Source organism: Mchenga conophoros, linkage group LG18 (assembly GCF_057382185.1).
Source record: "Mchenga conophoros isolate Kocher_MC1m ecotype Shallow Benthic linkage group LG18, M_conophoros_male_GT1.1, whole genome shotgun sequence".
Taxonomy (NCBI): domain Eukaryota; kingdom Metazoa; phylum Chordata; class Actinopteri; order Cichliformes; family Cichlidae; genus Mchenga; species Mchenga conophoros.
Window position 1 is genome coordinate 5,832,570 of NC_140543.1, and position 72,089 is coordinate 5,904,658.

General features: G+C 40.8%; 2 protein-coding genes and 1 long non-coding RNA gene across 4 annotated transcripts; all 3 read left to right on the top strand.

Annotated features, from left to right (window-relative positions):
* Nucleotides 1–24,828: 24,828 nt before the first annotated feature.
* On the top strand, nucleotides 24,829–27,624 carry LOC146553066 (uncharacterized). Its single transcript, XR_014889593.1, has 4 exons — nucleotides 24,829–25,056; nucleotides 25,926–26,074; nucleotides 26,776–26,933; nucleotides 27,011–27,624. It is a non-coding gene; the product is annotated as an uncharacterized LOC146553066 (long non-coding RNA).
* A 216-nt stretch (nucleotides 27,625–27,840) lies between these two features.
* LOC146553067 (uncharacterized) lies at nucleotides 27,841–30,259 on the top strand. Its single transcript, XM_085255562.1, has 2 exons — nucleotides 27,841–28,241; nucleotides 29,076–30,259. The coding sequence occupies exons 1-2, from the start codon at nucleotides 28,221–28,223 to the stop codon at nucleotides 29,571–29,573; spliced, it is 519 nt and encodes a 172-aa protein (XP_085111688.1). The 5' UTR covers nucleotides 27,841–28,220; the 3' UTR covers nucleotides 29,574–30,259.
* Nucleotides 30,260–30,512: 253 nt separating this feature from the next.
* Nucleotides 30,513–54,403, top strand: LOC146553068 (uncharacterized). Of its 2 annotated transcripts, none has more exons than XM_085255492.1 (4): nucleotides 30,513–30,817; nucleotides 48,949–49,164; nucleotides 50,567–50,797; nucleotides 52,343–54,403. In XM_085255492.1, the coding sequence occupies exons 1-4, from the start codon at nucleotides 30,634–30,636 to the stop codon at nucleotides 53,182–53,184; spliced, it is 1,473 nt and encodes a 490-aa protein (XP_085111618.1). In that variant the 5' UTR covers nucleotides 30,513–30,633; the 3' UTR covers nucleotides 53,185–54,403. The 2 variants fall into 2 exon arrangements, with proteins under 2 accessions (XP_085111618.1, XP_085111619.1); XM_085255493.1 differs by lacking the exon at nucleotides 30,513–30,817 and adding an exon at nucleotides 47,518–47,687.
* Nucleotides 54,404–72,089: the final 17,686 nt, after the last annotated feature.

A 72,089-nucleotide genomic window follows, 5' to 3' on the forward strand; every position in this document is an offset into this window, starting at 1 on the left:
TTGCCAGCTGGCCCATATGGGTGTAGACACAACTGAGTAGGTAGATGATGGTGTCCTCAGGTCTGAGGTGGGACTGGTAGTTAAACTGAAGGAGATCCTGATCTGGCCTGACTATATGGTACTGCATAAGACAACTCGTGAAAATAACATGTGTACCAAACTCTTTAACATGAAGTGTTGTCGTAAGAAAAATGAAGAAAAGGCTAGTTTCTTTCAGATTGTATGCTGAATTGAGCAAATATGACTAAGAATTTTAGACATTGTTAAACATGTGGGTATCTTTCATTTTTAAGACCTGGGTAAATCTCAAAACATCACATTTTTACTGCTCACCTTCGGTTTGCATAAAAGATTAACCAGTCCAATGTTGAACATCATATTGATGTCATGGTTGGACGTCAAAATTGTGGACCAAGTTTGGATATGTACAGAATTGGTCATGGACTTAAAGACTCAATATAAACATTGAACGATGTCCAGTGTTTAGTAGAGGGAGTCTGACTGTATGTTGTTACTGGGAGGTGGAGTGGGGGAGTATGTGTAGCAATCACATACAAGAATATTATCTGTCTCAGGTCCTCGTTCCTCCAGAGTAGGAGTGTACCTGGATCACAGAGCAGGTATTTTGTCCTTCTACAGCGTCTCTGAAACCATGACTCTCCTCCACAGAGTCCAGACCACATTCACTCAGCTGCTTTATGCTGGACTTTCTCGTTACAACGCTGGAGACACTGCTGAGTTCATTAAAATGAAATCGACCCTTTTCTGTTTATTAAATGTACTATTGTCTGTGTTTCAAAGAAACAGAAAACACTCTAATTCACGAAGCTTTCATAATGTTTTGAGCTTTGATCTAAATTTTAATGTTAAATGATAAATTCTTTATCCAGGTTTCTCCAAAGTACCAGACTTTATGTCAGGACTTGATTTTTGTTAGACTGACCTGATGAGGGCAGTATTACGCCTTTGATACTTCCAGCTTAAGATCGAAGAAGAATAGCGGAAATGACGTCACTGAGCGCTTGCATCGCGAGTTATATTTGAAGACTTTGATTTGGCGGTATCAGTTGTTGTCGCAATAATGTCTTCAGTCCAGTATCTGCGAGAGGTTATCAAGGAGACATTAACTGCTGCCGCAGAACAAATCTTCTCAGAGTTTGAAAAAACGATCGTCCGGTATGAGGAGGAGATCCGTCAGCTAAGGCCGCTGGATATCAGACCCGGGATAAAGTCGCACAATACAGGTGTGTAAATTTGTGGAGGAATGGGGGTTGCGGGATCCTTGCGGGAACTCAACTCTGCTTAGATTTTACCATGTGCGCTTCACACTACCGTAACTTATCGACTATGTAAGCTAGAAAAAGAAATTACAGGGTTACTGAAAGAAGAGAGGCTGAGTTTTACGGGGATGTTTGGTGTCCCTACACACTGCTCCCCGGGCGCCCAATGGCTGCCCACTGCTTCACTGAGTGAATGGGTTAAATGCAGAGAGCAATTTCCCCACGGGGCTCAATAAAGTACAATAAAGTAAAGACACGAAGAAGAGCTTTACGAAACTTTACGGTGCATCATTAGAAAACACGAGCAGTGACGGTCCAATCACATGTATGGAAAAGTGGCAACGCTCCAAAAAGGCCTCGAAATTTAAAAAACTGAGTGGCCATTGCTCAAAAACTTTATTGTACATATTTGGTATAGTTGATGTTGTGTTACGTTTGTTCCTGTTGAATTAATATTAGGTTTGTAGCTTGAACCTATTCGCTGGAACGTTTAAGACAATATAATTACACAGCAAAGCAAGACAAAGTTCTTCATGTTTCTCGTGCGCGGGAGAGAACCGGACAAACCAGTTGCTCTCGTCCGCTCCCCCGTAACACTGCTCTTTTATTGAGGTTACATGAATATACATAGGTTCATTAACATACGACGTCTACATACAAACAAAGAGTACCGTGTGTGTGTGTGTGTGTGTGTGTGTGTGTGTGTGTGTGTGCGTGCAATGGCGTGTCCAGCGGGGTGGCCTGGGGGGGCACAGGCCACCCCCCCAACCAGACTGGCCACCCCAGGTGCCACCCCAAAGGCAAAACAATACAATTCAATCAAATATCAAATGTCCGATTATGTTTTCACGGTGAAGCTCAGATATCCGAGTGTAAGTGAATGCAGCATCGGCTTCTGAGCTATGCGCATCACGTTAGCAAAGGTAGGAGAGCCAAGCACGAAAGACGGCACCGCTGGAAACAATTTTTCGGTGAAAGAAAATGAGGACAGAATAAATGTCCCGGTAAGTAATATCAAGTTTGTTGAGTTTAGTAAACTTCGGTGAAATTAGAATACCAAGGAAAAAATAACACTTAAAGAATTATTGCAGCCCTCGAATATTTCAGACAGTATGCTACTGAGGGGAGCTAACATAAGAGTTATGAGTTATAAGATATCATCTAAGTCGTAACATTGCTGTATGGAGCTGCAGATTTGGTTGCATAGCTGGACTGGCCTTCGGGCATACCGGGCATATGCCCGGTGACTTTTTTTTTTTTTTTTTTTTTTTTTTTTTGTAAGGGCATGAACAATGAGAGGTGGTGGATTGGCCAGATGCAGGTCGATGTGTAAAAATAACTCAGTTGTTTGGTGGTGGCTATGGCGGGGCTTCCACAGAGGCCAGCAGGTGGATGAGGGAAGGGGAGGCAGGAGGAGGAAAGACCCAAGGCAGCCGCCAGTCCGAGTGTCAGGTGAACTGAACTTCAGGTAAGAAGTTATGACCTGCAGTCTATCTGGGTCAGATATAAACTAAGTTTAGGTGCAGTTTATTTTTGTTGTGCTGACTTTTTACTGTCAGTTGCAATAACTCATACTGCCCGAGCTAGCATGAAGGAGTTTCTGTACAGCTGTTCAGTTGCTATGATGTTACTGATAGTGAACTTTATTTTATTCATAAGGTTAGTTAGTAGAGTTGCCAACGGCTCCTTAAAAATGGAATGGTCCCTCATTCAGAGAAAATATTATGCGTTTGGTATTGAGCTGAGAAGAGATGCAGTTTGTCCCAAACTTTAGCTAGAATGGAAAAAGACAAAGCTGGATTTATTCTGTCTTTACGCTGCACAGCTGCCTCTTCTTCTCTCATTCTCTCCCCCTGCCTCTCCTGTTTCTACTTCAATCATGAAACTGATCAATGATCAGCTGATCGGCTTTTCTCTCTTGTTTATTTATCGCCCACTTTGTGCCAGAAAGAGGAAACCAGCAGATGTCGCGCTAAACAACAGCAGCACGTTTAAGCTTGATCAGCTGTTGTTAGAATTTATTTAATATTAATTTCTAGTATCAGCTGATGTTTGCTGGAGCCACAGCTGTAAAGCTGCTGGTCATGATGTCGGTTTGGATATGTGGTGAGAGGGAAACATGAAGATGAAACCAGGAGATGTCATTACTGAATCATCAGAGCTGAACAGGTGATGGAGAAACAGGTTTACCTTTTAGGTGACAGGAATGAGTTGAAGGGAAGTTATGAACTGTTTCTGAGAGACAAATAACACCAGGATCCTTTTTTATGTAGCTGACAGCTGGTAACTGTGCAGGGGTGGGTCTAGCAAAGTTTTGCCAGGGGGCCAGGTAGGGAATTAACAGGGAAAGGTGGAGCACAAAGAAATTACTTTTCTTTCTTATTCTCATTTAAAATATCTCGCTTTTATTAAATAATTATCTAAATCTTACAACCAAAGTTTTTATCTGATGTAAAATGTATAGAAATCATATATATACCAACAAGACTGTGTACATCACTGTCACAACAGCATTTGTTTTCATTCAAAGGCTTTATGGTTTTAATACCTGGTGGGTCGGTCTGTAGTCAAAATGCCCGATTTTCTGTCCCGGTCCAGCCCTGCAGGTTAATACTGGCAGTGTCACCATGCCAGCTGACTGTATTTCATCATCAGCCAGTGTTGTTCTTGATCAATATTACCAAAGTTTACCATAAGGCAGCAGAGAAAGTATTTACTTGCTTTCAGGTTTTATTCAAATGTTAGTCTTTTCAGTTGTTTCCCCACTTTTTTCCTGTTTCAAAATCAAACACCAGTTTGTGAGAAGATTATCTTCTTTTTTTAACAGGCAGATAAAGTTTTGCATTGGCATTGGCTAATTTGTCAATTGTTTGTTACAAATGTTCGTATTTTAATATTCAAAAATGTTTTTGCCCAAAACATATGTGCACTACATGTCAGTAAAAATGCTATGCAAATATTGCTGTCCTTGAATGCTGAGTAAGCACTGACAAAGCACTGATTGTATCTCTTGTACTTTATCAACGCAGTATCTAAAAACTTTGCACCGTAGTGGTTAAAATCTCATTCTAATAAGAGTTAAAAGCGCATTCGGTTATTAGGTTTATAGGATTATTGAATTATGGTTAACGGTTGGTAGAATTTTTTTTTTCTGCCACCCTTCTCCAAATCTGTGCCCCTACCTGGCCCCCCCAACAAAAATTTTCTAGACACGCCACTGTGTGTGTGTGACCCCATAAATGACTTCCCTAAACAAAAGGCACTTAGCCTAAAACAGATATAGCCACGTTTATCCTACCATAAAACAATAAGAGAAGGTACGACCTCTCCCATGCTCCCAGAGTGTTCTGGAATGCAGACTATTAAGGATCAAACCTCTACCAATCTAAAACTAATTATAAAACTCTAAGCATATATAAGTAGATATTTCTAAGCATAAATGACAATCAACAATACAAAACCTAACAATATCAGTTTCCACTTAACTATAAATCTGAAAAAAAAAACAGTCCTTTTTTTTTTCACTTTAAACTGTTGTTTCATTGCCATAACAATACAATAATGTAAAATGAGTGCCAGGGGGCAAAAGTATTCACTTTTAGTTTGATTTCTGGCCCGTTTACAGCCAAAATGACCAAAAATTACCAGGTGGCCTAAATGATGCTTGGTCAATAGCTTTCATGATCATATTCAGATCATGCTGCTGTTCATTTGTGTATTTTGTTTGTTTGCACATTTTGTGACGATCACTGGCGGTCACTTTTAAAAATTAGACCCCAGACGGCTTTAAGGTTATCAGTGTCGCCCAGTGAAAAAATGGCCAGGAGCGAATGTTTCTGTGGCAACATCTGCAAGAACGCAAGAGGCCGTGAAACCATAAGCTTAGTTCTCAACTCCCTTTTAATTGTTCTTGATCTTTCTTGTGATCACATTAGTTACTGATTTCTTCTGTCCCTTTGCTGAACACGAAGGTGATCAGCAGGTCTTTGACCAGGAGAGGAGCTCCAGTCTCCACCAGCAGGGCCCAGAGCCTCCACAGACTAAAGAGGTACAGGAGGAGGAAATGTGCAGCAGTGAGGAAGGAGAGCCGCTTGAACAGAAGCAGGAGGCTGAAGAAATTGATGTGTGGACCGGAGAACAGCTGGATTTGTTGTGTAAACCTGGAGTAGAGCTGACCACAACAGGTATGTAAAACTGTAATATACAGATTTCATAATACAGAAATGAATAAGACTCATATTAAAACATCAGGCAATGATATCAGAGTTGACTCCTCAGGAAGAGAGCTCACAATGACACATGCGTTACCACCTGGCATACCACCTCACCTAAGACGTGTTTTCTGTTAGCACAGTAAAATAAAAACTGGGTTTAAAATCTTCTGTTGTTTAATAAAAAACAAAAATTTCCTCCATATAGATTTAAGTCAAGTTGACCCAGAACTGTATGCAGAATGTAGAAAAATACCCACAAGGACCAAGTTGGAGTAGCGAGCTGTACGCCTCATAAATTATGACTTTCTGTATGTAAACAGAATTCTTTGCTGTTCACTGCATGAGAGAGAATATTTAAATATCGCTCACATATCTGAGAGACCTGCTCACAGTGTTAATTTTTTCTTGTGTGTTGTGTCCGTCAAGACCTCCCACAGCAACATGATTGTAAGGAAAACTGTAGCCAGGAGAGGAACTCCAGTCTCAACCAGGAGGACCCAGATCTTCCAGAAACTAAAGAGGAACAGGAGGAAATCTCCCTCAATCAGGAAGAAGAGCAGCTTTCACTGAAGCCAAAAACCAAAGACGTCCTCGTCTGGACTGGGCAGGAGCTGGACATCATGTGGAACCCTGAAGTAAAGTTGGAAAGAATAGGTATGCAAAACTTTAATAGACAGACTCAGTTTTGTGTTAAGAAATCTAACTCCTGTTGGATCCTTATCAGACCTCAGAGGTATGTTATAGAGACACATGGAGAATCTAAGGTCCAACTGCAATAAGGAAACATGATGTAATATTCTAAGAGCCAAAATGTGTAGCCCTCACAGTGTCGCCCTTGTCAGGACTGTCCTATGTTGGAAATAATTAAGTTGAGTACAAGAGAGAGGAAGACTCCCTACAATGAGTTGACACATCAACTTTTTAATTATTCCTGCATATACATTTTTGCCATTCATATTGTCACTTTCTTTGTCCCTCACGAATTGCAGTCGTCACTCCTTTGCCTGTCCTGCGCCCCTGCACCTGCAGGCGCACTTACAGTGAATATCAAATTTAATAACAGGAAATTAACTAGGCATGTAATACTTTTCTTTCTTTTTTTGGCCACATTTTTCAAGTGACCTATATTTGACAACAGCATGTTTAAAAAAGAAAAAAGAAAGAAAGAAACTTTAAATTATGTTTTTGGTGTGCCACCAATTAAAACTTTTAACTCGCTCAACCCATCTGGAGTACAAAATGAACAAACTTTGGACAAACTGCCCGAAATGCGTTGACAGAGACATTTCAGGGACTTTGACAGAACTAGAAAAATATAAAGGCTTTAAACAAGATGAGAACTAAGGATGTAACCAAAGCCGTGTGCCGCTTGTGGAGACGTGTCGTGCGAGCAAAGTACTTAAACACGACTAACTTGCATGAGAACGTACGTGTCCACCATCCTGCTCAGTATGCTCGGCTATCACCAGCTTCTACAGCTCTATCAACAAGCACTTGGGCGCACTCTGAGGAGGGTGCATTTATTTGAAGATGAAAGGGGGTGCTGTTAAAACAGCACTATTTATTTATTTATTATTTTTTGACTCCTTCTATTAGCTCCATCATTAATAGCAAACGTACTCATGGGCAAATAAATAAATAAATTGCCCGTGTAAAAACAATCTCCTATGGGCTCAGCCTATCGTCGATAGTCTATATATGCGTTCAGTCACACAACCCTAATAGTTAGGAAGGATTTTATGTGGCGGTAAGTTCTGCATTTGCTTGTGTGCAGTCGTATGGCATTATTACAGAAAAGTGTCCCATATCCTTTTTAATCAACTCCCACTATGATTTGTGGATAAATAATTCTTTAGCTTGTGTAACACGACCTTTTTCACTCATTCCCAATATGTTTTATTCATATAGGGAAATAATCCCAACAACGGTGTCCTGAAGGCTTTATACTGTAAGGTAAAGACTCTACAATATTAGAAAGAAACCACAACAATCGCACAACACCCTGTGTTACGTTTTCCTAAAAGGTCCGGGAGATGAGGGAAAGTAACAAAAAGTGTCCGGGTTGAAAAAAGGAGGTGGGGAGGCAAACTGGTTAAATTGAAGAGTTTTATTAATGTTTCTCTTAATAAATGGTAAATGGCCTGCATTTATATAGCGCTTTACTAGTCCCTAAGGACCCCAAAGCGCTTTACATATCCAGTCATCCACCCATTCACACACACTGGTGATGGCAAGCTACATTGTAGCCACAGCCACCCTGGGGCGCACTGACAGAGGCGAGGCTGCCGGACACTGGCGCCACCGGGCCCTCTGACCACCACCAGTAGGCAACGGGTAAAGTGTCTTGCCCAAGGACACAACGACCGAGACTGTCCAAGCCAGGGCTCGAACCGGCAACCTTCCGATTGCAAGGCAAACTCCCAGCTCTTGAGCCACGATCGCCCCTAATAATTAAACTAAAAGAGCTGGAAAAGCCACTATCACATTTAGAAGACAACAAAACCCTGGAATTATTAGTCAGAGTAATATTTATGAGAATCTCACAGTTTTTGTTATAGCTGAATTTTTGTGTTGTTTTGAAACTGCCCCTAATGTTTGATTATCTTTTTATTTTCATAAATTAGATTTCCTCCATTAAATGATACAAAAACTGAGCAGAAAGCAAGAAGTGAAGTGTTTGAGTTTAAAGTTTCCACCTCATTGATTTTCATTTTATTTTTTTCAGTCAGTTTAAAGAATTCCAGGTTTCCCTTGCAGCATGGAATGGAAAAAAAAATACTTTACGACATTACGGTTTGGGATAAATATTGTTAAATATTTATGTTCGTTTTTTTTTTTTTTTAAATGTACGATTCCAAACTTAAATTGATCACAGAAGAAGAGTGTTTATCATAGTTTGTAAATGAGCAGCCAAAATGGTCTCACTGAGTCAGCAAAACAGCTTCTCCCCCAACATGCCTTTTATTGGCTTATCTGAGCGACATGCTTACCATGTGGAGACCTGCTAATGGCTAAGGTTACCTTGTAATTTCTAAAATATATGTTTTGTTTTTTTGTCCCTTCAGATTTTCCACAACATGACTTTAAAGAACAGGAGGATCTTTTGCAGATTAAAGGGGAACAGGAGGAACTCAGTACCACTGAAGAGGGAAAACCGTTTGTACGAAAGCAAGAGACTCAAACTTTTCCTGCTCGTAAAGAAAGTGACCAGGGTGAACCAGACCTAAGTAGTGACCAGCTCCTTTCTCACAACTCTCCTGACACAGATCAGGATGAAAGCAAGGATGATAACTTACACAGAAATAGGTTGGAGGAAATCGTATCAGAGCTGCCAGTTCAAAATTCCAAGACAGTACATTTATGTGGCACCTGTGGGAAAATATTTAAAAGGATGGAAAACTTGAATCGACATATGAAAATTCACACAGGTGAGAAGCCACATTGTTGTAGCACCTGTGGGAAAAGATTTACTCTAAAGGCATATTTAACTGAACACATGAAAATTCACACAGGTGAGAAGCCGCATTGTTGTACCACTTGTGGGAAAAGCTTTAGTCAGAAGGGGCAGTTGAATAGTCACATGCGAATTCACACAAGTGAGAAGCCATATTTTTGTAGCATATGTGGGGAAAGATTTAATGTAGTAACAAATCTGAAAATACACATGAAAATTCACACAAGTGAGAAGCCGCATTCTTGTAGCACCTGTGGGAAAAGATTTAGTCGGAAGTCACACCTGACTAGACACATACAAATTCATACAGGTGAGAAGCCGCATTCTTGTAGCACCTGTGGGAAAAGATATAATCGGAAGGAACATTTGAAAATGCACATGGAATATCATACAGGTGAGAAGCCGCATTCGTGTAGCACCTGTGGGAAAAGATTTAATCGGAAGGACCATTTGAAAACGCACATGGAATGTCATACAGGTGAGAAACCACATTGTTGTAACACCTGTGGGAAAAAATTTAGTTCTTCAGTACAGTTGAAAATGCATATAGGAAACCATACTGCGTGCCAAGTTTAATTTTTAGAAAATGTTGATGGTAAAACAAAGTGTTTGGATCTTTGGAAACTCGGCATCTGACAAAACTTTATTTTCAAAAGGTTTTCAGAAGCTCAATTTCTATGTTTACCTGTGGACAAAAAAAACTAACTTTTTTCTGCCTTTTTTTTTTATTTGTGGGCTTTGACTTGGCTAAAGGTTCTCTTTGAACAGTGCTTGAGATACTTTTTGTCTTGATGCAAAAAGAATTTCTCAAAAATACACTAGAGAATATCTGTTTAAAAAATGGCTGTGTACATATCGAGGAATGGAGGGATAGAAGTGACAAAAATGAATTGATTAAATACACCATTAAATAATTCAATTCAATGTGTCAATAAATAGAGGTTTGGGGTAAACGCTGTTCGAGTCAAAACCATTGCTTTGGCCGGGTTGCCATTCTTTTTTCTGGGCGTTTCTCCACACCAACAACTGGCATGTGGAAACTAACTGAACTGTACTTTGAAATACCCTGTTTGTGTGTCACCAAATACACTATCAATATATTTTTTTAGCCAAGAATGTAGTGGTTTAATCTTCAGATATACAGTGGGGCAAAAAAGTATTTAGTCAGCCACCGATTGTGCAAGTTCCCCCCCCTAAAATGATGACAGAGGTCAGTAATTTGCACCAGAGGTACACTTCAACTGTGAGAGACAGAATGTGAAAAAAAAATCCATGAATCCACATGGTAGGATTTGTAAAGAATTTATTCGTAAATCAGGGTGGCAAATAAGTATTTGGTCAATAACAAAAATACAACTCAATACTTTGTAACATAACCTTTGTTGGCAATAACAGAGGTCAAACGTTTACTATAGGTCTTTACCAGGTTTGCACACACAGTAGCTGGTATTTTGGCCCATTCCTCCATGCAGATCTTCTCGAGAGCAGTGATGTTTTGGGGCTGTCGCCAAGCAACATGGACTTTCAACTCCCGCCACAGATTTTCTATGGGGTTGAGGTCTGGAGACTGGCTAGGCCACTCCAGGACTTTCAAATGCTTCTTACGGAGCCACTCCTTTGTTGCCCGGGCGGTGTGTTTTGGATCATTGTCATGTTGGAAGACCCAGCCTCGTTTCATCTTCAAAGTTCTCACTGATGGAAGGAGGTTTTGGCTCAAAATCTCACGATACATGGCCCCATTCATTCTGTCCTTAACACGGATCAGTCGTCCTGTCCCCTTGGCAGAAAAACAGCCCCATAGCATGATGTTTCCACCCCCATGCTTCACAGTAGGTATGGTGTTCTTGGGATGCAACTCAGTATTCTTCTTCCTCCAAACACGACGAGTTGAGTTTATACCAAAAAGTTCTACTTTGGTTTCATCTGACCACATGACATTCTCCCAATCCTCTGCTGTATCATCCATGTGCTCTCTGGCAAACTTCAGACGGGCCTGGACATGCACTGGCTTCAGCAGCGGAACACGTCTGGCACTGCGGGATTTGATTCCCTGCCGTTGTAGTGTGTTACTGATGGTGACCTTTGTTACTTTGGTCCCAGCTCTCTGCAGGTCATTCACCAGGTCCCCCCGTGTGGTTCTGGGATCTTTGCTCACCGTTCTCATGATCATTTTGACCCCACGGGATGAGATCTTGCGTGGAGCCCCAGATCGAGGGAGATTATCAGTGGTCTTGTATGTCTTCCATTTTCTGATGATTGCTCCCACAGTTGATTTTTTCACACCAAGCTGCTTGCCTATTGTAGATTCACTCTTCCCAGTCTGGTGCAGGTCTACAATACTTTTCCTGGTGTCCTTCGAAAGCTCTTTGGTCTTGGCCACGGCGGAGTTTGGAGTCTGACTGTTTGAGGCTGTGGACAGGTGTCTTTTATACAGATGATGGATTCAAACAGGTGCCATTCATACAGGTAACGAGTGGGGGACAGAAAAGCTTCTTACAGAAGACGTTACAGGTCTGTGAAAGCCAGAGATTTTCCTTGTTTGAGGTGACCAAATACTTATTTTCCACCCTGATTTACGAATAAATTCTTTACAAATCCTACCATGTGAATTCATGGATTTTTTTTCACATTCTGTCTCTCACAGTTGGAGTGTACCTCTGGTGCAAATTACTGACCTCTGTCATCATTTTAAGTGGGGAAACTTGCACAATCGGTGGCTGACTAAATACTTTTTTGCCCCACTGTATGGCTGGTTTGTCAAGATAGAGCCTGCAGAAGTTCTTCGATGATTTCGGAGATTGCCCAGCCCAGCCCAGTCTCATGGCAAAGCCTGTGGGTGTGATAGGAATGATGTGGAATCTGGTAATTAAAGGAAGGGGAAGGGGAATTTACAGGGAATGACACTGTTAAGCAATTGATCCATTTACTCGAATTGTTTGTGACCCATATATTTATGTCAGTATCTATGTTTATATCGTACTTTTATGTGAACACCTGTTGATACCCAGCTGCTGTTTTGAGCTTTAATAATTTGGATCTAAAAAAAAAAAAAAGTAACTTTGACAGTGCTGTTTTCCATTTTGACAGGTTTGTGACATGTGTGGTGGAAACTAGACAAAGATGCATCTGGTAATTATTTTTATCTATATGAGTCATTTGGAAGGTCCAAGCTGTCCAAAGTTGTAGAATAGCCATCCATCTTCATCCGCTTTATTCGAGGCCGGGTCGCGGGGGCAGCAGCCTAAGCAAAGAGGCCCAGACCTCCCTCTCCCCAGCCACCTCCTCCAGCTTATCCGGGGGAATACCAAGGCGTTCCCAGGCCAGCCGAGAGATATAATCTCTCCAGCGTGTCCTGGGTCTGCCCCGGGGCCTCCTCCTGGTGGGACATGCCTGGAACACCTCACCCAGGGGGCATCCTTGTCAGATGCCCGAACCACCTCAGCTGGCTCCTTTCGATGTGCAGCAGCAGCTGCTCTACTCTGAGCCCCTCCCGGATGGCCGAACTTCTCACCCTATCTCTAAGGGAGAGGCCAGCCACCCTTCGGAGGAAGCTCATTTCTGCCGCTTGTATCCGCGATCTTGTTCTTTCGGTCACTAGCCACAGCTCGTGGCCATAGGTGAGGGTAGGGACGTAGATCGACCGGTAAATTGAGAGCTTCGCTTTTACACTCGGCTCCCTCTTCACCACGACGGACCGGTGCAGCGTCCGCATTACTGCAGCTGCAGCCCCAATCCGTCTGTCGATCTCCGGCTCCCTTCTCCCATCACTCGCGAACAAGACCCCGAGATACTTGAACTCCTCCACTTGGGGCAGGAACTCATCCCCGACCCGGAGTGGGCACTCCACCCTTTTCCAGCTGAGAACCATGGCCTCAGATTTGGAGGTGCTGATCCTCATTCCCGCTGCTTCACACTCTGCTGCGAACCGTTCCAGTGCGAGCTGGAGGCCCTCACCCGATGAAGCCAACAGAACCACATCATCTGCAAAAATCAGAGATGAGATTCTGAGGCCACCAAAGCGAAAGCCCTCCGCCACTTGGCTGCGCCTAGAAATCCTGTCCATAAAAGTTATGAACAGAACCGGAGACAAAGGGCAACCCTGGTGGAGCCCATCACCCACCGGGAACGAGTCCGACTTATTGCCGGCAATGCAAACCAAGCTCTTGCAACGGTTGTATAGGGATCGAATGGCCCGTAGCAATGGGCCAGACACCCCATACTCCCGCAACACCTCCCACAGGACACCCCGAGGGACACGGTCGAATGCCTTCTCCAAGTCCACAAAACACATGTAGACTGGTTGGGCAAACTCCCATGCACCCTCAAGTATCCTCGAGAGGATAGAGAGCTGGTCCAGTGTTCCGCGACCAGGACGAAAACCGCATTGTTCCTCCTGTATCCGAGGATAGCCTAATTACGAAAACTTGTACCTTACATTTGGTAGTGCAAATTGTTTTAAAGGAATAAAAATCTGAAGTAGTATTAATTGCTTCTCACTGTAAAGCTGACATAACAGCCATTATTCCTGACCCTATGAACTCACCTCAGTCAAGACCTGTCAAAATAAACTATAAAGATAATGGCTGAAGAGGTCATTGGAAGAAATCCCAGAAAGTTATGCAAGACAAGTGTTGATTATCATAGAGGAAGCAAAGTTTTTAAGAAAAATTTGATTTGGACATAATTAAGGAAATAAATCTTTGAAAAATTATATAATAAAGGAGGAGGAGCTGGTGATTCTTCAGAAGTGCCCCGGGAGTCTTCGTCTTTATTTATCTTTGTTGGCTTTTGGCCTGCATATGTTCAATATAACTGTCGGCAACAAACCTTACTCATCTACTGAATATTTTGTGTTTGGGTTTAAATTGTGTTCCAAAAGCCTGAATCAACATCTTTCCGCCCTAATGAAATTCTGCACAGCCTTTAAAGTTTGCGACCCCACAATCCTGCTGCTCTTTGAAAAACGAAGAGTACTTTCAAACGAGCTGTTGTGTGATCTGCCTTTTGGTGAAGCAACTGGCCAGAAAGATTCAACACATTCAAGGGGCTTAATCATACTGACTCCCTTGATTCTCGTCCTCACTTTCCAGGTCCTCCACTGCTTAGTCACCTGTAACCGCTCAGTTATCCACAGTGTCCAGCAGCTGTCTGCAGCTGCAACCGTTGAGCCAATATTCTGTGACACAGTTTCTTCAGCACCCTTCTTCAGAGCCCTTCTACAGGGAGTTGATTCGCTGCGGGGGATTCCTGAAGTAATGCTTGTTGATTTTCAGCTGCTCACCACAGTCATTGCCCAATAAGACAGGATAATTTTTCTGTCTTGTAGGGCAACTGAGGTGAAGGGTATTAGCATAGGCCGAAGCGTATTTTTCTTTTCACCCACCGGCCTATTTTTTTTTTTTTTTTTTTTTTTTTTGTGAACTGAAAAAGGCTTTTGCTCAGCCCGTGTCTGAGGGAAGTTCTGCCCTTGCAGAAGTGTGCTTGCCTGAAAACCAGCGTGCCTCTAGACACCCTCCACAGATCATGGTCCTACATCACTGTAGATTTTGTCATGGGTTACCCACCTCAGGAAAAGCAGTCAGATTTTCAAAATCTGTACATTTCGTTGCTTTGGAAAAATTGTCTGTACTGTCACTGAAACAGCTGACTTCATCCATCATGTTTTTATGCTCCATGGAGTTCCACATAAAATAGTCTCCGACCACAGACCACAATTCCCTTCTGTTAAGGTTCAAAATATTGGGGATGGACACCAGAGGAAAAAACCCACAATAACAACACTGGTCCGGTCGGGTTGAGTCAAACGATGATTTAATGATCACACACGTGGGAGATGGACACTGTATGCAGACAGTCTCAGATCTCATCTCAAAAAACACATCACCATAGTTTTATGAAATCAGGGTATTAGAACGCCCCTTCATGCGTAGTGACAGGTGCAATACAATCAATGTTGACAATTTTATTTAACACAAAGAATAACATTGTCTCCTTCCCGAGGGCAGACGCTGACTGCCCCCGTCTCCTGGAACCGTCTGTACCCTGCTAAGACACAACATGGCAGCTACAAGGACTCTTTCATTTACTCAGACCATCAGTGTGTATTGCTCTAAATCAAGTATATAATATTAAATGAATATTGCTGGATCAGCTACTTCTACTTAAAACATATTAAAACATGACTAAGCACAAAATCACCAAGAATAACATCTTATAAGTGCTGTGTAAGCGCGTGCGGCCTTCCAAGTTCAACGCCTTTGCCCTCCATAGATCAGCCAGACTCGCGCTGGCTGTAGCTTTTAACCTTTAATTAACTTGAGCACAACTCTAGAATAAGCGACAAACTGCAATGTGTATGGAATGATCATGGTTACATCTGCAATGGAAAATCATGTTATTATTCTGGTACCTGCAAGGAAAAAGATCAAACTGAAATTATAGCCATCACTGTAAATGCAAAAGATAATGTAAGGTCAAAAACTTCAATTTATGTTTAATGCAAAGCTGGTTATATACTTCTAATGAACTAATAATGCCATATTAAAATAATGAATGAAAATGAGAAAAACATCCCCTCCTTATTTTACACTTCCCAGACCTGTAAGGCCTTCAAGGTTCTTTATCTGTGTGTGTGTGTGTATATATATATATGTGTATGTGTATATATATATATATATATATATATATATATATATATATATATAATAATGGATACTTTATTGATCCCCATGGGGAAATTACTTGTTTTTCTCTGCATTTGGTTGAGAAATGAACATTCAATGCACGGGCGACAGATCTGGTTGACATTCCTGCTGTCAGCATGCCAATTGCACGCTCCCTCATTGCTTGTGGCATCTGTGGCATTTTGCTGTGAGATAAAACTGCACATTCCAGGGTGGCCTTTTGTTGTGGGCAGTCTGAGGTACACCTGTGCACTACTCATGATGTCAGATCAGCATCCTGATGTGGCACACCTGTGAGGTGGGATGGATTATCTCAATATGGCAGATGTGCCCACTACCACACATTTGGACTGATTTGTGACCACTGTTTGGGAGGGATGGTTATATTGTGTATCTGGAATGAATTTTAGGTCTCTACGTCCATCCCATGGGGAATGGGAGCAGTAACAAAGGTGTTGCGTTTATATTTTTGTTGAGTATATGTGTGTATGTATATATATATGTGTGTGTGTGTGTGTGTGTGTGTGTGTGTGTGTGTGTATATATGTGTATATGTAGTATATACATTGGGTGAATGTGCAGTAGTAGCAGCACCTCATTTGGACCTCATTTGGTACCAAGGTTAGTTTAAATTCTGCCCTAGACCAACGGTAAAACCAATAGGTTAAATCAAGAGCTTGAGACCATTCTCTGAAGTCCATGGTTTCATAGTCCTTAAAAGTCCACAATCAAGCCAGGTCACTTTCAGCTGCAGATGATTCTGTTTGCACTACGTGACAAAGGAATGAACCACAGCCTGGTACTCATCATTCTCACTGACGCATCCAACCACCGAGGAGTCATCAGAAAGTCACAATCACAGTGCTCGCCGGCTGGCTCAGATGGGCATAGACACGACTGAGCATGTAGATGATTGCAAGGCGAAATTAACACACATGACAGATGGAATGACGCACAAAGGGTAACCTGTAAACAAGAAGAGGAGACAAAACACAAACTGAGTAAGAGAGACACGAAGAGAGACAAAGCCATCACTGAGACACATAAAGGATGAGGGAGACTTAAACACAGGGGATATGACAGACTCAAACACTGAAGACACGACACTATAATCACCATAGTGGGGAAGACACAGACATGGAAGGAACCTAAACAGATAAGAACTAAGTAAGAAAACCTGGGGAACATAATACAAAAAGGCATAAAACTTAAAATGCTGGATCAAAAGACTCAGAACCAGGACAGAACCATATATAATGCAAATGCTCTTTCAAACATATAAAACACATTGTACTCCTTTTTAGAAGGAATATCAGAATTTTTCTAAAGACTTGAACCATTATTATTTTATATTTTAACATGGATTTCAGTGCTTTATTATATCAGCACATTTTTAACCTGGTTACAAAGAATTATTATTAAATCGATTAAAGAAAATCAGGAAAATGTAAACTAACAAACAAAACAAAAAACATTTATTGAATAAATCAATAGGCTAACACATAATAAATCCTGTTTATTTACAAATAACCTATATTCATATGTATCATGTTGATAACAACAATGTTTATATTTATAAATTTAAAAAAGTCACATTTATTAATCATGTAAATAAAACGCATTTATCATAAACATCCACATGATATCCGAAAGAAATTATCCAGTTCAAATGACGTTCACATTTTGAACATCGACGTCCAGGTTGGGTCATGGTTGGACGTTAAAATTGTGGACCAAGTTCAAATGTCTACAGATGTCCAGAGAATTGGTCATGGACCGACAGACCCAATATAAACATGATCTGCACATCTATCTGACGTCCAATATTTAGTAGAGAGAGTCTGACTGTCATGATCTGGATGTCTGAGCTTCCGTGGTATCCGGCCATGGGCAGGGCCTACAGCCTCCCTCACCTGGAGCTGATTGAGTCAATTAGGCTGGAGATTTAAGCTCCTTCCTGACGCCGTTTCCTCGCTAGTTCACCAACAACCCTATGTTGGTAACCAGGCCTCACGCGGCATACCAGTAATTTTCAAGTACTTTACTTACCTTGTGTTCTAGTTGCTCCTGGTTATTCCACAGTGCTGAACAACTCATCCTGGAAATGTGGTTCACCTGCCTGCTTTTTGGAATTGTGTCCTTGCCTCACCTGCCTGCCCTCAAACTACCATGAAACCTTTAACACTGAGGACAGCCGATACACACCACTAATCCCACCTGGACCACAACACCTCTCCTTCAACGCTTCATCTCCCACCTGCACAGTAAGACAAAGAAATTCATAGCCTCCACTCTCTCCAGAACTCCTCACTGGCTACCATTTTAACACTGCTCTCCTCTCTTCCAGCGGGTACCTAATCACCAGTCCAGCTCCCGTTGCTTTCTTGGACCCGTCACTCTGCTTTTACTCCTCTCTCCGAGCCAAGACCTCACGCCCTGTTTATCAAGCCTTTAGTCGAGTGCCATTGTAAACATTATCCTTGTGCTGGTTAATAGAACACTGTTGAAACATTTCCTCAGCCTCCGCTTTGGTTCTGCACGTGGGTTCAGTTTTGGTACTTGGCCTCCGGCCGTTTTGTGACACTGACAGGGAGGTGGAGAGAGGGAGCAATCGCATACAAGAATATCAGCAGAGCAGGGAATCGACATGGATATGGACTAAGGCTATGTGCACCCTGCAGGCAAAAGCGCATCAAATCTGACTTTTTGACCCTATGCTCCCCATATCCCATCATGGTATGACAGTTTGAACAGCATAAATTAGATATTTTCAAATCCGACCTGGGTCACTTTCATATGTGGTACTGAATCCGATACATATCTGATGTTTTAGAAAGCGACTGCTGTTTGAATGGTCATGTCACATTAAATCCGTCTTTTACGTCACTGACACAAGACAGAAGCCAGTTATCAGTGCTGAAGACGACAAACCAACCCCACCACTCCTGGTTCCGACTATTTTTGGTGTCTTGATGTAAAAAGAACTATTTCTGAAAAACACAATCGGAATTGTCTGTACAAAAAAAAATACATGTGTTCATGAGGTAGCCTTAATTAAAGCCAGTTGTTTATCTGAAGTTCACAGTTTGAAGGTGTTTAAAGCAGCAAACAGTTGCAATCACTTTTCGCTGACTTGCACACTGCTAGAAGTCCTGTTGTTGTTTTTGTTGTTTTTTTTTTTTTTTACATTTTCTTTACATTGGCTTGACATATTTGGGAAGTGCTTTGTATACAGAAAAGGAATATTTTCGGGAATGACAATGTTAAGCAGTTACTCATATTGTTTGTGACCCACATACTTAGGTTGTTTATTCTCTATGTTTATATCATAACTTGTACTGCTTTTATGTGGGCACCTGTTGATACCCAGCTGTTGTTTTGAGATATAATAATTTGGACTAATGTGTAACTTTAACAGTGTTCCATTTTGAATGGTTTGTGATATGTTGGTTGGTAGAAACTGAAACTGGATTTGAAGATGCACTTGGTAATTATTTTATATATATGTGAGTCACTTTGATGGTCCAAACTGTCCAAAGTTGCTCTGAGGTCTTGCCTCCATGCACTTATGCAATTAATCGCTAGACGGGTGTATTTATAAATAATATTATATTAGGGAAATTTTCCCAGACATATTTTTGACCTGGGGGTAGAATTGATTGTGAAATGGAAAAGGAAAAATGCTTATGAACTTGCAAATTAAAAACATGATGCATTTAAGGTAACCCTTTTCCATTTTTATTTAAAAAGAGAATTTGTTCTAGTGTCGATGGCCGAACCTGTTCCTTTTCGTGGAGATAATTTCTCCTGCCTTAAGGAAAATCCCTTCACATGGCACAGAGGAGGCTGGAGTGCAGAGAAACTGATAGAGATGCAGTTATACAGTCTACCTGGGTCCCACAAACTATCAGCTAAAGAGAATAAATAAATTAAATTGCTGCACATTTGGCAGACTAACATTTTCAGAGTAATTAAACAATAAAATATATAATTTTACAACATTACATGTAAAGAGTCAAGTGGAAGTTTTTCTAAAGTTATTTAATGATATTTATATTATGGAAGCAGATTTTTTGACATTTTACCTTTTTCTCATTTTCAGATATAATAAACACGCACAAAACAAAAGCAAACGGCCAGAACACAAAGCTGGAAAACCCACCCGATTTACAAAAATCAACTCAAAATTCTCCCACACAACAGAACCTCCGCTATTCCTCGCTGGCTCCAAATCTCTCAGTAGAATGATCAGTGGTTCGCTGTCACCATCAAAACACTCCACAAATTCCGCGAATGATTCGCTTCCTTATAAACCATTGAATCAGATACCGAAGCAGTTAGGCTCTAAATGAAGCTTCGAACGTCACTGATCACGTGACTCTGGCCAAACGAATCAAGCTTCGACACAGTGCATCTGAAGCAGTGTGTTGATTTTTTTTGACACACGCACCGGAGCTTCAGCTTCAAGCGGGCCATCACTAGTCTCCACCAGTTCTCAGCTACCTTCTGGTTGTCACCAGGTCATGTAAAAGTTCTGTTCTATGTTATGATTGAAATTGACTTGACTTGACTCTCTTCTCCCTCCAAGTGGTCACGCCACGAGCCCATGTCACTTACCTCAATACCTTAGAGTTACCTACCTCTTCCATTGGCTGCTGATCTCACTCTCTGGAATACTGACCTGTCTGGCATCACGCTCCTCTGGATTTCGACCATCTCATCTGCTTCTTCTCCTGCCCGCCAGTTTCTAATACTCCTGGAAAACAGATTAGAAGTTGTTTTCTCCTGGTCACTCACTCCGATTTTCCCTCCGATCATTAACTTTTCTCTCCTCTGTTGCAGTGCCTTTTACCCTGATATCCATTATCACTCACACGGCAGAACCAGAGCTCCTAGACTGATACCACGTAGCCATAATTGTAAATACACAACAAAGTAGTGAAAAGCAATTCTTGCCTCTGCAATGTGTCTTGCATTTGGATCCACGCTCTCTTTCTCATAGGCCACTTGGCCCTAACACTTGAGCTGTCTCATATTGCTAGGCAGCGCTGGGTTGTCTTCTTTGAATGTTGCAGGGATATTAGTAGCCATTGTAATCTCTCTCTCACTCTTCTGGTTCAAATCCTTGGGTTTTCCCCTTTTCTATTTCTTTTATCTGGATGTTAAATTTAATTAACTTACAATTTGTTTAGGCATTTCCTTTTAGGTTGTTCTCATTTTAGTGTTAGTTTTTTTGTTTTTATTAGTATTATCAATTCTTTGTCTACTTTTTTGAAAATCGTGAATATTAGTTTATTCTTTATCATTGCTCTGATCTTTATTTTAATCAATTGATCCCTTTTTTATTTCTTAATTGTTTATAAATGTATAATTTTTATTTTTATTTATTACTTCTAATATAAGTTCCATCTGTTCCGACCAGGGCTGTGGGGTGACCTGCAGTATCAGCCTCCTTCCACCAGATAGAGGCAGATACAATAGCACTTTAGCTCAGTCCTACCACTAGTTGACACTAATTCACTCACATGTTTTCGTAAGTGAATTCAGTAATTCACCTAGCAGCGGCCCCTGTCCGTGAGATCTTAAACACTCACCTCTGGCAGAGCTTCGACAGCATTCAGAGGGAAACTGAGTTTGAATGGACCATCTTCAGGACCTTTATTGCTGAGGCTGCTGCACTGAGCTGTGGACCGTGTCATGGTGGTAAACCCCGAACCAGCTGGTGGACATCAGGCTGAGGAATGATTATGAGATTATGTCATGCTGTCATAAATAGGGATAGGTATCGAAAACCGGTTCTTGTTGAGAACCGATTCCCACTGTTTCAATTCCTTGGCATTGGTTGCCATTTTTGCAAACGATTCCCTTATCGATTCCAGTCGCCCCGAATGACGTCACCACATTGCGGAGCGTCATTTACCTGGCAGGAAACACGGTGCCTAAGCTCAAACGCTCAAAAGTTTGATTATAGTTTACAAGAACGGATGACAACAGGGCAACTTGCAATACTTGCAAAGTAGATACTTCATTTAAGGGAGGAAACACTACGAATATGCAAAAGCATTTGCTCACAAAACACACGATGACCTTAAATGAATGTCGTGTTTTTAATTCCGCTCCGGATTCGTGAATCTCAACCCAGCAGCAGCGGTAACATTTGCACGTCCTCTCCCGTTAATGCGGCAGGTAAATAATCAACTAACAGTGCATATTATGTTACCGCGATCTGCCTTATTACAAAACCATTACTGTGCATTTAGGTGACCATGATGAGAGAGACAGACAGAGTCTGGCTCAGACGCTGGCAATTCTCACTGCAGTCTACCGTTAGCGTCTCCTTTCAGGCCGGGATAGACGAATGTCACCGAGCAGAGACTAAGTTTGTGGTAAAAGGCTTGAACCCATTTGCCACAGCAGATTCCCCGATTTTCGGTAAGTGAATGTGTTTAATTGTAGGCAGGGACATTACTTGATATTCTTGTGTAATTGCTACAGAATAATTGATGTTATACTTTGTTATTGCTACAGAAGAATATTTATTTTATTATTTTACATTTACAATTTTTTTTCCTGGGGACCCTGTGACACCCCATTGAAGAGCCGTAGGCTGGATCTCTTAAGATCTCACTGTTGGGTTTGTAAGGCCATGTTACTCCTAAATTTCTATCTTGTTCAAAGAGAAGATATAAAACAAAGTTCTAAGCTAATCGACCTTAGTGTTCTCCTTTTTTAAAAAGAATCGATAAAGAATTGAATCGTTAAACAGAATCGAAAATGGAATCGGAATCATGAAAATCTTATCAATACCCATCCCTAGTCATAAAATAGATGTTATCTGATATACTGAGACATTTGGAGTGGGTGTAGTAGACACTTAAACAAACTTCTCGTAATTTCCGTCCCAACTACAGCTGGACTGCATGCCATCGGGCTTACCGGGCATTTGCTTGGTGTGAGCCAATGGTGATTTTTTGTTTTCATGGGCTGATATTTTGGAGTTTTGTTTGTTTTTTTAAAATAAATAACCGGTATAAACAATTAAAGGTGGTGGACTGGGCAAAGGGTCATGATCGACTCTGGGCTGGACCAATTACAGCCGAGGAGCTCCTCCTTGCTTGGGCAAAGGCCCTGAAAGCAATGTTATCACAGACAAACAGAAGAAAATTGTATTGAAGGGAAACGGAACAAGATTTTTCCCGTACTTCAGCTGAAAAAAGACACAAAGCTGGAGTTATTCTGTCTTTACCATGCGCAGCTGCCTCTTCTTCTCTTTTCTCCCCCCCCCCCCCCCCCCTCCTGTTGCTACTTCAATCCTGAAAATGGTCAATGATCAGCTGATCGGCTTTTCTGTCGCAAGTCCCATCTCTCTTGTTTGTTTATCGTCCACTTTGCGCCAGAAAGAGGAAGCCAGCGGATAAACAGCAGCACGTTTAAGCTTGATAAGCTGTTGTTAGAATGTGTTTAATAGTGATGGTGAGATGAAGCCTCGTGATGAACGGAAGCTTTCCATCCAACTGGTCGACTCATGGTTCGAAGCATTGTGATGATTCATTTGCTCTACTGCGCCATCAAGTGGACGATTCAAGTGAAACAGGCTCTGTGATTATAATGATGTGACGTTATAAGAATCAGCGCAAAAAGGGCGTAAACACAAAGCCCGCCGACGGATCAGAATCAGCGAGCTGTCGGCTTTCGGCCCTGACCGTGTCCGTGCCGTCGGGTGAGAAAGGCCACATCTCACTGATTCTGATGTGTCGGCGGGTCCGTGCTTTGTGTTTACGTCTTTGTGCATAATAGCCTACGTGCATCTGCTGTCATTTACTGTTTTAGCTGTTTGGTGGTTGTTGGAATTTAGTGAGATTTAACCTGAGATTCTGGCATTTGGGGCAAAATAAATTTATATTAAAAATCGATTCAGGATTTTAATGAATCAATATCACGTTATCCAAGCTAGAATAGATTTTAATCGATAATCAAAACCCGCCCCTAGTAACTGTGTAATCATGCTTATGTACATCTGGATAATGACACAAACTGTGTGGCGCTTCACTTTTTAATAAATTTAAAGACATAAGTCAGGCTATAGGATCTGTAGTGTTGTTTATTTATATTATGGTACTTATCAGTTGTGATATTTATTACTGTGTGCATAATTTATTAGAAGAGAAAAAAAATCTCTTCCTTGCTGGTTCCATCGAAGAAAAAATGCTCAAGTAACTATGTAGCACGTATGTAATCCAATTCCACAACACAGTGTGATGAGGGAATCAGCTGTGTTTTGCTGCCCATTTTATTTTGAATCTGGCGCGAACCGGCGAGCCAATTCCTGAATCAGTCACGTGGTACTGACTGCCCACGAGGCCTCGAACGTAATCAAAGCAAGCCTCTGTACGCGCTTCACAAAAACTCCCCCGAGATTACTCGACGCACGCTTCGAAGCTTCGACACACAGGACACATCACTAGTGTTTAATATTACTTTCTAGTGTCAGCAGATGTTTGCTGGAGCCATGGTCGATATCCTTTTGCTGCAGCACTCAGAAAAATTATGGTTCTTAAATGGTTCTTCAGATGTCTTCATGGTTCTTTAAAGACCCATCATACGTCAAAGAACCTTTTTATTTTGTGGATGGTTCTTCAGCTATTACAAATGGTTCTTTAAAGAACAAAAGGTTCTTCATCCTTAGCAATCTAAGTTTGATGGTGTAAATGGCATAAATATTTATTCACTATAATGAGGCTGTTAATTATACTGTGTGTTTTCTTTGTGTGCATGTGTGTGCGAAGGGGGAGGGCGGGATACCTGGCAATTACCCTTTAAGAGAAGATGGTAGGAAACTGAATATTCAAATAAAAGTTAGAAATATTTGCAAACAGTAGACACAATACACACATTCAAATACTGTACTTTAGTTTTAAATTTTAATAAAGCATTACTATTTTCTACTCCAAGGCATTACTTTTGAGATTATTATATATTTTTGAAAATATAGCATAATGATAATACTAGTTATTGTAAACTTTACAAACCACCCAGCAGTATGTAAAGTCAAATTATAAAATACAAGTAAATAACAACTGCAGAACAGAATGTCAGTGTAATGAACACACACTTCGTTTTGACAAAGCGCACTGCTTAGGTAAATGATCTGAGTAGTTGTTCATCACTGAGCAATTTGTTGATATGTGTTTCGAGCCAAATAAATGACAGGGAGAGAGAGAGTGACGTCAGAACACGTCATACTATAACCTCCCGGGAGCGGACGGAGGGGTCAGTCGTTGGGATGCGCATGCGCAGACAGAGTGTGCGAGCGGCGGGCCTTGACCTTTCGGGAAAAAAACTCACGGACGGTGACAGCGAGGCGGATAACAGTCTTCAGTACCTGCTGGACTTTGAAGCTGTGGATTCTGGGACTGTTAGAAAAGGTAAAACATTTTCATTAAAACCTTATTACTGTTTTGTTTTTGTTACTCGTCATTGTAGCTTGCTGTTAATGTGCTAACAGTAGCGATTAGCTAGATACGTTAGCCGTTGACGTCAAACCACTGTTATAATTAAGTGAAGCTGCTCCCAGCTAATTTGAACCTTTGGCTTCTAAAATATGTGGTTCAATTGCGTGCTGCGTACATAACCTAATGTCAGCTAGACCGAAATTAAAATGTAATATATTGTTAAAGTCACTAAAATGGCGCCTGAAGCCTGTTGTGAGCTCTGTGTCTGCTCTAGAAACTCTGAAATTCTGTAGATCTGAGCCGTACATTAAATACTCACATGAACCTCTACTTTGAATTCTGTATGAGCTGTATAAAATGCAGCTATGCATAAGTGTTTTGAATGAATAATTAGATTAGATAACTCTTTATTGTCTAATCGAATTATATAGAAATGAATAGAAATGTGACATGAGAAGGTGTGTCTTTGACTGTTCCTGCATAACTTAGTTTCGGACTAGTTGACAAGTTATGCTCCAGTCATTTGATGTTTCCAAGATGTTCTTTTGTAATATAGTTAATTTTTTTGTATATTTCATTTATCCACCATCATACATACAAGCTAAGAAGAGGTCGTTATACTAACAAGAGGTATCAACGCTGGGCCAAAGTTCAGCACATGGTTAAAGTTTGTAATCCAGCCAGGGTGTAAATATCACTCAGCAGCCAGAGCTGAAGCAGGTAGCATCAACACATAAATCTACTCTACCCGGCTTAAATCACAAGAGCACCTCTGACCAAAAAGCTGTAGATTTTTCTTGTTTGCACAAATTAATCCAGATTCACATTAATTGTGTTCACAGCTCCAACAAAATGAGGAAGAGGAGGGGGAGAAACACAATTAGGTTGAATTACAATTGGATGGAAGGCGAGGACAAGGAGAAGGAAGCTTAGGATGAGGAGGAAGAAAAGCAGCAGGAGCATCTTTAGGGATCCCTATGATGTCATTGAGGTTTGTTTCATTAATATGGTCCTCTCACAAAGAACGATGACATGTTTTAGTTCACGTACTTCCTGTATTAAATAGTGATGTGCAAAATGTTGTGAAAAACCACAGAGCAGGTACGTATAGTGCATCTGCAGGTAAATGAACATCAAATCTCTAAGACAGACTGAAATCTGTATATTTATCACCCTTATGATAAAACCCATGTCAGCCATTGGTTTATGGACTTTGTATTTTGAAGCCTCAACATTTGCTTTATTGCTGTTGCTATGTTGGGACCATATTAGGATGAGGGATCAGAATCTGGAGTCATGCACACTATTGTTTCATTTAGTGTGTATCCATAAGATTCGTACAGCAGATCCAAGTTGTGCCTTGAAAACAGGAAAGTCGTCTGCATAGAGGAGAACTGTAATAGCAGGCTTGTACAAAGTGAGGCTTTGTGCACTCGTTTTATTTCTGTCACCCTGTTTTGATGCAGATTTCACTTGAAATCAGGCAAGAACTGGACTTATTTTTTATAATGTGTTCTTGTGAATTGATTGTGTATCGAATATGTTTGATTTGACTTTCTGCAAGACAACAGTCGTCCACTGGCCAAAAAAGTTTTCCAAATACCTCCACGTGATCTAGCCTGGATTTAGAAAAGAATAGCAAAAAAAATCTGCACCTCCTGCTTCAGATGCAATTTGTGTTTCTGTGTTCAGAGGCAGCGGTGAGACCTCGGATCATCCAGCTGGAGAGCCTGACCAGGAGGAGTCGAACATTAACTCAGCTCTTCCAGGGCACCCTGCAGACTCGGCTGTTGGCATCGGCGAGGGATGACGTGAACGCCAAACTGGAGTCCATCACAGGTCAACTGCAGGTATGCGAGTCAGACCTTCTGAGGAGGGTTTCACTTTTCTCTCTTCTTTATAATTGACTCTTTTCTCTCTCTTTCAGCTCCTTGTCTCAGAGTGGGAGGGATTTGAAGCACAAAGGGAGGAACTTGTCGTTTGGTTGGCTTATATGGATGTCCGCCTGAGTGAGGTTGACCAGCTGACAGGAAACACCAGTGAAAAACTGAAACAACTGCAGGTGTGGGCTTGTTTTGATATGACATATATTTGATATGAAACATACGTCAGAGACATTGTCCTAAACTGGACTAACAAAGGACCATGAGTACAACATGAAACGTACATTACATGGTGTAATGCTAAAGTTCATTGATCATTTTAATCATAAACTTGTTGAAATATTTTTACTGAACATGCAAACATCTGCTGATGAAAATGTGTTGATTTATTGGTCTGTTATGAAGCTGTTGCTATTTCTAATGTGTTTTATCACTTTCTGATGTTTTATTAATTAAACAATACATGTATTATTTGTTGTGTTATCTGTAGCTATAGTATTTATATATATATATATTTATTTATAGTATAGCAAATATATTTAATTATTACTGTTTAAAACACTAATATGTGACATGTATTAGTAGTGATGTTGTGCTGAGGGTTAAAATGCCTTTTTGTCTTTTGGTATACTACAAAATGACAATAAACCATTAATATATGTCTATGCTGTGCTCGTATTTATTTTACCCTACTCAAATTCAATTTATGATGCATTTTATTTTGAAAGATTTAAAATGGTTTTTTAAAGAACCATTTGAAGGACCTTTTTAAAAATGGTTCTTTAAAGAACCATTTTTAAAAAGGTTCTTTGAAAAACCATTAAAGGTGCCCCAAAGAACCATTTCTTGATGGTTCTTCAATGAACCACTGAAAGAAATGGTTCTTCAAAGAACCATTGTTTGAAAGGTTCTTTGTGGCACCAAAAAAGGTTCTTCTATGGCATCAGTCTAAAGAACCACTTTTGGTTCCAGTTGGCACCTTTATTTTTCTGAGTGAGACTCTACACTCTGCCTATGGTCAATAAAATTGAAATGGTTACAGATTTTGCTTCTTTTCTTGGTGTCAGTCATTTTCATTACTATACTTTTCTAATGTGATGATGTTGTCTCTTGTTGTTGTCCCTTGCTCTCTTTCTCTCCCCCCTGCTCTGTTCCTGTGCTACTGCGAGTGTACCACTCCTCCCCCCTGCTCCGCAAACATAAGGCAGTGTTTGCGTTCCTTCCCCCTCAACTCAGTGCAAACACAAGGCTCACATGCAGCGTGAAGCGAGAAAGGTGAGAGAGAGAGGGTGAGAGAAAGAGAAAAAAAAGAAACAAGGCTCCCAATCAAGGGCGTAGATTTGGTTTTGGCATTGGTGGGGATGGATGATTCAACCACCAAACCCTGCCCTGTTTCTTTTTTTTCCTTTTTGTCTTTGCTTCTTGATAAAAAAAAAAAGAAAGAAAGAGAGAAATATACTTGCCTACATATGCTATTCTACATGCTTTTAAACCATTTAAAATTACAATTCATAGTTTTATATGTGAATTGTATAATGTTAATTACTATTAAACAAATGTATTTTAGACTTTAGGTTACCTCAGCCATATTCCATATAAATCGGGTATCATACAAAAGGAAAAAAAAGCTTCAAATACAGTCATGACAATAAAAGAATATGACTTTAAGGACTTAACAACATTACTTCAGTTATATTACACCAACATCTCTTATATACATTAGCACTAAGGGAACACTGAATGACCTGGTGGGTTTTGTCCATAAAACTACTCATCTAAGATTACCACAAAGTAAAAGATCTCTCAGAAAAATTATGCAACATTTAAGCACAAAAATTACTAATGAGGCACTCATATGGATATTGGTGGGGACATGTCCCTTGTGTCCATGCGAAATCTACGCCCTTGCTCCCGATTGTTCTAGGAATCCATCCTACCCGTTGTTTTTGCCCATGCGCACAACACGAAATTAAGTGGCGAACCCTCCTACCTTTGTGAATATTAGCTAGAAAAATACTCTGATGGGTAAAATTAAGTGCCAAACCATGCTACCTTTGTGAATGTGACCTACAAACATACTTTGACCCACATCCACCCATCCACATTAAGGGGACGGCTGTGGAGCGTGTGAGCAGCTTCAAGTTCCTGGGAGTCCACATCTCCGAGGATCTCACCTGGACGACCAACTGCTCCAAGCTGGTCAAGAAGGCTCACCAGCGCCTCTTCTTCTTGAGGACTCTGAGGAAGAACCACCTGTCCTCAGACATCCTGGTGAACTTCTATCGCTGCACCATCGAGAGCATCCTGACCAACTGTATAACAGTCTGGTACGGGAACTGCTCTGCCTCGGACCGGAAGGCGTTGCAGAGGGTCGTGAAAACTGCCCAGCGCATCGCCGGAGCACCACTTCCTGCCATAAAAGACATCTACAGGACGCGGTGTCTGAAAAGGGCTGGGAAAATCATCAAAGACCCCAGTCACCCATCGCATGGACTCTTCACCCTCCTGCCCTCTGGGAGGCGCTACAGGAGCCTCCGGACTAAGACCACCAGGTACCGGAACAGCTTCTTCCCCACAGCTGTCAGACTCCTGAACTCTGCCTCCTGACATCTGACCCACGTTAACACATGGACTGGACATACACACACACAATGGACAACTGTACCCTCAAACACACAATAATAACATGGACTGAACCACCACTCACAACCACTAGCACTTTATATAGCCTCTGTAGAAACTACAAAAAAGAAAGATGGAAAATATAATAAAAAAAACAAGAAGATGCTGTATGAATTTATATGAAAAGTGATGCTTCAGTGAATAGAGGGACGATGCTATTACTATGAAATGACAGCTGTGTGCCAAGTTGGATTCTGCTAGCCTTGACATTTTCCACATTTACAGTTAAAATGCAAACACCCTCACTTATCTTAACTGCACTACTGTATAGCTCTGTGTAAATAATAATTCTGTACATTCAATAATCTTTAATCCTACAACTGTTTACAACTTGCATAGTTCCCATTTCTGTATAGCTGTATATCTCAGATTCTGTAAAGTTATTTATTTCATATTCTGTATAGTTTTTCATATTTATATCCTGTTCATAGCCTGTACATAGCTTGTACTCACTACAGCCTGTACATACTTATAGTTATAGAATATTTACAACATACTTCATACCGTGTACATTATAACATACCATAATAGACCCATTTCTGTAATATACTCACATATCTATATTATTGCTAATATATATTGTAATATATCTATATCACTAAAGCACTTCTGGATGGATGCAAACTGCATTTCGTTGCCCTGTACCTGTGCATGTGCAATGACAATAAAGTTGAATTCTATTCTATTCTATTCTTTAATGTGTAAAATGAAGTGGCAAACCGTCCTGGCTTTACAAATATGAGCTACAAGCATACTGTCATACCTACTTGAATTTGTGGTGGAATTACTCTGACAGCAGAAATGTGTATAAACTACTTAAGGTAATTTATTTATTTATTTATTTATTTATTTTTAATTTTTTGAGCGTCGTTCCAGACCATACTCCATACCAGTTGGTGGCGGTAATGCACCTTTCAATTGTTTGCCAACCGCCAATACAACTGTAAGAAAGAAAGAAAGAAAGAAGTTTCAAGACTTTAGTTGGATGGTATCGGTTGTTGTAGCAATGTCTACAGTTCAGCATCTGAGAGAGGTTATCCAGGAGAGATTAACTACTGCTGCAGAAGAAATCTTCTCAGAGTTTGCAAAAACGATCGTCCGGTATGAGGAAGAGATCAGTCAGCTAAGACTGCTGAATATCAGACCCGGGATAAAGTCACACAATACAGGTATGTAAACTTGTTGCGGTTGCGGGATCATTGTGTGATTCACGTGGGCATCAGCACCAATTTAGCGACTTTGTCGCTATATTTGGCGAGTTTTCAGACCCCTTTAGCTAGTGATGGGCAGATGAAGCTTCATGAAGCACTGAAGCTTTTCATCCAATTGATTCACCCCAGCGCTAAGCTTCTTGAAACTTCATTTGCTCTAGTAGGACATATACTGAATGTAAAAATATGAGTTGGCATGAATTTGAAGAGTGTGGCCTTAAATGTCAACAACAAAAGGAGTGTGTAAAACATGTATATTGTAGTGATGCAGTATGAAGGAAACGGCTTCCAGGGCCTAATCCGTGGATCGGCTTCCTCCGAGGCGTGGGCGTCTATCAGCAGAGATTGTAGCTTCACCTATCAGCAGAGATTGTCCCTTAATCTGTAACACAGTCAAATATATTCTCAAGTAACATTCAAGCATGCCATTCAGCGTGTTAGTACGAGCTCGGGAGCAGCTTGGGAGAACAAGAAAACAGAGACTGCTTCAGATTGTCTTCCCAAATCGACTCAACTTTATTCACAAGTACAACAGTTTATATAGAGGGTAAAATTCATGAGACAGCAGATTATCAGTTTAAACCAGTACAGACCAAGATAAGGCAGTGTCTTCCTGCCCTTGGGTGAAGAAGCATCCTTTGTGTAGTTTATCAGTTCAGCTACAATTGTGATTATCTCAGCGACATATTTTCAAGGCACAAAACAAAGAGTTCTTTCATTAGTGAAATCTGAAACAAACCATCTGGCCTTCAACAGGCGTCTCCTACAGAGGCGGAGCCAGACATTTGAAACACCCGGGGCTTAGCCCTAAAGGGTAGTATGCATGTGTTTTTGTTTTGGGGGGGGGGGGGGGTTAGAAATGACTGAAAGATTAATAGGCTCTGTTTTGAGTTTTGTTCAAAAAAGAATGACTTCATATAGGGAAAAATATATATCACACATGCAGGACACCTTAAACTAGTTTTTTAATTAAGCAGCAAGGCAGAACAAAGTCGGGGCTGTATCAAGACACAGGGACTAAACCCCAATTCAACCAGACCCAGAACTGGTCCGGAATTAAAACAGGACTACAACAGTTCAAACTCATCACTACTTAGGATTTAACCAAGACAGAACCAGAATCAGAACTAGATGATAGCACTAAAAATCATCATAGACCTGCACTACACTTATTTTTTTAATTCTACCAAAGTACAATATTTAGATTGAGAAAAGTTTATATAATTATTTAGCCTTGTTGTGCAAACAAGCCTAATAAATGTTCAAGCTTAATAAATGTAGAATTTGAAAAATAGCAAACCTAAAAAGAAACATGTACGAGATACATGAGGACCTGTGATACGGTGATACTTTTGGTAAATAACCATTTGACTAACATGTGTGTCTCACCTGCTCTTGTTCATCTCTGTTCTGTCCTCATTCTCCTCTCTCTCCCTGTCTGTTCCTCTCTCTCCCTCTCTGTTCCTCTCTCTCCCTCTCTGTTCCTCTCTCTCCCTCTTTGTGCTGACAATCATCAAATATACAGTTGAAACCAGATATTTATGTACTCTTCAGATCAAAACACAAACACTTTTTAAATTGTAACATCAAATCAGACTAAATGTTTATTTTTTTAGATTGATAAATATAAAAAACATATTTGTTAACTTTAAGAGTAAAGAGAGAAACTATCTGTATTTCTTAATTTTAAATGGCACCAAATTGTATTCAAACTTGAGCCACACTTATGGAGCTCCACAGTTCTTTTCCTGGTGTTTTGGTTGACATCTCTTGATGTTCCCATGTCACAGAAACAGGCTCTGTGTTTTGCCTTGTATGCATCCACAGCTGTGCCACCAATTTACTCACATGGACTCTACTAACCTATCAGAAGCTTCTTCAGCTCAGAATGGAATCGTCTGGAGTTTTCTTATTAATTAACAATAAACTTAGTGTACATGTACTCCTAATTTTGATCAAAGTGATAAAATAGACAGCTCTGTCTCTCTTTATTCTGACATTTAACTAATTCAAAAGATATTTCAATATTTTTCTAAAACAAAAGTTTACTCTAAATTGATGTTGTACAGTAAAAATGTTTTCTCCCTAAAGTGTATGTAAATATCTGGTTACAAATGTGAATATCCTGCTGTGTACTCAAATCCCTCTTGTTTTGCATAGAAATATACTGAACAACATACGAAGCATAATATATAAAATAACATTTACCTGAGTTTTTTCTTTGAAAGAAGCCTCTAATGTCCATTCTTATATTTCAGTACATAACTGAAACCGATTTAGTCGGGGAGGGTAGTGATGGGCAGATGAAGCTTCATGAAGCACTGAAGCTTTTCATCCAATTGGTTCACCCCAACGCGAAGCTTCATGAAGCTTCATTTGCTCTAGCAGGACACCTACTGGACGTAAAAATAATAGCTGGCATGAATTTGAAGAGTGTGGCATTTTGCACACAGCCTGTAAATGTCAACAACAAAAGGAGTGTGTAAAACATGTATATTGTAGTGATGGCAGTATACTGTGTATATTTATAGTGGCAGTATGGGAAATGATTATTTGGAAATGCTTGAAATGGAAATGATCATTTACTGTGAGGTGAGGTGTGGTTGGGGTGTGGACAGTGGTTGTGCTTTTGTAACGTTGAGGTATGGACAGCTACACACTCCTGCCTGTTCACATTTTATTCTGTAAAAACTAAATTTTCACTGCTTTTATGACCTTTTTAGTGGGGAGAACATAGCTAGGATTTAATGATTTAACAAATCTTTTGAATCCTTTGTCCTCCACAATGCTAAATGGCTGGGAGTCCTCAATCACCATGCTGACCAGGTCTTCATCTATTTGAGATTGTTCTCCTGAGGAAAGACAATAAAGATAAAGCACAAATATAAATATCACACACGTAACTTATAACAGCTGTATAATATTGTTATATCATTTAGTAACATTACTGCATGCTATATTATCATGGCATTTGATGGCTCACCTGGTCTTGCTCCACAATCGGTGTTCCCCTTATTCTCATGCAAAGCTCTGTAGTGCCTAAGCATGGATGAGGTGTTGTTGTTATATCCCAGCTCCCTGGCACATAGCAAACACTTCACCTTGTACAAAAGTCAAGACAGCTTAACATAAATTGTATTGCACCATCAGTATCATGAAAATACATCTTCTGTAGAAATTTACATACCTTGTTGGGAGGAATAAGATCAAAATGTTCCCACACAGGGGAGGACATCCTCCTCTTCTTAGCTGGCTCCATTCTCTCCTGACTTTCTTTCCTCACTCTCATAAACCTCCAAACGGTCTCCAAACTCTCACTAACCGCAACTCTCCATCAAACACCCACATTTTGAATGAAGTCTGAGGGGTTTATATCGCTGTCATATCTCGCGGCAAAGTTCGAACCACTTCATGAACCAGTCACGTGGTACAGCCGGGCAGCGAGGCTTCGGACGTCATCATTTTCAGCTCCTCCCATAAATGAAGCAAGCCTCGATACGCGCTTCGCGGAAACGCCCCCTCCATTACTCGACACACGCTCCGAAGCCTCGATACAGAACGTCCCATCACTAGGGGAGGGTAACAACTGAAAATATGAAATAAACACACGTAAGCTAAGACTCTCTAAAAAAAAATAGCATTTGTTCGGCTTTTCATTTCGCCATTTGTTGATTCACTTGAAGAGCAAGTAACGTAATATGGGTCAAGTGATCAGTTTGATATCAATCTTTCGTGATGCACCGTCATATTTACATTATTTGTACGGTACGAATGATTTGCTTTGGTACCTGGTCGAACTTAAGCTCTTCTTAGTATGGCTGGCTCCGTTTCTCCAACAGCGCACACAGGTAGCAGCTGCCCCGCCCCCTCGCTCAGTCGCTTAGTGCCTGAGCTCGGATCATACCAATATCAGGGGGGATTCACGCACAGTCGTAAATTCCCACAGTGTGCACTATGTGCTTCGAATATTGTGTGTACTTTTTGTTTTATACAGTTGTCAGCCAGACATCTAACTATGAAAAAATTACACTCCAAAAGACCCCGGACTTCTGACAAAACAACCCGGGCTTAAGCCCAGTAAGCCACCCCCACGCTCCGCCCCTGGTCTCCTAAAAGATTAAGAAACTAATGTAGCTGAGGGAGTGATCTCTGTGGTATTTCAACCTTGTACCAGCCTGTGATTCTCACACATCAATTCTTGGGTCAAAGAGAAAAATAACTAAAACAAAGGGGCCTTAGTGAATGACAGAGTTTTCCTGCATAATGTCACTATAAAACAATATCCAGTAAATGCTCCCATGGTACTAAAATACCTAACAGTTCCACTCTTTTATTATTTTTTAAAATAATAACTCAAATAGAAAGGAAAAATCACAAATGTAATAACATAATATAAAAAGCAAATCATAAAATGTAATAGTTCACAACCTAATGTTCAATATACACATCAGGAACATCATTGGTAACATCTGGCACATCCTCAGGATCAATTTGTGCTAATTGCAAATACATTGAAGTAGCTGTACTGGTAGCTATATGGGTTATCATTGAGCGTACACAGGGTATCACACAACAGGCAATAATCATCAAAAACAAAATAATACATGCTACAACTGTTAGAAAGGCTACAATTAGTTCGTTCCATTTTCCAAACGTGTCCTGCATCCACTTGTCTAGCCACTGACCGTGACCTGTATTGGCTCTTAGTTCTATCTGCAATGCTTCAAGTTTATTCATAGCTTGTGTGAATGAACCGTCAGGGGCGGTATTTTTGGGAATGAAAGTACAGCATACATCTTCAAACATAGCACAAACACCTCCTTTCTCAGCTAACAGCATATCTAAGGCCATTCTATTTTGCATGGTCATTAAGGAGGTAGCAGACATCTGTTCTCCTAGGGCTTTAAGGGCCGTATTGGTCAGATTGGTATGTCTTTGCTGATGGTAATAAACATAATTGATCCAGGCTACATTTTTGTTTACCTGTATCCACGGTAGTATTGAGGCAAACCCTGCTGATATTTCTCCTTGTGCCTTTAATTCATTTGGTATCCCGCGTGGAACTCTTATAGCATCTATGTAAACGTTATGTGATTAAGCGGAGCGTTTCGTACGTCTGCTGGATACAGGCAGATCCGAGGTTTGTTGTATCAGTAGTTCTTGAGCTAAAGTTACTAGACCACAGGTACCGGTCCAATTAACAGGTAGAGCTAATCTAAGAGTATTATTGCACATCCAATAAGCATGTGGGATTGGTCTGGTCAGGCGCGAAGCTGTAAAGCCTTTTAATATGCCTCCCCAGTACGAGTCGTTTAGTGTGTTGGGCGAATGCAGGATTGTTGAGTTATCTGAATGCGTACTTATATATGCATATATATAAAAAGACATATGTCTATATTGTGTCCTGTCAACACTCGCTGCTAGCCATGTTTCGTTACAGCGTGCTCCTGGAGAGTCAGAAAAGAATGTATAGTTTTGTGTGTCATAATTTATGTTTTCAAGTTTTGGTCGGTGTATGCATGTCATCAAGATATTTGGGTGATGGCGCACCTGTGTTGGGGGCGAAAGAGGTTCAGTGCGGTCTTCGGGGCGCTTCATTGGGTTGCAGGGGTGGGTAGAGTCGTCAATCATGCTAACATCCTTACTAGAGACTTGTCCTGTGTATATGAATAAACAATCTAAAGGACTTAGTTCTACTCGCACCGCTTCAATCAGGGTTACTGTTAAGGGCCCCTTTTTATCATTTTTGAATAGCATCTTTGTTAAGGGAAAACCTGAAATTGGGTATCCCACTACAACCTGTTCTGGATTACCCTTTGAACAGACATAACAGTTACTGTTTCCTAAGTCACGAGCGGCTATTCTGGCATTTTCATACCAGGCGTTAGCTCCTGCTCTAGGGGGTGCATAAGATGGTTTATTGGTGGTGTCTGTGTTGCTTTCTACTGATTTTAGAGAATGTGACGAGTGTACTAGGTGGGTGTCTTGCCAAGTGGAGCATGAGGTATTGTCAGCAAAATGTGGCTTGCAGAAATGTGAACAGGGTTGCAGTTTACAATACGAAATAGTAAATAAAAATCCTAAGGTTAATGCAGTAGATATGATTAATAACCTAAATATATAAAAAACACAGTTCTTCAGTCGTCTCCTGGCCTGGTCCCAGGTTCGAGAGACCCCGTATAAGCGTCGTGTGATGACAATGGGCATTTCATTTTCTCCATTATCAGGATGAAACGAGTCTATCTTTATCAGGTTAGACATTGTGTGGTACTCTAGGCTTTCTGTTCCTGCTGGATGTTCGAGTACCTTGTTGTTGTTGTTCAGGTGGGGGATCAAAGGGCTTTCTGAGTCTTGGCTCTTTCAGGCGTTGTGTGTTAATCAGTGATTGTGTGTGTGTAGGTGTATTGAATCCGGGCGCTGGCTCGCCTGAGTCGTCATCTGTAGGTGTATTGAATCCGGGCGCTGGCTCGCCTGAGTCGTCATCTACTTGATCCGACGCCTTAGGTGGTTTGGTGGGGCTGGTCTTAACCCTGCTGGCATGAATCCACTGAGGTTGTCCGTCTGTTAGGATGCTGGTTCTCGTCACTGCAAGTACAGTCTGGGGGCTGGAACACGCGGCCTCCCCGAGTGCCCTTGGTTTTAGCGACTTCACCAACACCGCGTCTCCTGGTTTCCACGGATGGGTTGGATCTGTGGAAGGGAGAGGCTGAGAGAGACAAACTTTCTGATAGTTATTATTCAGTGTTTCTACCAGGTTATGAACATAGTCAGACAATGCAGTGTCTATGTCCCCTTCCAATAGCGGTGCCCCTCTGGAGGCTGACCATGGTGTTGGAAACGGTCTTCCCATGATTATTTCAAATGGAGATAATTTGGTTGCTGCGGATGGAGTCATTCTAATCTCGCAGAGGATTTGAGGAAGTAGTTTGACCCAGGTCATTCCTGTTTCTATCATTGCTTTAGTCAGGCGATTTTTTTACCAGTGTGTGAATGTGTGTGTGTGAATGGGTGGATGACTGGATATGTAAAGCGCTTTGGGGTCCTTAGGGACTAGTAAAGCGCTATATAAATACAGGCCATTTACCATTTATGGTCCTATTCATTCTTTCTACAACTCCTGAACTCTGAGGATGGTATGACACATGATATTTCCAGTCTATTGCTAGAGTTTTAGCACACTTTTGAATTACTTCTGATGTGAATGAAGGTCCTCTATCACTGTTAATTTGGTGAGGTATTCCAAATCTGGGTATTATTTCATTGCACAACTTTTGACAGACTACTTCTGCAGTTTCTTTTGATGTTGGATAAGCTTCTACCCATTTACTAAATTGATCCACTATTACCAGTAAGTACTTGATGCTTCCTTGTGCTGGCATGTGTGTAAAATCAATTTGTAATGTATGAAATGGGAAATCTGGTTGTGGTAAATGCTGATGTTTTGCTTTTGAGCTACCTACATTAGTTCGTGCACATTAGGGCTGCCACAAACGATTATTTTGATAGTCGACTAGTCACCGATTATTTTTGCGATTAGTCGACTAATCAGATCATCATCCATTGGACGTACAGCGTACAGCTTATTGCACCAGCAGCATCTGGTCTTATATAACTATCATTAGCTTACAGCTTGAAGTGTTTGTGCTAACTAAAAATAAAGACAAGATGGTAGTTTATTAATTTTTAATGAAATTTGCAGATTGTTTCGGTGAAGTTTAATAAACTCCTTGCTTTCTAAAATATAACAGGACACCGGAGTATATTATCCAGCGTCCCAAACTTCTGATGATCAGCTGTCTGCTTGAAGTTTATTTAGCTGTGCAAAAACTATAACTTTAATCTTAGCCAAACCGATTTACTCAGGAACAAATAAAATACTAAAGAAAGCCAAACAATAACATTTTAAGTTATCTAAGTGACTTATATATCATGTTTAACCTGAGTAGCGAAAGACAGTGGTGGGTTTGAAAACGATTTGCCGGGAGTCCGGTGTTCTCACGGCTCTAGTTAGCCTTGCCCCCGCCTAGCTAACGAGCTAGTGGGTAACAGACGTCTCCGAAAACGTCGGAGAGCTTTTGAAAATATGTGGTGTCTTGATAAACTGAGCAGATATTTGAGGTTTACACAGCTACATTCTTGCCTGAAAATATGTTAAACGTTTATTTTGTGACCCAGAAAGAATAATAAGAGTAAAGTTAAAACTAACTAGCTGCCACCATTGTTGACAACTGCGCTGGGCTGCGCTATGAATTCTGGGACACAGCTTCTTCTTCTTCGGGGTTTAACGGCAGCTGGCATCCTTGTACATGCAGTGCTGCCATCTTCTGTTTCAGTCCGTTATTACACCCTTAAATCCTACTACTCATTCCTGCGTCCTTTGTGATCTTACAAAGCTTCAAACGATGCGTCGACTATTAAATTAGTCGTCGAACTACCGCAGGCAGCACCTTTGAGTAGAAGGCTACTGGACGGTAGCCACAGCCATGCTCTTGGGCCAGTACGCCTGCACAGGTAAGTGGTAGTCAGGCAGACCCAAACAAGGGGCGGAGGTCAGCGCTCCCTTTAATGCATTGAAAGAGGCAGTCATTTCTGTTGACCACAGTATTCGAGGAGGCTTGTCTTTTTTGCAGCATTCACGCAGAATGTGGTCATGAAAAGAACAGTCTGGTATCCACTGTCTGCAATAGTTCACCATGCCTAGGAAAGACAGCATTTCCTTCTGTGTAGTGGGCTTAGGGACGGAGGTCACAGCTTTGACCCTGTCTGTAGTCATGGAACGTTGTCCGTGAGACAGTGTAAATCCCAAATATTGAACAGAAGTCTGACAGTACTGCATTTTCTTTGCTGATGCTTTGTGGCCAGTCTGTTGGAGGTGCTGGAGTAGCATGTGTGTGGCAGTTTGACATAGTTTTTCACTTTCAGCACAGAGGAGGAGATCATCCACGTACTGTATCAGGGTACAGCCCTCTGGAGGAATGAAGCCGTCCAGGGTAGCACGTACCACCATTGAGAAAGCCGCAGGGCTGTCTACCATGCCTTGGGGTAAGTGAGTCCATGTGTACTGCTTATCTCTATGTGTAAAAGCAAATATCGGCTGTGTGTCCTCATGCACAGGCACTGAGAAAAAGGCGGAGCACAAATCCACCACAGTAAAATGTGTAGCTGTTGCTGGAATAGATGTCAGTATGCTGGGAACGTCTGGGACGAGAGGTGGCAGAGGCATAATGACTGCATTAATTTGCCTTAAGTCTTGTGTGAAACGCCATATGCCAGGTTTGTTAGGCTTTGGCACAGGATTGACAGGAGTGTTATATGGAGATACTGTGGGCTTTATTACTCCAACTGTCAATAAATCTCCTATGATGATGTCTAGGGCTGCGGCTTTTTCAGCGGAAATGGGATATTGCTTGACATATACCGGCTTGTTGTGTTTCAGCTGAGCATGATAAGGTGTACAGTCAATAAATCCTACATCATTCTCACCTCTTGACCATAATGTCATGTTCTGATATTCAGCTGGCAATGTGACAGCAGAGATAGTACAGTGTATGGGGTAGGTTAGATCTATGTGTCGACATGGTGCAGTAATGTCATAGCCCACGTCTGAGTTATGTGACAAAACCACTGTTTGGCCTTCACTGGTGTGAGCAGTTATCATGTTGTTGAACAGTGTGAGAGAAACAAATATGTGGCTTCCAGGCATGGGGTTACCTGGTAGTGGTGTCTGTACACGTATTTGGCACAGTGTGTGACGTGGGGTACCAGTCAGATGGATATTGAGTTCATTCTCTGCTGAGGCGTCCAGCTGACACAGAGGCTGTTCCTTCTCCATGGTGTCGGTGCATAGGGCAGAGAAAACATAGCTGTTATCAGTATCTGCAAACATTTCACCCTTTGTGTTAAATGAAATACACAAGTTCATTTTTGCCATTAAATCTCTGCCTAATAGATTCACAGGCGAGTTTGGAATAATTATGAATGGATGATATGTAATTTCATCTGGTTTTGGGCCCCAGCGTGTTTTTAGAGAATGAGTTTTGGGGCATTGCACTAGAGTTCCGTTTATTCCCATGGTGTTGATGCACACAGAGGAAACAGGCCCACTATAGAATTTTCCAGACAGTGAACTTTTAGTGGCTCCACTGTCAACTAAAAAGGAATAAGTCTTTTCACCTATCTCTATATCTAACATGGGCAAGCTTTCTGTGTTACGGGACAATTGCAAATGCAGCATCGTGTGTAGTGCTTCACACTGTCCCTCATCTTCACCTGGGCCTCCCTATTGTCGGTCCAGCCTTTCGTTATCATATGGGTGGGGATTAAAATGTGGATTATAAGGTTGCTGCCTAGGTGCAAAGGGGCCATTATTTTGATGTGATTCCTGTCTGCGTTGCCAGTTACCTTGTCTGGAAGAGCTCTGCTGACGCCTAGTGGCAGGAGCTGGTCCTGTGTTTTGTGGTTGAGACCCACGTGCTGCTGATTTGCATTCCCTCCTCCAGTGCCCTATTTTTCCACAGTAAAAACATACGTCTCCACTCCTATCTCTCCTTTTGAGATCTCCCTGCTGCGCTCGTTGAGGGGGCGGGGCCCCTGCATACATCATTTTCTCACTTTCCTCTGAGCCTTCAACATCAAAATTCAACATAATTTTAACACTTTTAGCCTTCGTGCTGTTGGGAAAAAGATCTGCACCAGCTTTTGTTTTGACAAGTGTGATAAAGTTCTTTATTTTCATGTCATAGAGATTATCAGTGGCAGTCAGCTTCAATAGTTGTGAACATTCTGGATGAATATTGTTTAAGAATGTTGTTATGAAAATCTGATCATTTCCACCTTCAGGCATGCATGCCTCATTAGTCCAGCAGTGCATGAAACGTTTCATAAACACTAGAATAGATTCATCTGGCTTTTGCTTGCACATGGTTACTGCATTTAAATCAATTTTATCTCTAGACATTGTGAGCAGAAATTTCTTTAGATTTTGAAAAAAGGCTGTGATCTTGTCATCGTTTATCCACAAAAACGAGGTGGTGTTGGCTGCTTGGTCATTTTTAGGGTCTAGTTCCTCTACTTCTTCAATAAGCTGAGATTCAGTCACACCTGGGACTCGTTGACATAATATATATCTATAATCAGGCCCACCCAAGTGGTGGTATCTGGTACTTCTCTGTAATGCAGAAACATAGGCTGTAGGATTTTTTATCGGACCCGTCTAAGGTCTTTGAATTATTCTGACCCATGGTCAGTGATTTCCAGAGGGGTTTAGACGCTTGAAGGATTTAAGTTAGTTTTTTTTTTTTGCTGTGGCACACCTGAGGCTACTTGATTTTTTTTGCTAGCAATTTTATCTTTTTGGTGAGCAACGTCTCACTTTTTAACGAGCAACTTCTCGCTTTATGACCACAGGCAACTTCCTGCGTCCTTTCTGCTTTAATTTACAAAACAACAGGCAACTTCCTGTGTTTCTATGTGGGCCACTAAAGAAGGCTCCTCAGTGTATCCCACTTGTTACTACAGTGGGGCAAAAAAGTATTTAGTCAGCCACCGATTGTGCAAGTTCCCCCCCCTAAAATGATGACAGAGGTCAGTAATTTGCACCAGAGGTACACTTCAACTGTGAGAGACAGAATGTGAAAAAAAAAATCCATGAATCCACATGGTAGGATTTTTAAAGAATTTATTCGTAAATCAGGGTGGAAAATAAGTATTTGGTCAATAACAAAAATACAACTCAATACTTTGTAACATAACCTTTGTTGGCAATAACAGAGGTCAAACGTTTACTATAGGTCTTTACCAGGTTTGCACACACAGTAGCTGGTATTTTGGCCCATTCCTCCATGCAGATCTTCTCGAGAGCAGTGATGTTTTGGGGCTGTCGCCGAGCAACACGGACTTTCAACTCCCGCCACAGATTTTCTATGGGGTTGAGGTCTGGAGACTGGCTAGGCCACTCCAGGACTTTCAAATGCTTCTTACGGAGCCACTCCTTTGTTACCCGGGCGGTGTGTTTTGGATCATTGTCATGTTGGAAGACCCAGCCTCGTTTCATCTTCAAAGTTCTCACTGATGGAAGGAGGTTTTGGCTCAAAATCTCACGATACATGGCCCCATTCATTCTGTCCTTAACACGGATCAGTCGTCCTGTCCCCTTGGCAGAAAAACAGCCCCATAGCATGATGTTTCCACCCCCATGCTTCACAGTAGGTATGGTGTTCTTGGGATGCAACTCAGTATTCTTCTTCCTCCAAACACGACGAGTTGAGTTTATACCAAAAAGTTCTACTTTGGTTTCATCTGACCACATGACATTCTCCCAATCCTCTGCTGTATCATCCATGTGCTCTCTGGCAAACTTCAGACGGGCCTGGACATGCACTGGCTTCAGCAGCGGAACACGTCTGGCACTGCGGGATTTGATTCCCTGCCGTTGTAGTGTGTTACTGATGGTGACCTTTGTTACTTTGGTCCCAGCTCTCTGCAGGTCATTCACCAGGTCCCCCCGTGTGGTTCTGGGATCTTTGCTCACCGTTCTCATGATCATTGTGACCCCACGGGATGAGATCTTGCGTGGAGCCCCAGATCGAGGGAGATTATCAGTGGTCTTGTATGTCTTCCATTTTCTGATGATTGCTCCCACAGTTGATTTTTTCACACCAAGCTGCTTGCCTATTGTAGATTCACTCTTCCCAGTCTGGTGCAGGTCTACAATACTTTTCCTGGTGTCCTTCGAAAGCTCTTTGGTCTTGGCCATGGCGGAGTTTGGAGTCTGACTGTTTGAGGCTGTGGACAGGTGTCTTTTATACAGATGATGAGTTCAAACAGGTGCCATTCATACAGGTAACGAGTGGGGGACAGTAAAGCTTCTTACAGAAGACGTTACCGGTCTGTGAGAGCCAGAGATTTTCCTTGTTTGAGGTGACCAAATACTTATTTTCCACCCTGATTTACGAATAAATTCTTTACAAATCCTACCATGTGAATTCATGGATTTTTTTTTTCACATTCTGTCTCTCACAGTTGAAGTGTACCTCTGGTGCAAATTACTGACCTCTGTCATCATTTTAAGTGGGGGAACTTGCACAATCGGTGGCTGACTAAATACTTTTTTGCCCCACTGTATGTGGGCCACTGAGAAAGGCCTCGTCAGCGTATCCCGTTTCTATGTGGATCACTGAGAAAGGCATAACAAAGTCTTATAAAATAAAAAGACACGTGCCTACCTTCGTCAGGATCCCACTCCTGACACCAAAATTGAAGGAAATGGCTTCCAGGGCCTAATCCGTGGATCGGCTTCCTCCGAGGCGTGGGCGTCTATCAGCAGAGATTGTAGCTTCACCTATCAGCAGAGATTGTCCCTTAATCTGTAACACAGTCAAATATATTCTCAAGTAACATTCAAGCATGCCATTCAGCGTGTTAGTACGAGCTCGGGAGCAGCTTGGGAGAACAAGAAAACAGAGACTGCTTCAGATTGTCTTCCCAAATCGACTCAACTTTATTCACAAGTACAACAGTTTATATAGAGGGTAAAATTCATGAGACAGCAGATTATCAGTTTAAACCAGTACAGACCAAGATAAGGGAGCGTCTTCCTGCCCTTGGGTGAAGAAGCATCCTTTGTGTAGTTTATCAGTTCAGCTACAATTGTGATTATCTCAGCGACATATTTTCAAGGCACAAAACAAAGAGTTCTTTCATTAGTGAAATCTGAAACAAACCATCTGGCCTTCAACAGGCGTCTCCTACAGAGGCAGAGCCAGACATTTGAAACACCCGGGGCTTAGCCCTAAAGGGTAGTATGCATGTGTTTTTGTTTTGGGGGGGGGGGGGTTAGAAATGACTGAAAGATTAATAGGCTCTGTTTTGAGTTTTGTTCAAAAAAGAATGACTTCATATAGGGAAAAATATATATCACACATGCAGGACACCTTAAACTAGTTTTTTAATTAAGCAGCAAGGCAGAACAAAGTCGGGGCTGTATCAAGACACAGGGACTAAACCCCAATTCAACCAGACCCAGAACTGGTCCGGAATTAAAACAGGACTACAACAGTTCAAACTCATCACTACTTAGGATTTAACCAAGACAGAACCAGAATCAGAACTAGATGATAGCACTAAAAATCATCATAGACCTGCACTACACTTATTTTTTTAATTCTACCAAAGTACAATATTTAGATTGAGAAAAGTTTATATAATTATTTAGCCTTGTTGTGCAAACAAGCCTAATAAATGTTCAAGCTTAATAAATGTAGAATTTGAAAAATAGCAAACCTAAAAAGAAACACTAGGTACGAGATACATGAGGACCTATGATACGGTGATACTTTTGGTAAATAACCATTTGACTAACATGTGTGTCTCACCTGCTCTTGTTCATCTCTGTTCTGTCCTCATTCTCCTCTCTCTCCCTGTCTGTTTCTCTCTCTCCCTCTCTGTTCCTCTCTCTCCCTCTCTGCTCCTCTCTCTCCCTCTTTGTGCTGACAATCATCAAATATACAGTTGAAACCACATATTTATGTACTCTTCAGATCAAAACACAAACACTTTTTTAATTGTAACATCAAATCAGACTAAATGTTTATTTTTTTAGATTGATAAATATAAAAAACATATTTGTTAACTTTAAGAGTAAAGAGAGAAACTATCTGTATTTCTTAATTTTAAATGGCACCAAATTGTATTCAAACTTGAGCCACACTTATGGAGCTCCACAGTTCTTTTCCTGGTGTTTTGGTTGACATCTCTTGATGTTCCCATGTCAAAGAAACAGGCTCTGTGTTTTGCCTTGTATGCATCCACAGCTGTGCCACCAATTTACTCACATGGACTCTACGAACCTATCAGAAGCTTCTTCAGCTCAGAATGGAATCGTCTGGAGTTCTCTTATTAATTAACAAACTTAGTGTACATGTACTCCTACATTTGATGAAAGTGATAAAAAACAGACAGCTCTGTCTCTCTTTATTCTGACATTTAACTAATTCAAAAGATATTTCAATATTTTTCTAAAACAAAAGTTTACTCTAAATTGATGTTGTACAGTAAAAATGTTTTCTCCCTAAAGTGTATGTAAATATCTGGTTACAAATGTGAATATCCTGCTGTGTACTCAAATCCCTCTTGTTTTGCATAGAAATATACTGAACAACATACGAAGCATAATATATAAAATAACATTTACCTGAGTTTTTTCTTTGAAAGAACCCTCTAATGTCCATTCTTATATTTCAGTACATAACTGAAACCGATTTAGTCGGGGAGGGTAACAACTGGCAGGAGCCCTTGGGTGAAGAAGCATCCTTTGTGTAGTGTATCAGTTCAGCTACAATTGTGATTATCTCAGCGACATATTTTCAAGGCACAAAACAAAGAGTTCTTTCATTAGTGAAATCTGAAACAAACCATCTGGCCTTCAACAGGCGTCTCCTAAAAGATTAAGAAACTAATGTAGCTGAGGGAGTGATCTCTGTGGTATTTCAACCTTGTACCAGCCTGTGATTCTCACACATCAATTCTTGGGTCAAAGAGAAAAATAACTAAAACAAAGGGGCCTTATTGACTGACAGAGTTTTCCTGCATAATGTCACTATAAAACAATATCCAGTAAATGCTCCCATGGTACTAAAATACCTAACACAGTATACTGTGTATATTTATACTGGCAGTATGGAAATGATCATTTGGAAATGCTTAAAATGGAAATGATCATTTACTGTGAGGTGAGGTGTGGTTGGGGTGTTTTGTAACAGTGGTTGTGCGGTTGTAACGTTGAGGTATGGACAGCTACACAGTCCTGCCTGTTCACATTTTATTCTGTAAAAACTAAATTTTCACTGCTTTTATGGCCTTTTTTAGTGGGGAGAACATAGCTAGGATTTAATGATTTAACAAATCTTTTGAATCCTTTGTCCTCCACAATGCTAAATGGCTGGGAGTCCTCAATCACCATGCTGACCAGGTCTTCATCTATTTGAGATTGTTCTCCTGAGGAAAGACAACAAAAACAAAGCACAAATATAAATATCACACACGTAACTTATTACAATTGTATAATATTGTTATATCATTTAGTAACATTACTGCATGCTATATTATCATGGCATTTGATGGCTCACCTGGTCTTGCTCCAGAATCGGTGTTCCCCCTATTCACATGCAAAGCTCTGTAGTGCCTATGCATGGATGAGGTGTTGTTGTTATATCCCAGCTCCCTGGCACATAGCAAACACTTCACCTTGTACAAAAGTCAAGACAGCTTAACATAAATTGTATTGCAGCATCAGTATTATGAAAATACATCTTCTGTAGAAATTTACATAGCTTGTTGGGAGGAATAAAATCACAATGTTCCCACACAGGGGAGGAGATCCTCCTCTTCTTAGCTGGCTCCATTCTCTCCTGACTTTCTCTCCTCACTCTCATAAACCTCCAAACTGTCTCCAAACTCTCACTAACCGCAACTCTCCATCAAACACCTACATTTTGAATGAAGTCTGAGGGCTTTATATCGCTGTCATATCTCGCGGCAAAGTTCGAACCACTTCATGAACCAGTCACGTGGTACAGCCGGGCAGCGAGGCTTCGGACGTCATCATTTTCAGCTCCTCCCATAAATGAAGCAAGCCTCGATACGCGCATCGCGGAAACGCCCCCTCCATTACTCGACACACGCTCCGAAGCCTCGATACAGAACGTCACATCACTACCTTTAGCGACTCTGTTTTTCTAAAAAGCGACTAGCGACAAATCTGGCGACTTTTTCTTATTTATGACGATTTTTGACATGAAAGCGCGTATCGCTCTTCGCAACAAAGCAGCAGGTGCTTTCTTTCTTTCTTTGTTATGGGAAGAAATACTGAAATCATCATGATTGAGTAGTGATTTATGTAACTTTGTGTATATAATTTGGCATTTCCTACTGATGTAGGCTAAAAATAAATACATGATACAATTTCATGTATTTTAAAGGTTTATTTGCAAGACACAAAAACAGACAAAATAGAAAGTTCCAAATGTATTGTGCACGAAACAAATTCAAACGTGGCGATGGAGCCAGGTGCAGATGTCTGTCACAAGTTAATCTGGCTGTAGGCTATGGCACTTAGCCACAGGTGGAGCTAGTTGACTCGACTCCATTTGAGTGCACACAAAGTAAACTGCACGCTTTAGTTGTGATTCTGAAATCGGAGTAATAGAACGTATGAGGGGAGCGATAACAACTACAGGATTCTCCCGATCGTTTACTCTTGCTGTCCCGTGAGCAGCATCGGCGTGGTGTTAATTGTTTGCTGTTTTCGCGATCGCCTCCTGCATGAGAATATCCAGGTAAACTCGCGACATTTTTAAACATTTTGTTGTTAAAGAGCAACAAGGCTGACACAGTGTGTTTGAGGTAACCTCACAAATATCACAGATTAAATATTTGCTGTTTATTTGCTGTTTTGTCGGTAGCGGCTCCTGAAAGGCAAGTCTACCACACATCTGTTCGACCAAAGCCAGTTGATCTGCGACGCCAGTTAATCTGGAAAACTGGAAGCAGGATTCATCACGTCATCACTTAAAGACCGGATAGCGATTTTCCTTACTGAGGAGTTGGCCACATGGTGGGCATGTGGACAATTCCTGCCAATGCTTTGGAAGCATTTGGAATGTGTGGATAAATGCATTGATCTACAATAGTAATACACCACAGTAAAGTGTATGAAGCTTCATCTGTGTAAATAGACTTACCGGCAACTTTCTTTGGTAGACGTGTTCAAATATTCTATTTTACTCTATTTTAAGCTAAAATATCTTGTATTAAGTGAAAAAATCTGCCAATGGAACAAGTGAAAAATCTCTAGTTTTTCTCTAGTTTCAAGATTCACTGTCTTGAAACAAGTTCCTTTAGCTTACTGAAATGTTGCCCTGTAGCTGATTGTGTCTTATTTTAAGTGTAATGAGATAATTTTGACTAGAAATAAGACAAATATACTTGGTAAGATTTTGAGTTTTTGCAGTGTAGATGACCCTTTTAATCTTTCTTGATCTTTCTTATCATCACATTAGTCACCATTTTCTTGTGTCCCTTTGTTGATGAAGGTCTGGATGATCAGCAGGTCTGTGATCAGGAGAGGAGCTCCAGTCTCCACCATCAGGACCCAGAGCCTCCACAGACTAGAGAGGAACAGGAGGAAATCTGCAGCAGTGAGGAAGGAGAGCAGCTTGAACTGAAGCAGGAGGCTGAAGGCATTAATGTGTGGACTGGTGAAGAGGTGGATTTGTTGTGGAAATCTGGAGTAAAGCTGACCACAGTAGGTATGTAAAACTGTAATATACAGATTACATATTAAAACGTTGGGTGATGACATGACAAAGACACGTGGCGTGTATTACCGTCTAGCATACTACCTCACTGAAGACATGTTTTCTCTTAGCACTGTAAAATATAAACCGGGTTCAACATCTTCTGTTTGTTTAATAAAAAACAAAAATTTTGAATTATGTTTGTCCAGTGAAGGAAGTCTCAGGCTTAAGTCACAGCCTGGTAATGGCTTTTCTTGCTGCAGTGAGAAGAATCTTAGTTAAATATAAATCCTCTCTTTTAACCTTATCATCAATATTTCCTAAAAATACTGTAGTACAGTCCTCAGGAACCTTGTGACCTAAAACCTTATCACCCACTGTTTTCCAGAATGAGTGATTTTTAGAGCAAGACCAGAAGATAAATCTTTGGTTCTTCATCAAATTGAGGTATAATTTAGATTTCTGTTGTTTTTTGTTGGTAGGCGTTGCACATCATTTCAATTAAAAGAGTTAATCATCTCAGCCTCAGCTATCTCTTTATTTTAGTAGTCTCGAAGTTGTAGATATCGAAACAAATCCTGGTTTTTCAATTCAAACATGTCTTTAAGTTCTTGAAAGCTCCTACCTTTGTCCCTTTTGGTAATTAAACAGAAAGCAGTCAGGCCCCTGTTGGTCCACTCTTTGAAAGCCTTGTCATATTGTCCTGGTTTAAAACTATTTTCCAAGCTTATCCATTGCAACTTGTATTACAACTTATTACAGAGCTGCCCTCTTCTCCTTCTGGGACTCCGTAAATTCGCAGGTTATTTCTTGTCGATCTAGACTGAAGGTCTTCTAGCTTTTTGCCACTCGTGTTTCGGCTTCCTCAAGTTTCTCACTGTATTCTTGGACTGCTAGCTTATTAGCCGTTAGCTGTTGGTTTGTGTCTTTTTGAATTTATTCAGGTCTTCTTTCAACTCACGCCTGAAATCTTCTTTGAATGCGTTGAAGTCAGCTTTCATCTCCGTCCGGAGGTCAAAGATTTGTTGGCTGATATTTTTAATGCCCTCTTGCAAAGATTTGAGTTTGGCCCCCTCGCCATTTTCTTTATCTGAGTTAGCCTTATCCGCATGCGTGTTCTCTCTCTCTTCTGGAAAATACTGTTCAGTTGGTCCATGTATCTTGTTCTTTTTCTTTGTCTTTGTCCCCACCCCTGCATTGTTTTAAACATAGAAGTAGTAAAAAGAACTTGAATTTAAGGGGAAATTTGCTCGACCCAGAGGAGCTCAGAAATTACGCAGCCATTTTGCCTTGCTGCCAACCGCACGAGAGATAATATTTAAAAAATTTGTGCACCTTAAACATCGCTCACATATCTGAGAGACATGCTCACAGTGTAACTTTTTTCATGTTTGTTGTCATTTGTTCCATCAAGACCTCCCACAGCAACATAATTGTAAGGAAAATGAGGATCTAGATGACCCGCAGGTCTGTAGCCAGGAGAGGAACCCCAGTCTCAACCAAGAAGACCCGGAACAGGAGGAAATGTACACCAATCAGGAAGGAGAGCAGCTTGCACGTAACCAGGAAACCAAAGGCATCGTCGTCTGGACTGGGCAGGAACTAGGCATCATGTGGAACCCTGAAGTAAAGTTAAACAGAATAGGTATGCAAAATTGTAGTCAAACTGTCAAATTGTAGGTAGATTTCTTAATACAAAACTGAATATAACTCATGTTGAGTCCTAATCTGACCTCAGCGATATGTTATAGAGGTGCATGAAGAATCGAAGGACCAACTCCTATAAGGAAACTGACGCATGTTTTAAGAGCCAAAATTTCTGGCCTCTCAGCTAAGTCTTGTCCATCAAGGTGGTTCTTCTTTTTTTGTGCCCTGCATTTATGAAGCGGTTGCTTGGTCTCTCCAATGTCCAAGAAACTCCTATGCGTCCGACAAGTGTGTCCTCCTTTTACCCAGATTTGAAGGATGGGTCGGGTGTATACTTCGTGGCCCAACATATCCTAGAATTCGTAGCGTGGCCCACCCAAATCCAGTTTCCATCAATGGTGGCAGCTACTTAGTTTTAATATTACTCTGTCTGGGCGACAAAATAAACTTTTAAGAGCCTGGCCAGTAGCCATTCAGGCATGAGGGCTTGTTGTTCTTGGTCACAGGGATGATTGTGGATCGTTTGAAGCCACCCATGGCTCCAATACCATCCACATAAGTTTTTGAACACCTGAGAAAATCAGTGTTAATCTTTGGTACAGAAGCCTTTGTTTGCAATTACAGAGGTCAAAGGCTTCCTGTTGTTCTTGACCAGGTTTGTACAGGTCTCCACAAAGATCTCCTCTAGATCTGTCAGCTTGTGGGGCTGTCACTGAGCAACACAGTTTCAGCTCCCTCCAAAGGTTCTTCCAGAGGACTTAGGTCAGGAGACTGGCTAGGCCACCCCAGAACCTAATCTTAAGATTAGAGGGTGTCTATGTATTATGTGGAGCAGTGCAATACAAACAATTTTTTTTTTTTTTTAGAAATAATGATTTCCTTAATTGAATGTGAATTTCAGACCCCTCCATGATTTCTAAGTGGGAGTACTTGCAAAGAAACCTCTGGCAGACTCAGGGAGGAGCCACTTGCACAAGCGCAGAGTGTTCAAATACTTATGTTCCTCACTGTATATTGTCTTTATTTTCTCATCGTAGATCTGTTTATATTAATTAATGTGCGATATCTGTCATTCAACGCCAGAGTTTGAAAAGAGTTCAACTGTTTTAGATATTTACTGAGCTGACGCATGCACATTAAAACAAAGACTCAACAGTCACCCTATATCACACAAATTCCAACAGAGTAATATTTATGAGAAGAAGGAAGGAAGAAGACAATTGTTTCAATTTAAAATTTCCGCCCAATCGATTCTCTTTTTGCTTGGGCAGTTTAAAGAATTACATGTTTTCTCTGCAGCATGGAATGGGAAAAATGATTTAAACAGATTTTATATTCTGCTTTCTGGAATATACAATTCCAAACTTAAATTGATCATAAGAGGAGTGTCCTCTGCAAAACAGCTTGTCCCTCCAACATGCCTGTAATTGGTATATCTGTGCAACATGCTTACCATGTGGAGACCTGCTAATGGTTACCTTGTAATTTCTCAAATGTATGTCTTTTTTTGCTGCTTCTTTTTTTTTTTAATCTGTTGCTTCAGATTTACCACAACATGACTGTAAGGATGAGGGAGGGCTCACAGATCAGCAGGTCTGTAACCAGAAGAACAACTCCACTCTGGACCAGGAGGATCCTTCGCAGATTAAAGGGGAACAGGAGAAACTCAGTACCACTCAAGAGGGAAAACCGCTTGTACAAAAGCAGGAGACCGGAACATTTTCTGCCTGTAAAGAAAGTGACCACAGTGAACCAGGACCAAGCAGTGACCAGCTCCTTTCTCACAACTCTACTGACACAGATCAGGACGAAAAAAAGGATGATAATTCACACAGTATGAAGTCAGCGCAAATTTTATCAGGACTGACAGTTCAAAATTCCAAGACAGCACATTTATGTAGCACCTATGGGAAAAAATTTAATTCTAAACCAAACTTGAATCAACATATACAAATTCACAAAGGTGGGAAACCACATTCTTGCGGCACCTGTAGGAAAAGATTTCGTTTTATGTCAGACTTGGCTAGGCACATCAAAACTCACACAGGTGAGAAACAATATTCTTGTAGCACTTGTGGGAAAAGATTTAATTTAAAATCAAGTTTGAAATCCCACATAACAATTCACACAGGTGAGAACCCATATACCTGTAGCACATATGGGGAAAGATTTCGTCTAAACACACAGTTGAAGGGACATATGCAAATTCACACAGGTGAGATGCCATATTCCTGTAGCACTTGTGGGAAAGGATTTCATTTTAAATCAAGGTTGAAATCCCACATAACAATTCACACAGGTGAGAAGCCATATTCCTGTAGCACATGTGGGGAAAGATTTCGTCTAAACCTACAGTTGAAGAGACATGCGACTTCACACAGGTGAGAAGTCTGAGTCACAGAGAGGGCCCAAACTGTCCAAAGTTGTAGAATCCCCTAATTAGTGAAATTTATAGCTTACATTTGTTAGTGCAACTTGTTTTAAAGGCATGAAAATCTGTAGTATTATTAGGGCTGGACATCGTCACTGATTTCTAGAATCGATTCGATTCCGATTTGATTTGAGTCTATTTGAATCTGGGAAATTTTGCCTCAGTTAGAAATATTATTATTCTGATCACGTATCAGTACATATCCATATCTTTATATCTATAAAAAGAAAGCTGACACTTGCGAGACTTTATCAAAGGTGTAAGCGTCACAGCAGATGCCTTTGTGTCAAAGTAATTGAGGATAAAAGACAGAAAAACATGAAGGCAATCAGGGGTGATTTTAGCCCATTTTTGGGGGTGCTTCAGTGTTTCAATATTTATCTTTTATTAGATGTTCGTGTGGTTTGGTTATTTGCCTTTTGGTTGAAAGTAAACTGAGAGGACTTTTTGTTAGTGATCTTAATAGTATTTTTTTTCATATGAATGTAATTTTTCATCTAATCGAATAAAATCTATTTGTATATGATTGTCAGTCCGAAGAGGGAGAGAGGAAAGAGGAGAATGTGTGCAAGGCCAGGAAGAACCAGGTAACAGGATTTTAATGAATCGATATCATGTTATCCAAACTAGAATCGATTTTAATCAATAAATCGATAATCAAAACCCACCCCTAAGTATTAATTCCTTCTTACTGTGAGGCTGGCATAACAGTCATTATTCCTGACCCTGTGAGCTGACCTCGGGCATAAACCTGTCAAAAAAAGCTATAAAAATGATGGCTAAAGATGGAAGAAAGCCCAGAAAGTTATGCAAGACAAATGTTGAATATTATAGAGGAAGCAAAGTTGTGTAAATTGGATACACTGGTCAAAGTGAGACATTAATAAAAACATTCTATAATAATTGTTTTTAAGAAAACAATTTGTACACAAAGAAATAAATCTAGTTTAAAATTGGAATTAAATAAGTTTAAAGAAAAAATATGGATAATTATATAATAAAGGATGAGCAGCTGGTGACTCCTCTCCCATAAAGGGGTTTAGAAGTGCACTGGGAGTCTTCATTTTTATCGTTGTTGGCTTTTGGCCTGCATGTGCTCACGGAAAACACTGTAGAGGGCTTTGTGTTTTTTTTCTAAATTTTTGTTTATCTCGTCTGTTCAATAAAACTGTTGGCACCAAACTTCACTCATCTCCTGTGATTTTTGCACCCGTGTGTATACCTGTGAGCATGACTGCACTTGTATTTAAAAGGTTCCTTCATGTAACGATCTGCTAGAGGGTGTGCGGAGCCATAGTCCCGTTCCCCATGAAGCAGGCATGAAGCAGGTATGGAGGAGATCCAGGCTCCAGACATGCAGAGACCCCCAGTGCCCAAGAGTTTACGGAAGACCAACAGAGGGGCAACCATGCCACCCTTCCGGAAAGAGCTGAGAAGAGCTCCAGACGAGGGGTCACCCCAGGTCCCTGTGAGTCTTCAGTGTTTCTCCGCTCCGGCCTGGTCTGTTCAGGTGGAGCCCGGAGTCCACACCTGCCTCGTTCATCTGTTCATCATTGCCGGCAATCATCAGGCTGCGGTCTGTGACCGGCTCCCGGTGCAGACGGCTCCATGTTATAGTGTTTCTTCACTTGGCTCATGCGAGCCCAGCCCAACTTTTACTCTTTAAGTGTGCGTGTGTGTGTGTGTGTGTGTGTGTGTGTGTGTGTGTGTGTGTGTGTGTGTGTGGGGGGGGAGATATGTGTGTATTCACATCATTTATGTTAATGAGAGTGTGGGGAGTGAGTTGGAGGGTGGGGTGGGCTGCTTTTAACTATGTAAAGCACTTTGTGCTACATTTTTTTTTTTTTTTTTTTTTTTGTATGAAAAGTGCTTTATAAATAAAGATTGATTGATTGATTGATTTAACATCAGCGTCTCCTCCAGTTCTCTGCCAGTCTGTCAGCTATCCTATGGTTGTCACCAGGCCATGAAGTCTCTGTTGTATGTTTTGATTGAGACTAACTTTGATCTCTTCTCCCTCCAAGCAGTCATGACAGGAGCCCATGTCACACTGAGTTACTCACCTCTTCCACTTGCTGCTGAGCTCACTCTGTGGAATACTCACCTGTCTGGCATCACGCTTGTCTGAATTTCCAGTAGATTACTTCTGAAGCTCTGAGGACTCAAAAATGCAGAAAAAATATAGGAAACTAAAAGAACTGAATGTTGACCAATCCATGTGTTCTTCTAGAACAGGGGTCGGTAATCTGCGGCTCCGGATCTGCATAAGGCTCTTTCATCCTTATACTGCGGCTCCACGTGGCTTGGGAAAATAGTATTTAACTGAAGTGCATTTTATTTGTGTTAGTTCTTTTTTTAACTTGTGGTTCTAAATTGGAAGATTATTGTGATCTTGAAATTCAAAAGTAAAATTATGTTTTATTATTTTCGTTGCTCAAAATATGTGTCACACTGGCAGAAGCCGGTATACCTCCCAAAACGCTGTGCATTTATTAAGACTTTGAACCCCAGTTAGGGCTAGTAAAGAGAAAAATGTAAGAAAAGAAAAATGTTCACATGAACATGCTTTTCTGCATCTCTTTATTGACCACTTTTCCCACACGTTTGCTGCACACACACAGCCAGCTGTAGCTTTCCAGCTAACAAACGCTAACAAAATAACGCTGAAAACCGATAAAAACCCTGAAAATCATACATTTCACACCTGAGCCTCAACTCTCGCGGCCCGGTACCAAACGACTCACGGACCGGTACCGGTCTGAGGCCCGGGGGTTGGGGACCGCTGCTCTATAACGTCTATAACGATACCCTGGATTGAAACAGGGGTCACAGGTTTCCTGGTCCTCCTAAAGTCCACAATCAATTTTTGGTCCTCGGTCACTTTGAGCTGCAGATGATTCTGCTTGCACCACTTGATAAAGGAGTCAACTACAGCCCGGTACACCATCACATCACCCTCACTGAAGCATCCAACCACCGCAGAGTCATCAGAAAACATCTGAACATGGCAGGTCTGTGCAGTGGCTGACGTCTGTGATGGGGAGAGGGCAGTTCCTTGTGGTGCCCCTGTGTTGCTGATCACCTTGTGAGACACATAATGTTGAAGAAGCACATTTTGTGTTAGATACTCAAAAATCCAGGACACAGGAGAGGCATCCACTTGCATCTCAGTCAGCTTATCTCCCAGGACGATTGGCCTGAGAAGCCGGAGAAGCTTCTTTCCGCAGGCGATACGGTCTCTCAATCACACCACCACATAGTACTGACCCACAAATATGGTTTTTACACACACACTGGACATTCTGGACATTTGTTTACATTTGTTTACATTTGCCATCTTGTTATTGATTAATCAAATCACTCTATCACAAGTCGCTTAAATAAATCACTTTTAAGCATATTTGCACTACAGACTGCACTACACTACAGACACTACAGACACTTAAATATGTGGATTGCACAACCCTGGACATTACATTTCTTTCATTACCATTTATTACTCGTACAGCTGCTCTTATTGTTCCATATTTCTTCATATATTCTTATATATTTTCTATATTGTGTATTTTATGTATTGTGTATTTGTACTTGTATTTGTTGTACAGTTATTTTATTTGTAACTTTAATTTTTATATTTTATTCTTTCCTAGTTAAATTTACCCTTCATTTTAATTTTCCTATTTATTTCCTATCCTATTCATAGTCTTTTATTTTAGGTTACGAGCAGTTGTCTAAGCATTTCACTGCATATCGTACTGTGTATGACTGTGTACGTGACAAATGAAATTTGAATTTGATGATAATAAATGCACTGGAAAAGATAAAAATGACCCTCACACTGCTTGCCAGCTGGCCCATATGGGTGTAGACACAACTGAGTAGGTAGATGATGGTGTCCTCAGGTCTGAGGTGGGACTGGTAGTTAAACTGAAGGAGATCCTGATCTGGCCTGACTATATGGTACTGCATAAGACAACTCGTGAAAATAACATGTGTACCAAACTCTTTAACATGAAGTGTTGTCGTAAGAAAAATGAAGAAAAGGCTAGTTTCTTTCAGATTGTATGCTGAATTGAGCAAATATGACTAAAAATTTTAGACATTGTTAAACATGTGGGTATCTTTCATTTTTAAGACCTGGGTAAATCTCAAAACATCACATTTTTACTGCTTACCTTCGGTTTGCACTGAGGTGGAGTGGGGGAGTATGTGTAGCAATTACATAGAAGAATATTATCTGTCTCAGGTCCTCGTTCCTCCAGAGTAGGAGTGTACCTGGATCACAGAGCAGGTATTTTGTCCTTCTACAGCGTCTCTGAAACCATGACTCTCCTCCACAGAGTCCAGACCACATTCACTCAGCTGCTTTATGCTGGACTTTCTCGTTACAACGCTGGAGACACTGCTGAGTTCATTAAAATGAAATCGACCCTTTTCTGTTTATTAAATGTACTATTGTCTGTGTTTCAAAGAAACAGAAAACACTCTAATTCACGAAGCTTTCATAATGTTTTGAGCTTTGATCTATATTTTAATGTTAAATGATAAATTCTTTATCCAGGTTTCTCCAAAGTACCAGACTTTATGTCAGGACTTGATTTTTGTTAGACTGACCTGATGAGGGCAGTATTACGCCTTTGATACTTCCAGCTTAAGATCGAAGAAGAATAGCGGAAATGACGTCACTGAGCGCTTGCATCGCGAGTTATATTTGAAGACTTTGATTTGAATGTATCAGTTGTTGTCGCAATAATGTCTTCAGTCCAGTATCTGAGAGAGGTTATCAAGGAGAGATTAACTGCTGCTGCAGAACAAATCTTCTCAGAGTTTGAAAAAACGATCGTCCGGTATGAGGAGGAGATCCGTCAGCTAAGGCCGCTGGATATCAGACCCGGGATAAAGTCGCACAATACAGGTGTGTAAATTTGTGGAGGAATGGGGGTTGCGGGATCCTCGCGGGAACTCAACTCTGCTTAGATTTTACCATGTGCGCTTCACACTACCGTAACTTATCGACTATTTAAGCTAGAAAAAGAAATTACAGGGTTACTGAAAGAAGAGAGGCTGAGTTTTACGGGGATATTTGGTGTATTACGGTAGCACAAACCGTTCGCAAGCTACTGCTGTCTGAAGAACCAAGATTCACTAACGTAATCCCTCGACCATTTGGGCAAGAGAGACATTTCAAACGGTTACTGAAAGACACGAAGAAGAGCTTTACGAAACTTTACGGTGCATCATTAGAAAACACGAGCAGTGACGGTCCAATCACATGTATGGAAAAGTGGCAACGCTCCAAAAAGGCCTCGAAATTTAAAAAACTAAGTGGCCATTGCTCAAAAACTTTATTGTACATATTTAGTATAGTTGATGTTGTGTTACGTTTGTTCCTGTTGAATTAATATTAGGTTTGTAGCTTGAACCTATTCGCTGGAACGTTTAAGACGATATAATTACACAGCAAAGCAAGACACGAAGTAGCCAAAGTTCTTCATGTTTCTCGTGCGCGGGAGAGAACCGGACAAACGCCGTTCCTTCGCTTGACCCCAGTTGCTCTCGTCCGCTCCCCCGTAACACTGCTCTTTTATTGAGGTTACATGAATATATATAGGTTCATTAACATATGACGTCTACATACAAACAAAGAGTAGTGTGTGTGTGTGTGTGTGTGTGTGTGTGTGTGTGTGTGTGTGTGTGTGTGTGACCCCATAAATGACTTCCCTAAACCTGCTGGTCTGGAAGTCCAGCAGTTCATCTAAACAAAAGGCACTTAGCCTAAAACAGATATAGCCACGTTTATCCTACCATAAAACAATAAGAGAAGGTACGACCTCTCCCATGCTCCCAGAGTGTTCTGGAATGCAGACTATTAAGGATCAAACCTCTACCAATCTAAAACTAATTATAAAACTCTAAGCATATATAAGTAGATATTTCTAAGCATAAATGACAACCAACAATACAAAACCTAACAATATCAGTTTCCACTTAACTATAAATCTGAAAAAAAAAGTCCTTTTTTTTCACTTTAAACTGTTGTTTCATTGCCATAACAATACAATAATGTAAAATGAGTGCCAGGGGGCAAAAGTATTCACTTTTAGTTTGATTTCTGGCCCGTTTACAGCCAAAATGACCAAAAATTACCAGGCGGCCTAAATGATGCTTGGTCAATAGCTTTCATGATCATATTCAGATCATGCTGCTGTTCATTTGTTTATTTTGTTTGTTTGCACATTTTGTGACGATCACTGGCGGTCACTTTTAAAAATTAGACCCCAGACGGCTTTAAGGTTATCAGTGTCGCCCAGTGAAAAAATGGCCAGGAGTGAATGTTTCTGTGGCAACATCTGCAAGAACGCAAGAGGCCGTGAAACCATAAGCTTAGTTCTCAACTCCCTTTTAATTGTTCTTGATCTTTCTTGTGATCACATTAGTTACTGATTTCTTCTGTCCCTTTGCTGAACACGAAGGTGATCAGCAGGTCTTTGACCAGGAGAGGAGCTCCAGTCTCCACCAGCAGGACCCAGAGCCTCCACAGACTAAAGAGGTACAGGAGGAGGAAATGTGCAGCAGTGAGGAAGGAGAGCCACTTGAACTGAAGCAGGAGGCTGAAGAAATTGATGTGTGGACCGGAGAACAGCTGGATTTGTTGTGTAAACCTGGAGTAGAGCTGACCACAACAGGTATGTAAAACTGTAATATACAGATTTCATAATACAGAAATGAATAAGACTCATATTAAAACATCAGGCGATGATATCAGAGTTGACTCCTCAGGAAGAGAGCTCACAATGACACATGCGTTACCACCTGGCATACTACCTCACCTAAGACGTGTTTTCTGTTAGCACAGTAAAATAAAAACTGGGTTTAAAATCTTCTGCTGTTTAATAAAAAACAAAAATTTCCTCCATATAGATTTAAGTCAAGTTGACCCAGAACTGTACGCAAAATGTAGAAAAATACCCACAAGGACCAAGTTGGAGTAGCGAGCTGTACGCCTCATAAATTATGACTTTCTGTATGTAAACAGAATTCTTTGCTGTTCACTGCATGAGAGAGAATATTTAAATATCGCTCACATATCTGAGAGACCTGCTCACAGTGTTAATTTTTTCTTGTGTGTTGTGTCCGTCAAGACCTCCCACAGCAACATGATTGTAAGGAAAACTGTAGCCAGGAGAGGAACTCCAGTCTCAACCAGGAGGACTCAGATCTTCCAGAAACTAAAGAGGAACAGGAGGAGATCTCCCTCAATCAGGAAGAAGAGCAGCTTTCACTGAAGCCAAAAACCAAAGACGTCATCGTCTGGACTGGGCAGGAGCTGGACATCATGTGGAACCCTGAAGTAAAGTTGGAAAGAATAGGTATGCAAAACTTTAGACAGACTCAGTTTTGTGTTAAGAAATCTAACTCCTGTTGGATCCTTATCAGACCTCAGAGGTATGTTATAGAGACACATGGAGAATCTAAGGTCCAACTGCAATAAGGAAACATGATGTAATATTCTAAGAGCCAAAATGTGTAGCCCTCACAGTGTCGCCCTTGTCAGGACTGTCCTATGTTGGAAATAATTAAGTTGAGTACAAGAGAGAGGAAGACTCCCTACAATGAGTTGACACATCAACTTTTTATTTATTCCTCCATATACATTTTTGCCATTCATATTGTCACGAGTCTTTTCTGTCGCGAGTCCGTCTCTCTTGTTTGTTTTTGGCCCACTTTGCACCAGAAAGAGCAAACCAGCGGCTGAACAACAGCAGCACATTTAAGCTTGATAAGCTGTTGTTAGAATTTATTTAATATTAATTTCTACACCAGGACCTTTTTCTACGTAGCTGACGCTGGTAACTGTGCAGGGGCGGATCTAGCAAAGTTTAGCCAGGGGGGCCGATAGGGCATTAACAGGGAAAAGGGGGCACAAAGACATACTTTTCTTTCTTATTCTCATTTAAAATGTCTAGCTTTTAATAAATAATTATCTGACACCCAAAGTTTTAATTTGATGTAAAATGAATAGAAGTCCATTACTGTACCGTATTTTCACGACCATAAGGCGCAGTCTCAGTTATGTGTGCCCTTACTGTATTTAACACACACATAAGGCGCACTGGACCATAGGGCGCATACAAGTACCGTATGCGTATTTAAAAATAAAGCGGGAGCAAACCTGAGTTTGGTACTCACATTTTTATTACCAGTAATCGTCATCATCAACAACATACAAGCATACAAGTGTGCGTATTTAAAAATAAAGCAGGAGCAAAACAAAGTTTGGTACTCACATTTTTATCATCAAACCCATCGAAGTCCTCATCCTCTGTGTCTGAATTGAACAGCTGCGCTAAATCTCCATCAAACATGCCAGGTTCACTTTCTTCACTGTCAGAGTCACTTTCCGTGCCGTGCGGCTCCTCGGAAATGATGCCAGCTTTTGCGAAAGCTCGAACAACAGTGCCAGCAGACATGTTAGCCCAAGCATCTACAATCCATTGGCAAATTGTGGCGTAACTCGCCCGGCGCTGCCTTCCACTCTTAGTGAAACTGTGGTCTCCACCGGTCATCCATCGCTCCCAGGCCGCTCGCAGCCTTACTTTGAACGGGCGGTTCACACCGATGTCCAGCGGTTGGAGTTCCTTTGTCAGGCCTCCCGGAATGACAGCAAGCTCACAGTTCATTTGTTTCACTAGTTTTTTCACATCGGCTGTGAGATGGGCACGCATAGAGTCACAGATTAAGAGCGATGGTGATGCGTGGAAAAAACCACCTGGTCTCCTTACATACACCTCCCTCAGCCACTCTTTCATCATTTCCTCATCCATCCAGCCCTTTTCATTTGCCTTAATGATGATTCCTGCTGGAAACTTCTCTTTAGGCAAAGTCTTTCGCTTAAAAATCACCATAGGCGGCAGTTTCTGTCCATTAGCATGGCAGCCAAGCACAACAGTGAAAGAAGACTTTTCATACCCCGTTGTGCGTATCGCTACCGTGCTGGTCCCCTGCTTCTCCACAGTGTGACTCACCGGGATGTCGAAAGTGAGCGGGACCTCGTCCATGTTTGTGATGTGGCTGGGCTGGATGTTTTTGTCGCCGATGTGTTTGCTGCAGTAGGAGCGGAAGATGGCCAGCTTTTCCTTATAATCCGCTGGAAGTTGCTGCGCTACCGTAGTCCTGGTCCGGATGGAAAAATGGCACCGTTTCATAAAACGAAAGCACCAAGACGGACCTCCTTGGAAATGTTCAATGTTCATCTCTTCAGCTAGTGAAACTGCTTTTAGCCGAATGGTGACCGTCGAAACGCTTCTCCCGCTCGCTCTTTGCTCGATGATCCACCGCTCGAGTCTTTCCTCCAACTTGGGCCACCTCGCCTTATGTCCGCGGAAACTCAGCTGCGTTTTCTTGACCTGCCGGAGCTTGTTTTCCAGCTTCCTCCATTTGCGAACCATCGATTCGTTAATCTTAAATTCTCTCGCCGCTGCTCGATTTCCATGTTCCTCCGCGTAGCTGATGGTTTTCAGTTTAAACTGTGCTTCGTAAGCGTGTCTCTTTGCCATTTTCAGGGTTGTTAAAACAACAATGTCCTGCATAATGCACATACCTGTTCTTTTATACAGGTATGTGCGATTTTCCCGGTATATACGATCAACGCCCACAATTCACCCTTTAACGTTCTCATGGTGTTCTCTACTACGTCCTCCTTACAACACATAGGGCGCACCGCGCTATAGGGCGCGCCGCACTTTTTGAAGAAAATCTAAGACTTTTAAGTGCGCCTTATGGTCGTGAAAATACGGTATATAGTAACTATTAAGTCTAATATATATATATACCTAACTAATATATAAGCTATAGTACAAATATGTAAGCTATAGTACTTTTTCCTTTGGGAAGGTACCATCTGTGCAGTCTGCAATTTTGTTGAAGAAAGATGTTGAAACTATTTAATATTTTAATATATTGAAAAATAATTGATTTCTGTGCATTTTTTTTTTCCACACTGCATCAAATTAAGGTTGATTACGTCGATTAAGCATCATGAGGTGGACCGTGAGGGGTGGTTCCCTATTTTTTATTTATTTATTTTTGTTGTTGCTGGGAGTTGGAACTAGGGCTGCCACGATTAGTCGACTAGTCACGATTACGTCGACTATTAAAATCGTCGACGACTGATTTATTAGTCGACGCGTCGTTTGAAGCTTTGTAAGATCACAAAAGACGCAGGAATGAGTAGTAGGATTTAAGAGTGTCATAACAGACTGAAACTGAAGATGGCAGCACTGCATGTACAAGGATGCCAGCTGCCGTTAAACCCCGAAGAAGAAGAAGCAGCTGTGTCCCATAATTCATAGCGCAGCCCAGCGCAGTTGTCAACAATGGCGGCAGCTAGTTAGTTTTAATGTTACTCTTATTATTCTTTCTGGGTCACAAAATAAACGTTTAACATATTTTCAGGCGAGAATGTAGCTGTGTAAACCTCAAATATCTGCTCAGTTTATCAAGACACCACATATTTTCAAAAGCGCTCCGACGTTTTCGGAGACGTTTGTTACTCATTAGCTCGATAGTTAGCCGGGAGCAAGGCTCACTAGAGCCGTGAGAACACCGGACTCCCGGCAAATCGTTTTCAAACCCACCGCCGTCTTTGGCTACTCAGGTTAAATATATATGAGTCACTTAGATAACTTAAAAATGTTATTGTTTGGCTTTTTTTTAGTATTTTATTTGTTCCTGAGTAAATCGGTTTGGCTGAGATTAAAGTTATAGTTTTTACACAGCTGAATAAACGTCAAGCAGACAGCTGATTATCAGAAGCGTGAGATGCTCCAGAATATACTCCGGTGTCCCGTTATATTTTAGATAGCAAGGAGCAGACGGCTGAGTTTATTAAACTTCACCGAAACAATCTGCAGATGTCATTAAAATTTAATAAACTATCATCTTGTCTTTATTTTTAGTTAGCACATACCTTAAACACTTCAAGCTGTAAGCTAATGATAGTTATATAAGAGCAGATGCTGCTGGTGCAATAAGCTGTAGGTTTTACGTCCAATGGATGATGATCTGATTAGTCGACTAATCGCAAAAATAATCGGTGACTAGTCGACTATCAAAATAATCATTTGTGGCAGCCCTAGTTGGAACCCTATTAGTTAGGTTGCTTAACATTTACGCTAAGTACTCTTTAAAATACCAGAATAGGGAGGATGGTGTAGGTTTGAGTTTATTAGATTGATCAGTATTGCTGAACTATGAAATTATTTTTTTTTTGCATACAGGTATAACAGAATAGCTTTAGTGTAGTTGTTGTTTTAAACTTGAGTATGAACTTATACAAAATGCAGCAAGATATTTAAAAAAACAGTTTTGTTGATTAAAACACACTATATCTGATTCATATCGGTATCGGCAGATATCCAAATTTATGATATCGGTATCGGACATAAAAAAGTGGTATCGTGCCATCTCTAGTTTTTGGTGTGCCACCAATTAAAACTTTTAACTCACTCAACCCATCTGGAGTGCAAAATGAACAAACTTTAGACAAACTGCCCGAAATGCGTTGACAGAGACATTTCAGGGACTTTGACAGAACTAGAAAAATATAAAGGCTTTAAACAAGATGAGAACTAAGGATGTAACCAAAGCCGTGTGCCGCTTGTGGAGACGTGTCGTGCGAGCAAAGTACTTAAACACGACTAACTTGCATGAGAACGTACGTGTCCACCATCCTGCTCAGTATGCTCGGCTATCACCAGCTTCTACAGCTCTATCAACAAGCACTTGGGCGCACTCTGAGGAGGGTGCATTTATTTGAAGATGAAAGGGGGTGCTGTTAAAACAGCACTATTTATTTATTTATTATTTTTTGACTCCTTCTATTAGCTCCATCATTAATAGCAAACGTACTCATGGGCAAATAAATAAATAAATTGCCCGTGTAAAAACAATCTCCTATGGGCTCAGCCTATCGTCGATAGTCTATATATGCGTTCAGTCACACAACCCTAATAGTTAGGAAGGATTTTATGTGGCGGTAAGTTCTGCATTTGCTTGTGTGCAGTCATATGGCATTATTACAGAAAAGTGTCCCAAATTTCCCACGTGTGGGACTAATAAAGGTTATCTTATCTTATCCTTTTTAATCAACTCCCACTATGATTTGTGGATAAATAATTCTTTAGCTTGTGTAACACGACCTTTTTCACTCATTCTCAATATGTTTTATTCATATAGGGAAATAATCCCAACAACGGTGTCCTGAAGGGGCTTTATACTGTAAGGTAAAGACTACAATATTAGAAAGAAACCACAACAATCGCACAACACCCTGTGTTACGTTTCCCTAAAAGGTCCGGGGGATGAGGGAAAGTAACAAAAAGTGTCCGGGTTGAAAAAAGGGAGGTGGGGAGGCAAACTGGTTAAATTGAAGAGTTTTATTAATGTTTCTCTTAATAAATGGTAAATGGCCTGCATTTATATAGCGCTTTACATATCCAGTCATCCACCCATTCACACACACTGGTGATGGCAAGCTACATTGTAGCCACAGCCACCCTGGGGCGCACTGACAGAGGCGAGGCTGCCGGACACTGGCGCCACCAGGCCCTCTGACCACCACCAGTAGGCAACGGGTGAAGTGTCTTGCCCAAGGACACAACGACCGAGACTGTCCAAGCCAGGGCTCGAACCGGCAACCTTCCGATTGCAAGGCAAACTCCCAGCTCTTGAGCCACGATCGCCCCTAATAATTAAACTAAAAGCTGGAAAAGCCACTATCACATTTAGAAGACAACAAAACCCTGGAATCATTAGTCAGAGTAATATTTATGAGAATCTCACAGTTTTTGTTATAGCTGAATTTTTGTGTTGTTTTGAAACGGCCCCTAATGTTTGATTATCTTTTTATTTTCATAAATTAGATTTCCTCCATTAAATGATACAAAAACTGAGCAGAAAGCAAGAAGTGAAGTGTTTGAGTTTAAAGTTTCCACCTCATCGATTTTCATTTTATTTTTTTCAGTCAGTTTAAAGAATTCCAGGTTTCCCTTGCAGCATGGAATGGAAAAAAAAATACTTTACGACATTACGGTTTGGGATAAATATTGTTAAATATTTATGTTCTTTTTTCTGAAATGTACGATTCCAAACTTAAATCGATCACAGAAGAAGAGTGTTTTTCATAGGGTTTGTAAATGAGCAGCCAAAATGGTCTCACTGAGTCAGCAAAACAACTTCTCCCCCAACATGCCTTTTATTGGCTTATCTGAGCGACATGCTTACCATGTGGAGACCTGCTAATGGCTAAGGTTACCTTGTAATTTCTCAAATATATGTTTTGTTTTTTGTCCCTTCAGATTTTCCACAACATGACTGTAAAGAACAGGAGGATCTTTTGCAGATTAAAGGGGAACAGGAGGAACTCAGTACCACTGAAGAGGGAAAACCGTTTGTACGAAAGCAAGAGACTCAAACTTTTCCTGCTCGTAAAGAAAGTGACCAGGGTGAACCAGACCTAAGTAGTGACCAGCTCCTTTCTCACAACTCTCCTGACACAGATCAGGATGAAAGCAAGGATGATAACTTACACAGAAATAAGTTGGAGGAAATCGTATCAGAGCTGCCAGTTCAAAATTCCAAGACAGTATATTTATGTGGCACCTGTGGGAAAAAATTTAATACTGCAAAAAACTTGAATCGACATATGAAAATTCACACAGGTGAGAAGCCACATTGTTGTAGCACCTGTGGGAAAAGATTTCATCGGAAGTCGCACTTGACTAGACACATGCAAATTCACACAGGTGAGAAGTTGCATTCTTGTAGCACCTGTGGGAAAAGATTTAATCGGAAGGAACATTTGAAAATGCACATGGAATATCATACAGGTGAAAAACGATATTCCTGTATCACTTGTGGGAAACGTTATAATGTAAAATCAAGTTTGGAAACCCACATGAAAATTCACACAAGTGAGAAGTCACATTGTTGTACCACTTGTGGGAAAAGCTTTAGTCAGAAGGGGCAGTTGAATAGTCACATGCGAATTCATACAGGTGAGAAACCACATTGTTGTAGCACCTGTGGGAAAAGATTTACTCTAAAGGCATATTTAACTGAACACATGAAAATTCACACAGGTGAGAAGCCGCATTGTTGTACCACTTGTGGGAAAAGCTTTAGTCAGAAGGGGCAGTTGAATAGTCACATGCGAATTCACACAGGTGAGAAGCCATATTTTTGTAGCATATGTGGGGAAAGATTTAATGTAGTAACAAATCTGAAAATACACATGAAAAGTCACACAAGTGAGAAGCCGCATTCTTGTAGCACCTGTGGGAAAAGATTTAGTCGGAAGGCACACCTGACTAGACACATACAAATTCATACAGGTGAGAAGCCGCATTGTTGTACCACTTGTGGGAAAAGCTTTATTCAGAAGGGGCAGTTGAATAGTCACATGCGAATTCACACAAGTGAGAAGCCATATTTTTGTAGCATATGTGGGGAAAGATTTAATGTAGTAACAAATCTGAAAATACACATGAAAAGTCACACAAGTGAGAAGCCGCATTCTTGTAGCACCTGTGGGAAAAGATTTAGTCGGAAGGCACACCTGACTAGACACATAAAAATTCATACAGGTGAGAAGCCGCATTGTTGTACCACTTGTGGGAAAAGCTTTATTCAGAAGGGGCAGTTGAATAGTCACATGCGAATTCACACAAGTGAGAAGCCATATTTTTGTAGCATATGTGGGGAAAGATTTAATGTCGTAACAAATCTGAAAATACACATGAAAATTCACACAAGTGAGAAGCCGCATTCTTGTAGCACCTGTGGGAAAAGATTTAGTCGGAAGTCACACCTGACTAGACACATACAAATTCATACAGGTGAGAAGTCGCATTCTTGTAGCACTTCTAGGAAAAGATTTACTCGAAAAAAATATTTAAATGAACATGCGAGAATTCACGCAGGTGAGAAGCCGCATTCTTGTAGCACCTGTGGGAAAAGATTTACTATAAAAGCATATTTAAATGAACACATGAAAATTCACACAGGTGAGAAGCCGCATTCTTGTGACACCTGTGGGAAAAGCTTTTCGCAGAAGGGGCATCTGAATAGACACGTGCGAATTCATACAGCTTAGAAACCACATTGTTGTAGCACCTGTGGGAAAAAATTTAGCTCTTCAGTACAGTTGAAAATGCATATAGGAAACCATACTGCATGCTAAGTTTAATTTTTAGAAAATGTTGATGGTAAAACAAAGTGTTTGGATCTTTGGAAACTCAGCGTCTGACAAAACTTTATTTTCAAAAGGTTTTCAGAAGCTCAATTTCTATGTTTACTTGTGGACAAAAAAACTAAATAACTTTTTTCTGACTTTTTTTGTTATTTGTGGGCTTTGACTTGGCTAAAGGTTCTCTTTGAACAGTGCTTGAGATACTTTTTGTCTTGATGCAAAAAGAATTTCTCAAAAATACACTAGAGAATATCTGTTTAAAAAATGCCTGTGTACATATCGAGGAATGGAGGGATAGAAGTGACAAAAATGAATTGATTAAATACACCATTAAATAATTCAATTCAATGTGTCAATAAATAGAGGTTTGGGGTAAACGCTGTTCGAGTCAAAACCATTGCTTTGGCCGGGTTGCCATTCTTTTTTTTCTGGGCGTTTCTCCACACCAACAACTGGCATGTGGAAACTAACTGAACTGTACTTTGAAATACCCTGTTTGTGTGTCACCAAATACACTTTCAATATTTTTTTTAGCCCAGTCTCATGGCAAAGCCTGTGGGTGTGATAGGAATGATGTGGAATCCAGTAATTAAAGGAAGGGGAAGGGGAATTTACAGGGAATGACACTGTTAAGCAGTTGATCCATTTACTCGAATTGTTTGTGACCCATATATTTATGTCAGTATCTATGTTTATATCATACTTTTATGTGAACACCTGTTGATACCCAGCTGCTGTTTTGAGCTTTAATAATTTGGATCTAAAAAAAAAAGTGTAACTTTGACAGTGCTGTTTTCCATTTTGACAGGTTTGTGACATGTGATTGGTGGAAACTAGACAAAGATGCATCTAGTAATTATTTTTATCTATATGTCATTTGGAAGGTCCAAACTGTCCAAAGTTGTAGAATAGCCTAATTACGAAAACTTGTACCTTACATTTGGTAGTGCAAATTGTTTTAAAGGAATAAAAATCTGAAGTAGTATTAATTGCTTCTCACTGTAAAGCTGGCATAACAGCCATTATTCCTGACCCTATGAACTCACCTGAGTCAAAACCTGTCAAAATAAACTGAAGATAATGGTTGAAGAGCTCATTGGAAGAAATCCCAGAAAGTTATGCAAGACAAGTGTTGATTATCAGAAAGATTCAACACATTCAAGGGGCTTAATCATACTGACTCCCTTGATTCTCGTCCTCACTTTCCAGGTCCTCCACCGCTTAGTCACCTGTAACCGCTCAGTTATCCACAGTGTGTCCAGCAGCTGTCTGCAGCTGCAACCGTTGAGCCAATATTCTGTGACACAGTTTCTTCAGCACCTGAGCCCTTCTACAGGGAGTTGATTCGCTGCGGGGGATTCCTGAAGTAATGCTTGCTGATTTTCAGCTGCTCACCACGTTCATTGCCCAATAAGACAGAAAAATTATCCTATCTTGTAGGGCAACTGAGGTGAAGGGTATTAGCATAGGCCGAAGCGTATTTTTCTTTTCACCCACCGGCCTATTTTTATTTTATTTTATTTTTTTTTTGTGAACTGAATACATAGGCCCTTTTGAAATTGAAACTATTATCAACCCACTAGCCATTAAACTTAAATTGCCTACAGTTCTTCGCATTCATCCTACTTTCCATGTCTCAGCCTGCTGCCCTTGCGTGCTATAGCATAGAGGATGGCACTGGCCACAAAAGATTTGTAAAAATATCCTGAGGATTGTATGACAGATGTTGAAAGACCTCAGCCACCTCAAAAAATAGAGACAACTCTGGCCCTTCCTGTAGAGTGGAGTTGTGTTTTTAACCCAGTCCTGTTTGTTATCCATGTGTACTTCACTGTGTTTGTAGTCCTCCACAATGTCCACATCGTCCCACTGGATTGAAATAGTGGTCCATGGTTTCATAGTCCTTAAAAGTCCACAATCAAGTCAGGTCACTTTCAGCTGCAGATGATTCTGTTTGCACTACGTGACAAAGGAATGAACCACAGCCTGGTACTCATCACTCTCACTGACGCATCCAACCACCGAGGAGTCATCAGAAAGTCACAATCACAGTGCTCGCCGGCTGGCTCAGATAGGCATAGACACGACTGAGCATGTAGATGATTGCAAGGCAAAATTAACACACATGACAGATGGAATGACGCACAAAGGGTAACCTGTAAACAAGAAGAGGAGACAAAACACAAACTGAGTAAGAGAGACACGAAGAGAGACAAAGCCATCACTGAGACACATAAAGGATGAGGGAGACTTAAACACAGGGGATATGACAGACTCAAACACTGAAGACACGACACTATAATCACCATAGTGGGGAAGGCACAGACATGGAAGGAACCTAAACAGATAAGAACTAAGTAAGAAAACCTGGGGAACATAATACAAAAAGGCATAAAACTTAAAATGCTGGATCAAAAGGCCCAGAACCAGGACAGAACCATATATAATGCAAATGCTCTTTCAAACATATAAAACACATTGTACTCCTTTTAGAAGGAATATCAGAATTTTTCTAAAGACTTGAACCATTATTATTTTATATTTTAACATGGATTTCAGTGCTTTATTATATCAGCACATTTTTAACCTGGTTACAAAGAATTATTATTAGATCGATTAAAGAAAATCAGGAAAATGTAAACTGACAAACAAAACAAAAAACATTTATTGAATAAATCAATAGGCTAACACATAATAAATCCTGTTTATTTACAAATAACCTATATTCATATGTATCATGTTGATAACAACAATGTTTATATTTATAAATAAAAAAAGTCACATTTATTAATCATGTAAATAAAACGCATTTATCATAAACATCCACATGATATCAGAAAGAAATTATCCAGTTCAAATGACGTTCACATTTTGAACATCGACGTCCAGGTTGGGTCATGGTTGGACGTTAAAATTGTGGACCAAGTTCAAATGTCTACAGATGTCCAGAGAATTGGTCATGGACCGACAGACACAATATAAACATGATCTGCACATCTATCTGACGTCCAATATTTAGTAGAGAGAGTCTGACTGTCATGATCTGGATGTCTGAGCTTCCGTGGTATCCGGCCATGGGCAGGGCCTACAGCCTCCCTCACCTGGAGCTGATTGAGTCAATTAGGCTGGAGATTTAAGCTCCTTCCTTACGCTGTTTCCTCGCTAGTTCACCAACAACCCTATGTTGGTAACCAGGCCTCACGCGTCATACCAGTAATTTTCAAGTACTTTACTAGTTCTAGTTGCTCCTGGTTATTCCACAGTGCTGAACAACTCATCCTGGAAATGTGGTTCACCTGCCTGCTTTTTGGAATTATGTCCTTGCCTCACCTGCCTGCCCTCAAACTACCACGAAACCTTTAACACTCAGGACAGCCGACACACACCACTAATCCCACCTGGACCACAACACCTCTCCTTCAACGCTTCATCTCCCACCTGCACAGTAAGACAAAGAAATTCATAGCCTCCACTCTCTCCAGAACTCCTCACTGGCTACCATTTTAACACTGCTCTCCTCTCTTCCAGCAGGTACCTAATCACCAGTCCAGCTCCCGTTGCTTTCTTGGACCCGTCACTCTGCTTTTACTCCTCTAGCCGAGCCAAGAC

Bases quoted from the DNA above. Each gene is read 5' to 3' on its own strand.
- LOC146553067 (XM_085255562.1), top strand. From the start codon at position 28,221: ATGCAGCGTGAAGCGAGAAAG. The intron at 28,242-29,075 runs GTGAGAGAGAGA...ATCCACATTAAG, and splicing joins TGCAGCGTGAAGCGAGAAAG to GGGACGGCTGTGGAGCGTGT.
- LOC146553068 (XM_085255492.1), top strand. From the start codon at position 30,634: ATGGTATCGGTTGTTGTAGCAATGTCTACAGTTCAGCATCTGAGAGAG. The intron at 49,165-50,566 runs GTATGTAAAACT...TGTTCCATCAAG, and splicing joins AGTAAAGCTGACCACAGTAG to ACCTCCCACAGCAACATAAT. The intron at 50,798-52,342 runs GTATGCAAAATT...CTGTTGCTTCAG, and splicing joins AGTAAAGTTAAACAGAATAG to ATTTACCACAACATGACTGT.